The sequence below is a fragment of the Aegilops tauschii genome, chromosome 3, assembly GCF_002575655.3.
Source record: "Aegilops tauschii subsp. strangulata cultivar AL8/78 chromosome 3, Aet v6.0, whole genome shotgun sequence".
NCBI classification, from domain to species: domain Eukaryota; kingdom Viridiplantae; phylum Streptophyta; class Magnoliopsida; order Poales; family Poaceae; genus Aegilops; species Aegilops tauschii.
The window spans coordinates 289,762,141-289,834,229 of NC_053037.3; positions in this window are offsets into that span (position 1 = coordinate 289,762,141).

Sequence of the window (72,089 nt, forward strand, 5' to 3'; positions counted from 1 at the left end):
TTTAAAGGATTTGGGATGCACAAGTAGTGATCATACTTAGTGCAAAATGAAGGCAAGCCAAAGATTAAGAAGCGACCAACCAAGAAATGAATAATCTCATAAGCGAGCATTGAGCATAATTAACACCGAATAATGCACCACAAGTAGGATATAATTTCATTGCATAATTATTGACTTTCATGCTTGCATAGGGAATCACAAACCTTAACACCAGTATTCTTACTAAAGCATAATTACTCATCAAGATGACTCACATATCACATCATCATATCTCAAAACTATTACTAAGAATCAAGTTTATTTTGTCCAATGATCTTCATGAAAGTTTTTATTATATCCTTCTTGGATAGCTATCACTTTGGGACTAATTTTCATGTGTTGCTTTTGATAAGCTCAAACAAATATAAGTGAAGATCATGAGCATAATTTTTCTTTCTTTCTCTCAAATTAATTTAAGTGAAGCAAGATATAATTTCTTGAAAATTTTACTAACTCTCAAATAAATCTAAGTGAAGCAAGAGAGCATTTCTTCAAAAATACTAAAGCACACCGTGCTCAAAAAGATATAAGTGAAGCACTAGAGCAAATCCATAGCTCATAAAAAATTTAAGTGAAGCATAGAGAGCAATTCTAGCAAGTCATGGCATAATTTTGGCTTTCTCAAATAGGTGTGTCCAGCAAGGAATCAAGACTTAAAACACAAAATAAAACAATTAAAGACTCGTATCATACAAGACGCTCCAAGCAAAACACATAGTATGTGACGAATAAAAATATAGCTTCGAGTAAAATATGGATGGTCGTTAGAAGAGGGGATGCCACTCGGGGCATCCCCAAGCTTAGTTGCTTGCTCTCTTTGGATAATAGCTTGGGATGCCGGGGCATCCCCAAGCTTAGGCTCTTCTTACTCCTCATTCCTTCATCCATCGTAAGATAACCCAAAACTTGAAAACTTCAATCACACAAAACTCAACAAACCTTCGTGAGATCCGTTAGTATAAGAAATCAAATCACTACTATAAGTACTGTAGCAAACCAATTAATATTTTTTTCTTGCATTATATCTACTGTATTCCAACTTTTCTATGAAAAAACTCATCAAAGAAAACCATAGAATCATCAAAACAAGCACACGACGCAAAGAAAACAGAATCTGCAAAAAACAGAATAGTCTGTAGTAATCTGGATATTTCGAATACTTCTGAAACTCCAAAAATTCTGAAAAAACTAGGACCACGTGAGAAATTTGTATATTAATCCTCTTCAAAAATAATTGGCATTATATCACGCTCTGGTTAAAAATGAGAATTGTTTTCGTGAGTGCAAAAGTTTTTGTTTTTCAGCAAGATCAAACAACTATCACCCAAGAAGATCCTAAAGGCTTTACTTGGCACAAACACTAACTAAAACACAAAAAACACAATCATAAAAGTAGCATAATTGTGCAAAAACTCAAGAACACAAAGCAAAAACAAAAATAATTTTTTTTCATTGGGTTGCCTCCCAACAAGCGCTATAGCTTTACGCCCTTGGCTAGGCATAAAGCAAGGATCTAAGTTTTGTCATCCTTCTTCTTAATTTTTTTAGAAGTGGTTTCATCATGGGGTTTTGAAAAAATAACATAAAACATATTTTCCATAGAAACCTGAGCACTATTAAGTTTCCCATTATCATAACTGCGTTGATTTCCGACAACAATCCAAGAGTAATGTTGATTAACATTATTGAAAACTTGTTGGATTACATCTAGAATGGGGACTTCCCTTTTAAGATTCCCATCAAAGATTTTATTATCCCCAAGAAAATGTCTTAACGCATAATCGCTATTGTAAAGGATTTCATCTATCACGGGCTTTTCATGATTCATACCATAAAAGTTAAAGATTTCCCTAGCTTCCCGTATTATGTAGTCAAATTCATTCATAAGAACGAGAGTGGCCAACTTTTTAGCTTTAGGGTTCTTTATGACGGGAAGGTCAAAAAACAATCTTTGCAAAGTAGGATGAGTACGGATAAATCTACTTTCAAGTTTTAGAACTAGTGCTGAAATAGCATCCGCATAACATCTAGTGGTTCTAAGTATAGGAGCATCATCAAGACTTAGATTTCCCACACAATTGAAAAATTCTTGGATACGTTCCTTTCACATAACATTCCCTTGCCCCAAGATAAAAGTCTTAGCATCCAGATTGCCCGTACGTCCAATTTTAGGAGTTAGGCCATCATCTGTTGGTGCCATACCAAAATCACTCATGATTGCAAGCAAAGGATAGAACTGACGAGAAAACGGCGAATGAAAAAGAGGGCGAATAAAACGAATTTTTTTTGTGAAGTGGGGGGGGGGGAGGAAAACGAGAGGCAAATGGCCAATAATGTAAATTGCGAGGAGATGAGATTTGTGATTAGCAACCTGGTATATGTTCAAGATCCTCCCCAACAACGGCGCCAGAAATTCCTTTTGATGCGGCTTGAAGCTACGTCGGTATTTCCCCAAAGAGGAAGGGATGATGCAGCACAGCGACGGTAGGTATTTCCCTCACTGATGAGACCAAGGTTATCTAACCAGTAGGAGAACCAAGCAACAATATGTAAACGGCACCTGCACACAAATAACAAATACTCGCAACCTGATGTATTAAAGGGGTTGTCAATCCCTTCCGGGTAACGGCGCCAGAAATTGGCAAATGGACGTGAATAAATTGTAGTAGATTGACATATCGAATGCCAAATAAAATAAATAATAATAAATTGCAGCAAGGTATTTTTGTATTTTTGGTTTAATAGATCTGAAAATAAAAGCAAAGGAAAAGAGATCGCAAACGAAAATAATATGAGAAAGAGACCCGGTGGCCGTAGGTTTCACTAGTGGCTTCTCTCGAGAAAAATAGCAAGAGGTGGGTGAACAAATTACTGTTGGGCAATTGATAGAACTTCAAATAATCATGATGATATCCAGGCAATGATCATTACATAGGCATCACGTCCAAGATTAGTAGACCGACTCCCGCCTGCATCTACTACTATTACTGCACACATCGACCGCTATCCAGCATGCATATAGTGTATTAAGTTCATGGAGAAACGGAGTAATGCAATAAGAACGATGACATGATGTAGACAAGATCTATTTATGTAGAAATAGACCCCATCGTTTTATCCTTATTAGCAATGATACATACGTGTCGGTTCCCCTTCTGTCACTGGGATCAAGCACCGCAAGATCGAACCCACTACAAAGCACCTCTTCCCATTGCAAGATAAATAGATCAAGTTGGCCAAACAAAACCCAAATATCAGAGAAGAAATACGAGGCTATAAGCAATCATTCATATAAGAGATCAAAGAAGATTCAAATAACTTTCATGGATAAAAAGATAGATCTGGTCATAAACTCAAAGTTCATCCGATCCCAACAAACACACCGCAAAAAGAGTTACATCATGTGGATCTCCAAGAGACCATTGTATTGAGAATCAAACGAGAGAGAGGAAGCCATCTAGCTACTAACTACGGACCCGAAGGTCTACAAAGAACTACTCACGCATCATCGGAGAGGCACTAATGGAAGTGGTGAACCCTCCGTGATGGTATCTCGATTGGATCTGGTGGTTCTGGACTCTGCGGCGGCTGGAATTGATTTTTGTCGACTCCCCTAGGATTTCTGGAATATTGGGGTATTTATAGAGCAAAGAATCGGTTTAGGGGGCACCCGAGGTGGGCACAACCCACCAGGGCGCGCCTGGGCCTCCTGGCGCGCCCTGGTGGGTTGTGCTCCCCTCGGAGCACCCCTAGGCGCTTCTTCGGCCCATTGGTTGTCTTCTGGTCCATAAAAATCCACAAAAAGTTTCGCTGCATTTGGACTCCGTTTGTTATTGATTTCCTGCGATGTAAAAAACATGCAAAAACAGCAACTCGCACTTGGCACTATGTCAATTGGTTAGTACCAAAAGATGATATAAAATGATTATAAAACATCCAAGAATGATAATATAACAACATGGAACAATAAAAAATTATAGATACGTTGGAGACGTATCAGCGCTCCTGAGGCCGAGGCCGCCCCACCAGTCAATGACGCTCCTGGGAGCTCGGGCAATCCTCTCGACAGCACGGCTCTTGAGGACAGTGCTCCAGATGCCAGGCTGCCCTGACGGATGACAAGGCTCCTGAGGACCTTCATCCCCAGGAGGTACAAGACCACGCCGATGCTTTCGTCCTTGTCGAGCACCCGGTGTACTTCGTCAGCACGGTGCTATGCGATGTGTGGGAATGCTACCCCATGCCGCAAAAGCTCTTGCTCGCGCTCCTCGTCACCTCCCGAAAGCTACACCACTACTTCCAAGGTCACCCCATCAAGGTTGTCTCAGCTTCCCCACTGGAGAGAGTGCTCCGGAGCCTCAATGTCGTGGGGAGTGTCGCCGAATGGAACATCAAACTGCAGGCGTTCCAGTTGGAGTTCAGCACCACCAGAGTCATCAAGGGTGCGGCCCTCGCCGACTTCATGGCGGAATGGACCAATGTTCCCAACCCGGAAGTGGGTGAGGACCGTTCCCTCTCGGCGGTAAGTGAAGCACCAGATGTTTGGGTCATGTACTTCGACGGCGCATTCACATGTCAGGGCGCGGGGGCTGGAGCCGTGCTCATCTCACCTACCGAGGACAAGCTCTACTATGCCGTGAAGCTCTGCTTCCAGCAGCGCGAGAAGGTCTCCAACAACATCGCGGAGTACAAAGGCCTGATCGTCGGTCTCAAGGGTGCGGCAGCTTTAGGAGTGAGGCGCCTCACCATCAGGGGCGACTCCCAGCTCCTCGTCAACTTCTCCAACAAAGCATACAAGCCGAAGGACGAGCACATGGAGGCATACCTTGACGGGTACGTAAAATTGAGAAACAATTCTTGGGCCTGGAATTGCAGCACGTGCCACGCGGCACGAACAAGGAGGCGGACGACATCGCCAAGAGGGCGTCTTGGCGCCTGCCTTAGGAGCCTGGCATCTTCGAGGAGCGGCTCTTCAAGCCGTCGGTAGCCCCCTCCACCGCGGGACTAGCATCGCCTCGGGGGGAGCTCCCCCCCAGCACCCCTCTCGGGTGCCCCGGCTTGCGGCCAACCTCAGGAGCACGCCTGCTCCTCGCGCTCGAGCCTTAGGAGGGGTGCTGGACCGAGGAATTCAAGGTGTACCTACTCCAAGGCACCTTGCCGGAGAAGGAGGAAGACGCAGAGCGGGTTGGCCGCCAGGCCACCGCATATTACATCAGGGATGGTGAGCTCTACCGAAAACGGCCGAATGGCGTCTCTCTGCGGTGCATCTCCAGGGAGCAAGGACACGAGCTGCTGGCCGACATACATGGCGGGAACTGTGGGCATCACTCTTCATCGCGCACCCTCGTGGGCAAGGCGTTCCACAGTGGATTCTACTGGCCCACGGAGCTCAATGATGCCACCGAGCTGGTAAGATCCTGTGAAGCCTGCCAATTCCATGCCAAGCAGATCCACCAGCCTGCTCAGGGTCTCCAGACCATCCCGCTCTCATGGTCGTTCGCGGTCTGGGGGCTGGACATCTTGGGCCTGTTCCCTCGAGTGCCCGGGGGCTACCGCTACCTCTACGTCGCCATCGACAAGTTCACCAAGTGGGCGGAGGTGGAGGCCGTCCGCATTATCCCGGCTGGCTCGGCCGTCAAGTTCATCAAGGGCCTCATAAGCCAGTTCGAGGTTCCTAACCGTATCATCACCGACAATGGCTTGCAGTTCACCAGCAACCTTTTCAAAACATATTGTGCTAACCTTGGAACGCAGATATGCTACGCCTCGATGGCACACCCCATGAGCAATGGCCAGGCTGAGCGCGCCAATGCAGAGGTCCTGAGAGGTCTCAAGGCAAGAAGCTCGAGGCCTGCGGCATGGGCTGGCTCGACGAGCTCCAGTCCGTGATGTGGTCCATCCGCACCACCGTGAGCATGCCCACGGGCGAGACTCCGTTCTTCCTCGTCTACCGAGCAGAAGCAGTTCTCCCTCACGAGGTCAGGCATCGCTCCGCGCGGGTCTTGGCGTTTGACGAGGCACGCCAGGACGCCACGCAGGGGATGGACCTCGTGCTGGGGGAGGAACGCGGCCACCATGCCTCGCTCCGAGTGGCAAGGTACCAGCAGACACTGCGGCGGTACCACTGCCGCAGCGTCCGCTCCAGGACGCTCGAGGTGGGTGATCTCATCCTGAGGCGGGTGCTCTCTAGGGAGGGGTTGCATAAGCTCTCGCTGATGTGGTAGGGCCCGTTCAAGATCGCCCGTGTCTCCAGGCCTGGCGTCGCGCGCCTGGAGATGCAGGACGGGATCCCCATCCAGAACGCCTAGAACATCCAGCACCTCCAGAAGTTCTACCCATGAAGCAAGGCCCCACGCCTGTGAAGGTCTCCGCTCGTGACACTCTCATGTAATAATGAGTTGGGGCTGTACACGCCCCGGAGTCTCCTGAGGTCGCCCTGGGCCTCACGGGGGCTCCCACCCATGTCCTAGTGGAGGCCCCATGCTCCGCACTGGTGGGAAGACAAGAAGACTAGTCTAGGTGCCGAACGCGGCTTTTCTTTTGCTTGCTTTCTGTAGCTGGTTTTCGACTTCTTGAATGAAATTTGGAGTTTTTGCTTCTTTCGTTCACAAGAGTCAGGGTTTCTCTCTTTTGTGCTCGCCTTTCCGACCTTGCCCCAGGGGGAGCGGCAGTTGCCCTTTGCTCCTCCTCGTGCGTCTCACGCACGGGGGCTAGGTAGGAGTGTGCGCTTCGGCTCGCTCGCAACCACACCTCACCGAAGCCTTGTTGCCCCAGAGCTTCGGCATCCTTTATCCTCGCGAGACGCTCTCAAACGAGCTCGTGGGCATGCACACCCCCTTAAGTCCGTGCGTCCATGCATCGCGACGCGGTGCACCAGCCACAACCAACCCACGCTCGGGGACTTGCGCGAGGTAAGACGAGACGCCTCGTCGGGCTCTTTAATAACTCTGTAGCTGTACAATGTCTCCTAAGGCTAGGCGGCTCTTGAGGCTCGACGACTCTTGAGTCGACGGGAAGGGAGCTTCGCAAGATGCTGCTGGAAAGGCACGCCCTCGCGAGACGGAAGACTACCGCAAGCATATCGAGCTAAGTTACCCTAACCGCACCTGGTAGCTAGGAACACAGGTATCAAGGCACAATATCAAGATAATAAACATACAATAGTGGCATAAGCGCCATGGTTCATTACACACCCCAGCGGGGCCCTCTACTTTTTTCAAATGCAGGAGAAATGAAAGGTTAAACAAAAGTGGGCTGCATGGCTGCGGCAGCTCCAGAGGCCAGGCTCCAGCGGCGCCTGAGCTCAGTCCGAGTCTTCCTCCCGCTTCACCGGAGCACGGCGACGAGACGGCTCATCGCCTTCCCTAATCTGAGCCCGGCGGCGTGGTGGTTGGTCGTAGCCGCTCTTGTTGGTGCTCTCGCCGGAGGAGGAGCCGCCACTGTTGTGGGTAGCACGGTCGTCGCCAAGGGCAAGCTCACCCTCGTCGTTGTCGCGGCCGTCGCCAAGGGCAAGCTTGTCGCCGCCGTTGTCGTCTTACTGGCAGCACCCCGTACGGCGGCCGTCTTCCCTGAACACCCTCACATAGAAGGTCGCAAGGCCATCGTACCTGAATTGGAGGGTGCACCTCCCACTCAGGCCCCCCGCGTGGGCAAACGCCTGCCAACCGTGGGTCAAGGACACGTTGCCTGCGGCGGTGAATTCGACCCCAACCCATGAGGCCCTGCTGCTGCAGCCGTCAGCCTGTAGCTAGAGGCCATCAACCCCCGTGGTCGGCAGCTCTCCCGCGAAGAAGCGTGGGAGCGGGAGCCAGGTGCCGGCAGGCCTATCCGACCACACGACGAACTCCGGGAACGCGTCCGCTGAGTGGAAGCGCGGCCGAGGAGGCCAGGCGACCACGGCGCGCCTCCCCTCATCGCGGGGGCTGCCCCGTCCTCGGCGGCTTTCACCACGAGAGGAGGTGCCGCCGCTGCTGCTCAAGGCAACACCATCCCTCGAAGAGGTGCGCCCGCACCCCCGAGGGGCCACCGTCGGGGTCGCAACATACTTGCGGGGGCGACCGCGGCCTATCTTGGGCGGTGGAACCCGGCCCCTCCTTGGGGGCCTTCCCCTTTTCGGCGGCGGAGAACCTTCTCGTCGGCGCCATGAATGCTACTACAAGACGGCAAGACGAGGAAGAAGAAGAAGGACCAAGCAATGAGAAGATGGAGATGAGCGAGGGGGGCTCTACCCCTCCCCTCATTTATAGCCGGAGGGAGGCCAACCGCCGGCCTCCATGATCCCCGGTAATGATGACCTTTTCTGCATGCAGCATGCTCTTGTCAAGTCGAATGGTTGCCGAGGCAGTGTGGGGAAGCGGAGACGCCCACGTCCCATCAAGCGCCACGCGTCGACCGAGGCCGCAGGAGATTAGGGCCCGCGGCGCGCCGCCCTTGCCCTTTGGCTTCGCCTCGAAGCCAAGTTCGAGCGCGCCTTGGGCCCGGGGGCTACTATCGGCCTTCTGGGAATGGGGGTACCCAGACTTGCCTGCCTGCGGCCCACGGCATAGCTCCATCAATAGCCTGGTACGGCCCGCCTTCAGCATCGACAACTCAAGACCCTCGCGAGGGGCTAAGACTCGCGAGGCGGACGACGCCAAGACCTCCAGAAGGAGCGGCCTCCTCAGGCTGGCTCCGAAGGAGCGGAGATCTCAATGCAAGCTTCAACCTCATGAGGTTCGGATGACGTGAGCCATGACGACCAAGGCCAGGCGGGCGCCAGTGGGCGAGGTACAGTAGTTTCCTCTTTGGTGCTAAGGAGGCAAGTGCAGGCGCTGAGTCCCGAGGAATTAGCCAAAGGGTTCCATTTCCGTGCAGCAATACCAAGACCGCCAAGACGACAGGACGGAGGTCATCGCCAAGCCCACCACGGCGTCATGACCAGAGGCTTTGCAGGCGAAGACTACTTTTGTCAGGATAAGATGTACTAGTTGTCTCCCTTCGAATTTGTTCGTTGTGGGATCCCTTCCCGCCTCCATTTTGGGGGAAGAGGACCAAAGTCACTATAAATAGGACCTAGCCACCACAACAGACGAGGACGGATGATTCAGATCATCCTCTCCCTCACCAGCTCAAGAACACACCTCCTGAGGTGGTTCGCCCACTGTACTAGTTCATCCTCAGCCCATCTTGAGGCCAATCCACCACAAAGTAGGAGTAGGGTTTTACACCGCAAGGTGGCCCGAACCTGGGTAAACTGCCTTGTCCCATTTCCTACTAGTTCATCGGGCTAGGCCACGGGACCGGCGAGTAGGCAGACTGAGGAGGTTGAGTTCTTCGCACGCACCCTAGAGTTTGAATCTATCTAGGGTCTGCGGAGCCCGGAATCCGACACTAACCACTGGTCTCGTGCCGAGACACCTGCTTAATACATCGAGGGCTGGAACGAGTACCCCCGTGGCACCGGTTATACCCCAATTGAACTGGGTCGTGCCCCAAGCAGGAGATGGGCCGCCGTCCCTGGCTCAACCTCGTCAGCCGGTCCAACAGCCGGCCCAACACCCGTCGCCTGTTCGGACGACCCCATATCATTTCGTAACACCGACCGGTTTTTTTTTCAACCCCGTTGATAACTTGTTGGCAGTAGCAACTAACCTTGCCGCACTTCCGATCACAGGGAATACCTTAGTTGAGAGAGAAGCTTTGCATGCCATCGAGTTGTTTAAAACTTTGGTTGCACAGCAGCAAAACTAGTCCTACAGTCGTCAGCGCCTCCACTCCACCCCGTATCCGAGCCGTAGCAGGAGCCGCCATGCTTAGTCCTCTGTAGTCTCTAGCAACGTTCAAAGGAGGAAAGGAGCTTTGGATGCACAGGGGGTCGTCGGCACGGCTCGGGAATGATGGGAAGCAGTGGAAGCCAAAGCGGCGGGTCATCAGTCGCCTCCTATGACCCCTTTGGCTTCACAACATGTCGGTTCAAGCACCAGAACCATCGGAATTCCATGTCTGGTGCCGGCTCTACGCAATGAGTGTTTGCCTAGGGATTTTAAAGGCCCTCATAAGGTTTCCAATTACACGCCTGACCTTGAACCAGCGGCTTGGATCGAGAGTTACCAGATCGCATGGACATGTTAGACGTCAGCGACGTCGTCTGTGCCAAGTATTTGACTATGATGCTGGAGGGTCCTGCTCACACTTGGCTGAAGAACTTGCCCCCAAATTCCATCAACCCTTCGGAAGAGTTGAAGGTGTGTTTTATCAAACACTTCCAGGGAACCTACAAGTGTCCCATGACCATTGTTGATCTGCAGCATTGTATTCAGTGCGAGGGAGAATCAACTCCTCATTGGCCCCGTCGGGTCGCGGATATCATTCATTCCTGAGATGGCATATTAGCATATCAAGCCATCTTGATCCTGGAGAAAAACTATCATTTTGACCCCCTCGTTCATAAGCTCGGGCGACTCAAGCGAATGGTTCAGGACATTGGCAAACTCATGGATGTCCTTACCAGATATGCTGAGTCAGATACCACGAAGGATCCTACATCAGATGATGAAAAGGCCGGTAAGGGCAAGAAGAAAGGTGGTGGCAAAGGACAGCAACAGGGCAACTCCGGATACAATGGGAACCATGGCAATCAGGGCAATGGTGGCAAACGTAAAAACCGAAAGGTGGCTCAGATTTTGTTGCTAACACCAATATTTGTTTCAAGGGTCAGAGGCGGAATAATTCTGGGAAGCCATTCAATGCCAATAAAGCCCGCAGCTTTGAGGAAGCCCTCAAAGGTTCGTGTCCCAAGCATAGTACCTAGGATAAGTTGGCCAGCCACTCTTGGGAGAACTGTTATATTATGCAGCAGTTTCGCAACCAAGTTTACCATAATCACTAGGGAGGAGGTGGTGGAAACCCAGGTCAAGCCGGGGCTGGCGTCTCAGGATCCAGTTACCCTAGGGCCGACTCATCTGGTGGATATAACAAACATGGCGGGTCTGGATCTGGATATCAAGGGTCTAGAAATCACGGAGGTGGAAATCAGCATTCTGGCCAAGGCACTCAGCATCAGGGTAACCTGACAGGTTTTCAGAGCAATCCTAAGCAGTTGAATAGTGGGCGGTATCACGTCATTACGACTAGTACCTGCAAGCGGGATAGCAAAGTTCAGATGCGTGTTATTAACTTGGTTGAGCCGACGGTCCCTGAGTATTTGAATTGGTCAGAGCAAGCAGTAACTTGGAGTAGGGCTGATCATCCTCCCCAGGTTGAAAATCCCGTTAGCCTGACTTTGGTAGTGGCACCTCAAGTTGATGGATATAAGCTCACAAAAGTATTGATTGATGGAGGAAGCAGCATCGACATCTTGTACTATGACACGTTCAGGCGTATGAACTTGTCGGAAAAGCAACTCACATCTTCCTCGACGTTTTCCACGGGATTATCCCCGGAAAATCTGCATACCCCATCGGGCGGATTAAACTAGAGGTTGCATTCGGCGATTAGTACAACTACAGAATGGAGTTTCTGACATTTGAAGTGGTCAAGATCAAGAACCCATAGCATGCTCTGTTCGGGCGGCCGGCTTACGCTCGTTTCATGGCTCGGCCTTGTTATGTGTATCTCAAGCTCAAGATGCTTGGGCCAAGGGGCACATTCACGGTCGATGGTGACAGAAAAATTGCTCGTGAGTGTGAAGAAGGGGATGCGGCTTATGGTGAGTTGGCCTGCGCAGCGGAGGAGTTGACATTCTACACATCCAATGTTGACCCGGCTGATATGACGTCCCTGAAGAAGCCCACCATAGAGTCTGACCCCCCCCCCCCCCCCCGCTCAAGTTTAACTCGGCTAAGGACACAAAACAGGTTGAGTTCGCTTCGGGCGAATCATCCCAACAGTTCACTATTGGGACTGGAATGGATCCCAAATAGGAAAGCACGCTCATCGAATTCATCCGTGAGAATCGAGACATCTTTGCATGGAAACCTTCTGACATGCTTGGTGTACCGAGAGAATTCGCTGAGCACCACCTTAATGTTGATCCAAAGATGAAACCAGTCCGGCAATACCTCCCTCGTTTTAATGCGGAGAGACTCAAGGCTATTGGAGAAGAAGTAGCCCGGCTCCTAGCTGTCAGGTTCATCGTGGAAGTATTTCACTCTGAGCGGCTGGCCAATCCAGTGCTTGTTGATTGCTTGTATCTGCGTTGGTATTTCCTGAAGAGGAGAAGATGATGTGGCACAACAACCAAAAGTATTTACCTCAATTATGGAACCAAGGTTATCAATCCAGTAGGAGAACCAAGCAACAGTATGTAAACAAAACCTTCACACAAATAACAAATACTTGCAATCCCACGCATAAGAGGGGTTGTCAATCCCTCCTCGGTATTGAGATAGATAAAATTGTATGAGATTTGATAAATAGATCTGACAAAAACACAAAATAAAATAAAGAAAGAAAATGTGCAGCAAGGTATTTTTGGGTTTCTGGAATAACAGATCTGAAAATAATATGATACGAAATAGACTCGGGGGTCGTAGATTTCACTAGTGGCTTCTCTCAAGAAAATAGCATATGGTGGGTAAACAAATTACTGTTGGGCAATCGATAGAAGAGCAAATAATTATGATGATATCCAAGGCAATGATCATGTATATAGGCATCACGTCCAAGATTAGTAGACCGACTCCTGCCTGCATCTACTACTATTACTCCACACATCGACCGCTATACAGCATGCATCTAGTGTATTAAGTTCATGGAGAAACGGAGTAATGCAATAAGAAGGATGATATGACGTTGACAAGATCTATTCATGTAGGGATAGACCCCATCTTTTTATCCTTAATGGCAACGATACATGCATGTCATGTCTCCTTCTGTCACTGAGAATAAGCACCGCAAGATTGAACCCATCACAAAGCACCTCTTCCCATTGCAAGAAAAATCAATCTAGTTGGCCAAACCAAACCGAAGTTTCGGAGAATAAATATTAAGCTATAAAGATCATGCATAAAAGAGTTCAGAGAAGACTCAAATAATATTCATAGATAGAACTGATCATAAACTCGCAATTCATCGGATCCCAACAAACACACCACAAAAAGTCATTACATCAAATAGATCTCCAAGAACATCGAGGAGAACATTGTATTGAAGATCAAAAAGAGAGAAGAAGACATCTAGCTACTGCCTACGGACCCGTAGGTCTGTGGTAAACTACTCACGCATCATCTGAGGAGCACTAATGAGGATGATGAACCCCTCCATGATCGTTTCCCCCTCCGGCAAGGTGTCAAAAAAGGGCTCTAGATTGGATCTCGTGGTTTTGGAACTTGCGGCGGCTGGAATTATTTTTTGTCGGCTCTTCTAGGGTTTTTGAAAGATATGGGTATTTATAGAGCTGAGAGGCAGTGGAAAAGATCACTGTGGGCCCCACAATGCACAAGGGCACGCTTGGGGCCTCTGGCGCGCCCTGGTGTCTTGTGGGCCCCATGGGCCTCCTCTCGTACACCTCCTGGGCTCCGTGGGTCTCTTTTGGGTAGAAAAAATTCTCCAAAAAGTTTCGCTACGTTTGGACTCCGTTTGATATGGATATTCTGTGAAGTAAAAAACAAGCAAAAAAACAACAACTGGCACTGGGCACTATGTCAATAGGTTAGTCCCAAAAATTGATATAAAGTTGCTAGTAAATTGATAAAATACTAGCATGGACAATAAAAAAATTATAGATACGTTGGAGACGTATCAGCATCCCCAAGCTTAATTCTTCCTCGTCCTCGAGTAGGTAAATGATAAAAACAGAATTTTTGAAGTGGAATGTTGTCTAACATGTTCATCACATATTCTTTTATTTTGTAGCATGGACATTTGGACTTTCAGATGATTCAAAGCAATAGTCTATAATTGACATGAAGACATCAATACTCAAGCATATCAACAAGAAACCATGTCTTTCAAAATATCAACAATAAAGAAAGCTATCCCTAGCCCATCATGCTCAATCATTGATCCATTCACCAAACACACTCGAACATTAGCTACATCCAATGCGCAAGTATGATCATAGTTCTCCCTAGTTGGTGCTTTATAACATAAGATGGAGACTCAAAAGTAAAATAAAAATTGCATAAAGTAAATAGGTAGGCCCTTTCCAGAGGGAAACAGAGATATGTAGAGGTGCCAGAGCTCAAAGCTTAAATTGAAAGATAAAATATTTTGAGAGGCATGCTTTTCCCGTCAACGAAAACAACTGAGAATTCCCAATACTTTCCCTGCTAGATACAACATAAAATAAAGTTTATTCCTTTTTCCTCCATTCTCTCACAATCCATGGCTAGCCGTATCCATGGGTGCCTTCCATACCAACACTTTCCAAGGAATTTATTATTTGACAACATAAATAAATAAAAAATTCATTTTGGGACTGGGCATCCCTATTACCTTGCCACACTCTCGTGTAATGACAACTGAATAAACACTCATCTTGAGAATAACGTATCTAGCATGGAAAAATATTGGCCACCCCCCGCTGCTTCATGAGCGGTACGGGCACACAAAAAGGAAATTCATTTTGAAAATTAGAGTTCGCACATGCAAATTTACTTGTAACGGCATGGAAATACCGCATATATGTGGGTATGGTGGACTCATTGGCACACCTTGGTTTAAACAGTTTGGATGCACAAGTAGTATTCCCACTTAGTACAAGGAAAGGCTAGCAAATAGATTGAGAAGCAACCAACCAAAAAAGGAAAACGATCATAAACGAGCGTTAAACATAACTAACACCGAATAATGCACCACAAGTAGGATGTAACTTCATTGCATAACTATTGACTTTCGTGCTTGCATAGGGAATCACAAACCTTAACACCAATATTCTAACTAAAGCATAATTACTCACCAACATGACTCACATATTACTATCTCCATATCTCAAAACTGTTACAAGGAATCAAATTTATAATATCCAATGATCTTCATGAAAGTTTTTATTATATCCTTCTTCGATATCTATCACTTTGGGACTAGTTTCATATATTACCATTGCTTATAACAAGCTCTCAACCAAATTTAAGTGAAGAACATGAGCAAAAATAAATTTTGTTTCATCTCTCAAAATAATATAAGTGAAGTATGAGAGAATTTCTTCAAAAATTAACTAACTCTCAAATTGATATAAGTGAAGCATGAGAGTATTTATTCAAAATTAAAGCACCACCGTGCTCAAAAAGATATACGTGAAGCACTAGAGCAATTCCATAGCTCAAAAAAATAAGTGAAACACATAGAGCAATTCTAACAAATCGTAGCATAATTATGGCTCTCTCAAATAGGTGTGTCCAGCAAGGATAATTCCGAGAATTAAAAACCAAAACAAGCAAAGACTCATATAATACAAGATGCTCCAAGCAAAACTCATGATATGTGACGAATAAAAATATAGCTCCAAGTAAAATTACCTATGGTCGTTAGAAGAAAGAGGGGATGCCTTTTGGGGCAACCCCAAGCTTCGCTGCTTGGTTCTCCTTGAATATTACCTTGGGGTGCCATGTGCATCCCAAATATTAGGCTCTTTTCACTCCTTATTCCTTCATCCGTCTGATCTCACCCAAAACTTGAAAAGTTCAATCGCACAGAACTTAACAAAACCTTCATGAGATCTAGTATAATAAAGGAAATCACCACTCTAAGTACTGTTGCAAACCCATTCATATTTTACTATTACATTATACCTACTGTATTCTAACTTTTCCATGGCTTGTACCCTCCAATACAATCCATAGATTCATCAAAATACGCACACAATGCAACAAAAACAGAATCTATCAAAAACAGAACAGTCCGTAGTAATCTATACTTTTACCATACCTCTGTAACTCCAAAAATTACGAAAAATTAGTAAAACGTAGGCAATTTGTACAGAAATCTTGTGTAAGAAATTCAGAATTTTTAGTTGCTCCAGAAGAGCACATCAATTCTGCTACTAGACATAAAAGTTTATGTTTTCCAACAAGATCAAATCAACTATCACCCAACATGATCCTAAAGGCTTTACTTGGCACAAATACTAATTAAAACATAAAAAACACAATCATAACATAATTATAATTGCATATTTATTGAAGAATAGAAAGAAAAACAAAAAAATTCAAAGATAGCTATTGGGTTGCCTCCCTACAAGTGTTATCATTTTACGCCCCTAGCTAGGCATAATGCAAAGATTCAAGTATTCTCATCTTTGGTCTTTGACCCATAGGTTGCCCTCATATTGATTCATAAGGTGGCCTAATTCTAGTCCTAGGGAAGTGTTCCATACCCTTTCTCAAGGGAAACTGAAATTTAATATTCCCTTCTTTCATATCAATCGCGTCACCTATAGTTTGTAAAAAACGGTCTACCAAGTATTATGGGACAAGACTGATTGCAATCAATATCAAGAACAATAAAATCTATTGGCACATAACTCCTATTTTCAAGAATAAGAACATCATTAATTCTTCCCAAAGGCTTTTTAATAGTAGAATCCGCCAAGTGCAATTTAAGAGAACATTCTTCCAACTTGGTAAAACCTAGTACATCACATAGAGATTTCGGAATTGTGAAAACACTAGCACCCAAATCACATAAAGCAAAGCACTCATAATTTTTAATATGGAATTTAATGGTGGGTTCCCATTCATCATATAATTTTCTAGCAATTGAAATCTCTAATTCCAACTTTTCTTCAAAAGCTTTCATCATTGCTTCTACAATATGTTTAGTAAAAGCTTTGTTATGTTCATAGGCATTGGCTGAATTTAACATGGATTGCAACAAAGAAATACATTCAATCAAAGAACAATTATCATAATTAAGGTCTTTGTAATCCAAGAAAGTGGGCATGCCACTAGTTAAAGTTTTGACCTCTCCAAGCCCACTTTTACCATTTTTTCCAACAAGATTTTCACCCTCCGAATTATGAGGACGCCTTCTAATTAAATTTGACTCTTCTTCGGTCCTCTTATCATCAGTTGTAATATTACTAAACAAGGAATCAATGGAAGAAACACCAATCATTTTAATATCTTCATCATTATGGTGAAAGCAATCGGTAGAAAATGCTCTTTCTAAAAAATCTCTTTTAGCTCTAAGCATATCGGTTCTTTTCTTACTTTCATCCATGGAAACATATAAAGCTTTAATTGATTCATTGACATCAAACTTAGGTGGAAAAAAGTTAATCTTGAGATTTTCTACATCATGTGAAATTCTATCAATGCTTCTAGACATATCATCAATCTTATTTAATTTTTCTCATATTGTGGCACTACTGCAGGATGCTGCTAACGCGACATTATGATCAGAGACCCTTCGACGAAACTTTGTGTGATGCAATAATCGCAAACGGTGGTGTAAAAGAACCACCAAAAAAGGTGCAAAACGTTTGCTATGGCGGAGCCATCAAACACGGTTCAGATTTTAGTTGCGTGTGCGATCCAGGGCATACGGTTCAGTCCAATGAACTGTTTGCGATGAGGCGGAACAAAAGAAACGGGCAGCCTGATGAAGGCGTGTGCGATATAGAGCATACGGTTCACTCAGATGAACTGTTTGTGATTAGGCAACACAAAAGAAACGGTCAGCCAGATCAAGGTGTCTGCGATTGATGCCATACACTTTACATGGATGAACTGTTTGCAATTAGCCACAACAACTGAAACAGTTAGATAGATCAACGTGTGTGCACTAGACGGGCACACACATCTATTATATATAAAAAGTATTTGACGGGTTAACCAATAAAAAGAGAAATAAGCTACAAATTACCACAATAATTAGAATGGCTCCGGTTTGTAAGAAGATTGTACCAAAACTTGACCCAGATTGGACTAGTTTTTTACCACAACATGTTGGTGCTATGACATAACACCATGCCAAGTTTCATGATTTTGAGGCGAGTTTTGGATTTACAGTAATTTTAAAACCAGGTTTCCCAATGTTTACTGTCGAGTCGGCACCCCCTGGATAGGCTTTTTCCTCGTGGGTCCCAAATGATAAATCCAAATATGTGACTACCATGCAGCTTTTCTTATTAAGAATTATAGCCCTTGGTTTGCAAGCTGAAAATAAGTTTGTGGGTGCTGGTGGGCACTAAAAACTTGTGGTTCTGTAATGAACAAAGATCTCAAGGATCCCGCGAGAGTGATGTTCTTTGCCTATGTTGTGAATGCTTATAATATTTATGTCTTTATTAAAGAAATGGCAAGCCATTGGCCTAGTATGAAAGAAAATATGGGTCAAAGCCGAGTTGAAAAGGGCAACAATATCTAACTCCAGCTAACAAACAATACAAAAGCACGAGGATTAATTGCTCATCAGGTTTAGACAAAATCCAGATTGAACAGGACAATGACATCTAACTCAACCAAAGTTTTCGGCAGTCACAATCAAATGGATCGGTCTGATCCATAAAATCAAGATCAACGGCCACAAATTCTACTGGTCCACGATGACAAGTTGTTGTAAATAGAAGCCGAGCACAATCAGAAGCCCTTAGGTCCACATGAAACTTATTTTTATGTTGTTCAACACCTGCAGCCGTAAGAAATTTCTTGTTGAAAAACTTAATCCTCACGGACAATAGTGCCCTCGCATTCAACATGAAGAATGTGACAAAGCTAGTGTTTGCATTGTTGGATGCATATCCTTCCAGTGTTACTGTCTTCAAACGAATGTCGTGAGATCTGAGAATATCCCGGTGCTTCTTGAACCATCGATTGGTTATACCTTTTTTCCATGTGTTAGTGCCTAAATAGAGATGAAGATTGAAAATAGTTAATGTCTAAAAAAGATTATGTTGAAAGAGTGATAGCTGAACAATTAATTATAGTACATTATATATGGGCTTTCAATGTGCGTGAAATCATCACCTTCATATACAAATTCTCCAGACATGGAAAGCATTGCAGCAAGGCAATAATGATGTTGAGATCAAAACAACACATAGTGATATATTAGGTCTTGACGGAATCCACCACCAGTGATAGGATGGACAAGCGCTTCATTGAGCATAGAACATAATATTAGCACTGAAAGTGTACTCCAAGATGATACTTAACTTATGCGCACAAATGAAAAATGTGAATTACAAAAGTGTACGTGAATAATATACAATACCTCAATAGGTGTGGAGGCAAACACCATCTCGAACCATTCAAATGGATCACTAATTGCACCCAAGGTCTCCAGTTTAGGCGTAGAGACCACAATTATTTGTGAAGGTTTATAACAACAATTAAGGAGCAACCTTTCAAGTGAAGGGGCGTCTTCAATGATGAGCTCCTGTCCTTCAAAATGAATTCCAATGCTTACAAGGTGAGACGACTTTATTTTGAGACAACGGATATGGATTCCTATTCCAAAAACAAGCACCAAACGCTGCAGGGCAGGGCAGCTAGAGTGGATGATGCTGTGAAGTGAGGCCACCGACAGATCAACCAACAAAAGCGCAAGTGTTTTCAGCACTGGCAGTCGAAGCATTTGTACCAGATAGTCCGCTAGATGGCACCGGGTCAAGGTGACGGTATGGAGAGAGGAGGAAAACCTTGAGATGGGCATCGGTGGTGAGGGCACAGATGCAGCTCTTGGTGGAAACCTATCACTGTAATGGTAGAACTCAAGCTGTTGGAGTTTATCGAATTGATGGGATGTCAGGCAGGCGGCCACCATGCAGGGTATGTCTAGCAGGTAGCATGCCGGGATGCAGATGCGTTGAACGGAGCCCCCATGGGAGGAGATGATGGCTCCGGGGATTTCAGAATCATCATCGACAGATAGCTGACGACAGTCGAGATTAAGAGGCGCGGTGCACCACAGAGTGCACCACCGAGATGCGAGGACTTGTGTGCGGCAGCCATCCTTGGTGGGGAGAAGGGAGATGATCTCCCCAAGGATTCCGTCCGGGAGATCGCTGATGCGGTCCGCCGGAGATTCTACTGGTTCCTCAGGTCCAGGGGGCGCTTCTGGCCACACAGCCGGGTCGAAGATCTACATCCAGCGGCGGCGCTGGTCGGAGCCTCATCTGTGTTCACACCAATCTGAAAGAAAAAATGGCATAACATGTAGGACATTCGAAATCAATTCCCATGATCAGGAAGAAAAAAGGCACAAACATATATGTAGGTGACTAACCGGTTTTCCGTCGGAGTCGCAGTTGTTGCCGGAGTTGCTGTTGACCTCCGGCTCCAGCTGGGGGGCACGACGGCGTCGACAAATTCAAGGTCGTGCTGCTGCCCGCGCGAGACCTCGTCGGCAGCGACGGAAACCTCTGTGGCCAGCTTGACGCGTTGTGCGGGTGCTTCACCAGCCCCGGCGTCGCCACTCCCTCCGATGGTGCGCTTCGGCGGCATCGTCATACACTCCGGAGTCCAGACGTTGGTGACCACTATGGACCAGGGGTGCAGCCGCCTATTATGGCCGACGGCTCGGGCGCGCAATTAATACGGACCAGTGGGAGCGAGGCAGGCTGCGGTCATAAGTTGTCTCGCCTCCCAGTGAGCCTGCGTGGCGGACGTCTGCCATTCCTACCACCATTTCACACAGCTACTCGCACGCCTCCCCGTCAATACACACACCTGCACGCACGCCTCTCGGTATGCCTGCGCGGCGGACTGCTCGCATGCGTCCCGTCAACTCACACCTGATCCCACGACACACGGGGCGTGTGGCAGCACGTATATTTTTTGGTTTATTTTCTGCCGCTTTACTGCTTCACTGAACCGTTTGTGTTGAAGATGCACAAATCCTGCGTTGAACATCTCGCACGCTTCCCGGTGAACCTGCGCACCGGACGAGTTTTGGATTTACTAGAATTTAAAAACCAGGCATCTAAATGTTTTGCCAGCAATCAACAGTGCCCTGGTGTTTGAAATTCATTCTCATTTCTTGCATGGGACCTAAGCATGCACATAAGGACACAGATTTGATTTTTCAACCAATTTATAGTCACTGGAGCATGCGCATGTAGTTCAAATTTGAATTATGCACATAAATGCATTGAAAACTCAGTTAATGCATAAAAATGTCCAAACGGACCCCAAAAAATTAAAAAAATTGACACAACACTCCTGTTGTTCTATGTTGACATGAGAAAAAATTTGAAAGCAATAAGAGGCAATGGATATCGTTTTGTCCCCAAAGGTAGGACGTTCCCTACCGAAAACCATCATGCTTGTTGTGAGAAGCTCCGGTTTGTGAGAAGCATATACCCAAACCTGCCCCAAATGGGTCAAAATTTGTACCATGGCATGCGGGTGCCCTTCCATGATAGCATGCCAAGTTTCATGAATTTCAGACGAGTTTTGGATTTAGTTGAATTTAAAAACAAGGCATCTCAATGTTTTGCCGGCAATCAACGGTGCCCTGGTGTTTGAAATTCATTCCCATTTCTTGCATGGGACCTAAGCATGCACCCAAGGACACAGATTTGATTTTTCAACCAATTTATATGCACTGGAGCATGCGCATGTAGTTCAAATTTGAATTATGCACATAAATGCATTGAAAACTCAGTTAATGCATAAAAATTTCCAAACAAATCCTGAAAAATCACAAAAATTCACACAACACTCATGTTGTTCTATGTTGACACGAGAAAAAAAATTAAAATCAATAAGAGGCAATGGATATCGTTTCGTCCCCAAAGGTGGCACGTTCCCTACCGAAAACCATCATGCTTGTTGTGAGAAGCTCCGGTTTGTGAGAAGCATATACCCAAACCTGCCCCAAATGGGACAAAATTTGTACCACAGCATGTTGATGCCGCTCCATGATAGCATGCCAAGTTTCATGAATTTCAGACGAGCTTTGGATTTAATAGAATTTAAAACCAGGCATCTCAATGTTTTGCCGGCAATCAACGGTGCCCTGGTGTTTGAAATTCATTCCCATTTCTTGCATGGGACCTAAGCATGCACATAAGGACACAGATTTGATTTTTCAAACAATTTATAGTCACTGGAGCATGCGCATGTAGTTCAAATTTGAATTATGCACATAAATGCATTGAAAACTCAGTTAATGCATTAAAATGTCCAAACGAACCCCGAAAAATCACAAAAATTGACACAACACTCATGTTGTTCTATGTTGACATGATAAAAAAATTGAAAGCAATAAGAGGCAATGGATATCGTTTCGTCCCCAAAGGTGGGACGTTCCCTACCGAAAACCATCATGCTTGTTGTGAGAAGCTCCGGTTTGTGAGAAGCATATACCCAAACCTGCCCCAAATGGGACAAAATTTGTACCATGGCATGCGGGTGCCCTTCCATGATAGCATGCCAAGTTTAATGAATTTCAAACGAGTTTTGGATTTAGTTGAATTTAAAAACCAGGCATCTCAATGTTTTGCCGGCAATCAACGGTGCCCTGGTGTTTGAAATTCATTCCCATTTCTTGCATGGGACCTAAGCATGCACCCAAGGACACAGATTTGATTTTTTCAACCAATTTATATGCACTCGAGCATGCGCATGTAGTTCAAATTTCAATTATGCACATAAAATGCATTGAAAACTCAGTTAATGCATCAAAATGTCCAAACGAACCCCGAAAAATCACAAAAATTCACACAACACTCCTGTTGTTCTATGTTGACACGAGAAAAAACTTGAAAGCAATAAGAGGCAATGGATATCGTTTCGTCCCCAAAGGTGGGACGTTCCCTGCCAAAACCATCATGCTTGTTGTGAGAAGCTCCGGTTTGTGAGAAGCATATACCCAAACCTGCCCCAAATGGGACAAAATTTGTACCACGGCATGTTGATGCCGCTCCATGATAGCATGCCAAGTTTCATGAATTTCAGACGAGTTTTGGATTTAATAGAATTTAAAAACCAGGCATCTCAATGTTTTGCCGACAATCAACGGTGCCCTGGTGTTTGAAATTCTTTCCCATTTCTTGCATGGGACCTAAGCATGCACCAAAGGACACATATTTGATTTTTCAACCAATTTATATGCATTGGAGCATGTGCATGTAGTTCAAATTTGAATTATGCACATAAATGCATTGAAAACTCAGTTAATGCATAAAAATGTCCAAACAAACCCCGAAAAATCACAAAAATTCACACAACACTCCTGTTGTTCTATGTTGACATGAGAAAAAAAATTGAAAGCAATAAGAGGCAATGGATATCGTTTTGTCCCCAAAGGTGGGACGTTCCCTACCGAAAACCATCATGCTTGTTGTGAGAAGCTCCGGTTTGTGAGAAGCATAAACCCAAACCTGCCCCAAATGGGACAAAATTTGTACCACGGCATGTTGATGCCGCTCCATGATAGCATACCAAATTTCATGAATTTCAGACGAGTTTTGGATTTACTAGAATTTAAAAACCAGGCATCTCAATGTTTTGCCGACAATCAACGGTGCCATGGTGTTTGAAATTAATTCTCATTTCTTGCATGGGACCTAAGCATGCACCAAAGGACACAGATTTGATTTTCAACCAATTTATATGCACTGGAGCATGCCGCTGTGACCCCATTATGTAATTCAAATCAAGACGAAAAATCAAGTAGATCCCACATAGTTTATTATAACCAACCGTGTGAGATGCAGCATAAAATATCTTCGGACCGTCTCTGAATAAGGGACCGTGTCTGATGACACTTTGCGCACCAGTTTTTTGGCTGAAGCGATTCCAAATTCTCAGCTTCCGCGGAAATATCTACCTCCCCGCCCCTCCCCCTTACCAAAAGCCACATTTCCCCTCTTTCCGGCTTCCTTTCCAAGTTGAAACCTTCACTCATTGCTTGCAGCGCCGCCGCCTCCTCGCCGATAACCCTCCTTCACGCTCCTCGGCCTCGCCTATCCAGGCAGGTAATCCACACCTGACCCCCATCCTCCTCCTCCTTCCACATCCCACATGCCCCGTCCGCCGGCACGAGCGCGACACCTTCCACCCAAATCACTGACCCCTCCACCAAATAAGCGCCGGCCTAAGCCATGGTGCACGCAGTATAGCTAGGACCTCAAGGAGCATGTGGCAGCGGAGAAGCAAATCGCGGCCGCATGCGCGAATGAGGTCGCGATGGCTACCATTCGTGTTGACCCCCAGATCTTGGAGGAGCACCTCGCCGTCGAGGCCACCGTTGATGCCTCGCGCGCCGATGCCGCGACACGGTTGGCTGCTTTAAACGATAGTTCGTGGCGTTTTCTCGAGGCCACCATCGGTGCCTTCGACGAAGACTACGAGGTGTTTTATCAGCGTGCACGTGCTTACCTCATCTCGAGAGCCAGCGGGTTGGTGTCCGGAGTGGCTCAGGCAACTCACCACTACAACGAGGGCACCCACGATGCGGAGGCCTCGCCCTCTTCCATGTCCAAGGAGCCAATCGTCATTGATATCTCCGAAAATGAGGAGTAGCTTGTCTTATTAGCTCACTATAAGGACCCATGTTCAGTTTGCTAGCTACTGCCTTTCCTTAACAAATTCTAGTGAATTGTGCTATCTACTTTCACCATGCAATCTTCTGCTATAGTGTATATGTTCTATATGTCTTGCAATGTGGTGTTCAGTTAACTGCTTGGTTCAATTCTGCAAATGTGATGTTCAATTCTTCAGGGTGCAATATTTCCAAGTTGTTAAGCATGCTTGGTTTGGTTAACTATCTGATCTTCTATTAGGAGTATTTTATATTGTTCAATTGGTGTTTAGTTAACTGCTTGGTTCATTTGTTGTGGCTTGGTTCAATTGTTTTGGTGTTTAGTTAACTGCTTGGTTCAATTCTGCAATGCGATGTTCAATTGTTGTGGCTGCATTCTCTTATTGTATACCATGTGAGGAATAAATCGAATTTGGCGGTACCAAATACATGAGAAACAAATACAATTGCTGTATTTCCAAGTTGTTAAGCATGCTTGGTTTGGTTAACTGTCTGATTTTCTATTAGGAGTATGTTATATTGTGCTATGTGGTGCCCAGTTAACGTTTGGTTCATTTGTTGTGGTGTTTAGTTAACTGCTTGGTTCAATTCTGCAATGCGATGTTCAATTGCTGTGGCTGCATTCTCTTATTGTATACCATGTGAGGAATATATCGAATTTCGCTGCACTTAATACATGAGAAACATATACAAGTGCTATATTTCCTAGTTCTTAATCATGCTTGGTTTGGATAAATGGGTTTTCCATGTGCTTGAATTAATCTGATGAATCTGCAATGTGCTTATTTATCATCAACATATTTTACTGATAGCATGCGAACCCTTACTTAACCTGATGACTAACTACCTTATATGTGTTTTAGGGAAACAATGGGAAGCACTGAGGTTTACAATATGGTACTAACTATTATACCTTGCTTTTTTGTATTCCTTTGCCCAATTTCCAATATAGAGAAGATATTTATGCACATCCTTGTTTTCAGGCTTCACTGATGATTACCTCTCAAACCACCTCTGTGGTCAGGAGGCGAGGAAAGTTTTCATACAACACCCACGGTTCAATATTGAAGTGTTCCTGAAGAGGTCGAAGGATGGACGGTCAATCATCCACAGGCACTGGCCTAAAGTTGCAAAGACCTTCAACATGAATGAAGGCTCAATACTCGCCTTCTGCTTCAGCAGTTTTCCAGATGAGCTGCATCTCTCTATGTACCGTCTATGATGCTAATTTCGAAAGGTTCTAGATGTTGCATGTGAAACTTGCTGCTGGTGCAGTTGTGTAATGAGGTAGCTGGGTGTTGAAGCTATATCATGTTGTACTCCGATGTATTTCAATTATAAAATCCTGCTTCCTTAATATGGAAATGGAATATATTATGTGCTTAACATGAATGTCAATTAGATTAGTAAATGGATTATTAATAATAGGGAAATTAGCCCGCTAATTGGCCAATTAGCTTGCTAATTGGGTTTCCTATTGCAAACGGTTAATGAGAAACCACCGTGGGGGATGACCTCAGGCAACACACACAGTTTCTTGGAATAAACCGTGTTGGATCAATGAACAATCACACACGACATTCTCTTCAAAACTGTTTGCGTTACGCCACCTTGCGCAAACGTTTTCCTTGTAGTGACTGTGTGGGATGTATATGCGAACGGAAACGTTTAGTGGTGACTGACTGTGTGGGATGTACTTACGACCGGAAATGATTTCGCCTGTATAATTGTATTTTTTAGCACTACTGTACGTACTTCTGTATTTGAGTGCTCGCCGGTCGCACATGACCTCATTTTGCCGAGCGTGTCTGCCAGGAGGGCATATCCCCAACGGTTTCTGGGTCGTGTGGGAAGGACCCCCCTATCGCCCACACTCACTTGGCGACGGTTCCGAATGTCGTCGCGGAAAGGGGTTAAAAACCGTTTGTTTAGGACCGACGCGCAGCAGTGTGGTGTTGAAAACTTTTTGTGCATTGATAAATTATTTAATACTGGTCTCAAGATCAGAGGGGTTCCTATTATTATTATAAGAAGTACCATATAGGAATTTCCATAATTATAAGAGAAATTTCCAGGAAAAGGCCTAGGATTAAAATTACCTCTATAAGCATTGTTATTAAAATTGTTTCGCGAGACAAAATTCACATCTACGGAATTACTATTTTGTTCAATCAAAGTAGAGAAAGCCACATCATTAATATCAATAGGAGCATTTTTACTAGCAACCAATTTCATAAGATCATCAACTTTTTCACTCAAAGTACTAATTTCTTCAACCGAATTAACATTTTTACTAGTAGGTGCTCTTTCGGTATGCCATTGTAAATAATTTACCATATTATTATCAATCAATTTAGTGGCTTCACCCAAATTAATTTCCATAAAAGTACCACCTACAGCGAAATATAAAAGATTTCTAAAAACAAAATTCAATCCCGCATAATTTTTTTGTAAAATCATCCATAAATTTAAACCATGAGTAGGACAATTTCTTAGCATTAATTTCATTCTTTCCCAAGATTGCGCAACATTTTCATGCTCAAGTGCTTAAAATTCATGATTTGATTTCTAAGGGAAATAATTTCCGTGGACGGAAAATACTTAGTAATAAAAGCATATTTGCACTTATCCCAAGAATCAATACTATTACGAGGCAAAGATGAAAACAAAATTTGTGCACAATCTCGCAAAGAAAAAGGAAATAATTTTAATTTCACAATATAATTGTCCACATCTTTTTTTCTTTTGCATATCACACAATTCTACGGAAGTGTTTAGATGGGACGCGGCATCCTCATTAGGAGTACGAGAAAATTGCTCTTTCATAACAAGATTCAACAAAGCGCCATTAATATCATAAGACTCCGCACTAGTGGCGGGAGGAGCAATCGGAGTACTAATAAAATCATTATTATTGGTGTTGGAAAAATCACAAAACTTGGTATTTTCTTGAGGCATCGTGACTACGCAATCAAGATCACACGCAAACAAAAGATCGAACGAGAAAAAGGCAAACGAAAAGAAGGCAAAATAAAAAGGCAAATATTTTTGTGTTTTTGTAAAAACATTTTATAAGTGGGGGGGATGAAAACGAGAGGCAAATGACAAATAAAGTAATTGCAAGGAGATGAGATTTGTGATTGGGTGCATGATAGATTTTGGTGATGTCTCCCAGGCAACGGCGCCAGAAATTCTTCCTGATTGCTTGTATCTGCGTTGGTATTTCCCCGAAGAGAACAGGATGGTGCAGCACAACAATGGTAAGTATTTCCCTTAGTTATGAAACCAAGGTTATCAATCCAGTAGGAGAACCAAGCAACACTATGTAAACAACACCTGCATACAAATAACAAATACTTGCAACCGAACGCGTAAGAGGGGTTGTCAATCCCTCCTCGGTACTGAGATAGATAAAATTGTATGAGATTTGATAAATAGATCTGACAAACACACAAAATAAAATAAAATAAAGAAAATCTAAAGCAATGTATTTTTGGGTTTTTGGAATAATAGGTCTAAAAATAAAATGATAGGAAATACACCCGGGGCCGTAGATTTCACTAGTGGCTTCTCTCAAGAAAATAGCATACGGTGGGAAACAAATTACTATCGGGAAATTGACAGAAGAGCAAATAATTATGAAAATATCCAAGGCAATGATCATGTATGTGGGCATCACGTCCAATATTAGTACACCGACTCCTGCCTGCATCTGCTACATTACTCCATACATCGATCACTATCTAGCATGCATCTAGTGTATTAAGTTCATGGAGAAATGGAGTAATGCAGTAAGAACGATGACATGATGTAGAAAAGATCTATTCATGTAGGAATAGACCCCATCATTTTATCCTTAATGGCAACGATACATGCGTGTCATGTCTCCTTCTATCACTGAGAACAAGCACCGCAAGATCGAACACATCACAAAGCACCTCTTCCCATTGCAAGAAAAATCAATCTAGTTGGCCAAACCAAACCAAAGTTTTGGAGAACAAATACGAGGCTATAAATATCATGCATAAAAGATTTCAGAGAAGACTCAAGCAGTATTCATAGATAGAACTGATCATAAACTCGCAATTCATCGGATCCCAACAAACACACCGCAAAAAGTCATTACACCAAATAGATCTCCAAGAACATCAAGGAGAACGGTGTGTTAAAGATCTAAAAGAGAGAAGAAGCCATCTAGCTACTACCTACAGACTCGTAGGTCTGTGGTAAACTACTCACGCATCATGGGAGGAGCACCAATGAGGATGATGAACCCCTCCGTGATCGTTTCCCCCTCTGGCAAGGTTCCGAAAAAGGGCTCTAGACTGGATCTCGTGGTTCTGGAACTTGCAACGGCTGGAATTGTTTTCGTCGACTCTTCTAGGGTTTCTGGAATATCTGGTATTTATAGAGCTGAGAGGTGGTGGAAAAGATCATCATGGGCCCCACAAGGCACCAGGGCGCGCCTGGGGCCTCTGGCACCCTGCACCCTGCCGGAGGAGAACACGATCACATAGGGGTTCATCATCCTCATTGGTGCTCCTACGATGATGCGTGAGTAGTTCACCATAGACCTACGGGTCCGTAGGAAGTAGCTTGATGGCTTCTTCTCTCTTTTTGATTCTCAATACAATGGTCTCTTGGAGATTGATTTGATGTAATGACTTTTTGCGGTGTGTTTGTTGGGATCCGATGAAGTTCGAGTTTATGATCAGATTTTTATCCATGAATATTATTTGAGTCTTCTTTGATCTCTTATATGCATGGTTATTTATAGCCTCGTATTTCTTCTCCAAATCTTTGGTTTAGGTAGGCCAACTAGATTGATTTTTCTTGCAATGGGAGGAGGGGCTTTGTGATGGGCTCGATCTTGCGGTGTCCTCACCCAGTGACAAAAGGGAAAGATCACGGAGTAAAAAGATCGGATCCCATCTTTTTATCCTCACTCAGTGACAGTAGCGAGGAACGCATGTATCATTGCTTAAGGATAAAAGGATGGGATCTATTCCTACATGAATAGATCTTGTCTACATCATGTCATTGTTCTTATTGCATTACTCTATTTCTCCATGAACTTAATACACTAGATGCATGCTGGATAGTGGTCGATGTGTGGAGTAATAGTAGCAGATGCAGGCAGGAGTTGGTCTACTAATCTTGGACGTGATGCCTATATTCATAATCATAGCCTTGGATATCGTCATAATTATTTGTTCTTCTATCAATTGCCCAACAGTAATTTGTTTACACACCGTATGCTATTTTCTCAAGAGAAACCACTAGTGAAATCTACGGCCCCCGGATCTATCTTTTATCATATTTGCTTTCCGATCTATCTTGTGTCGTATTTGTTTTCAGATCTATTATTCTAAAAACCCAAAAATACCTTGTTGCACTTTTTCTTAACTTATTTTATTTTGTGTTTTTTTGCAAGATCAATTTATCCAAGCTCATACAAACCAATCTATCTTTTTACCGAGGAGGGGTTGACAACCCCTCTTACGTGTCGGGTTGCATGTATTTGTTCTCTGTGTGCAGGTACCATTTACATAGTGTTGCTTGGTTCTCCTAGATTGATAGCTTGGTTTCACAACTAAGGGAAATACTTACCGTAGTTGTGCTGCATCATTCATTCCTCTTTGGGGAAGTACCAACACAGTCTAACCACATTAAAGGAATTTCTGGCGCCGTTGCCGGGGAGACATCATCAACATCTATCAGGTTCCTAATCACAAATCTCATCTCCTTGTAATTTACATTATTTGCCATTTGCCTCTTGTTTTCATCTCCCCCTTCAATTTTTTTTGCCTTTTTATTCGCCTTCTTTTTCATTTGCCTTTTTCTCGTCAGATCTATCTTTTTGCTTGCAATCTTGTTTGCCTACTTTCTTGCTACCCCTCCTTTGTCACTGGATTTTGAAGTTCTGTACTTCAAGCAGAAACAAGGAGAAAATTTGAAAGATTCTTGGTATAGGTTACACTACAGGAATCAACTTATTTGTCTTCTGCCATGGCAGACGGCAAAGGCACCAAAAGCGGACGACAAAGCTCTTTGCTGTCTGCCACCGATGGCAAAGCTGCCCGGCAAAGAAACTGCCGGTAAACAGGTTCTTTGCCGTCTGCTTTCACAAAGCGGACGGCAAAGAACCTTTGCCGTCTGTGGCAGACGGCAAAGAATGTGGACGGTAACTAACAGGCGTTAGCCACATTAGGTGGCTAACGGCAGCCTTGTCGTCTGCCAACAGACGACAAACATGCCCTCCCCTTCGCCGTCCGCCACAAACGGCAAAGTAACCAAATGGTATAGCTCCCAGGTTGCATAGGTTGCTGCAACGTGGCCTCTTTGTTGTCTGTGGCAGACGGCAAAGAGCCCTTTTGCCGTCGGTGGCAGACGGCAACGAGGCTGCATTGCCTCTTTTTTCTGTTTTCTCTTATATCCAAGCAATTTCACATGCACAGCAGACATATGACATATCCAACACACAAGTTTCATCATACATACATAACCACCACATAGTTCCATCCATACATATTACAATAGTTTCACATTGTTCATCCAACACATAGTTCCATGCATCCATATAACAAGTTCCACATTGTTCGTCGATAGAAAAGAAAAGCAGAGAGGGGAAACAAGCACTCCATCCATGCAAGCTTCCGTGAAGTGAATGAAATCTGCAAAATGGGAAACAAGATTGTTAGAAGAAGAAGACTAGAAGAAGAAGACAACTAGAAGAAGAAGAAGAAGTAAGCATACTTAGGTAAAACGGAGCTAACCTAGCTAATTATGTCAATTTTTGAGTGAACTAAGCATATTATGCCATTTTTTATATAAATCAGCTAAGTATAGGTCATTATTGAGCTAACCTAGGTAACTAAGCATATTAGAGCTAACTTAGGTCATTTTGGAGAAGAAGAAGAAGAAGAAGATGGTTTTTACCCTTTTCCTTCTCATTCTTCTTCTTTTATTCTTTCTTTTTTCTTCTCTTTCTTCTTCCATTCTTTCTTTTTCTACTCTTCCTTGTTTTTCTTCTTCTTATTCCTTATTTGTGTCATTTTAGAGCTTACATAGGTAATTATGCCATTTTTGAGCTAACTAAGCTTATTATGTCAATTTGGTGGAAAATAAGGTAATTATAGGTCAATTTTGTGCTAACATAAGTAATTATGCCATTTTTGAGCTAATGTAGGTAAAATGGATCATTTTGGAGCTAACCTAGCTAAAATGGATCATATTGGAGCTAACCTAGGTAAACTTGGTCATTTTGGAGCTAACCTAGGTAAAATGGATCATATTGGAGCTAACCTAGGTAAAATGGGTCATTTTGGAGCTAACCTATCTAATTATGCCATTTTTGAGTTAACTAGGCATATTATGTCATTTTTGACATAAGTAAGCTAAGTATAGGTCTTTATTGAGCTAACCTAGGTAACTAAGCATATTAGAGCTAGTTTAGTATTTTAGAGCTAACTTAGGTCATTTTGGAGCTAACTTAGGTAAAATTGATCATTTTGGAGCTAATTAAGTTTATTATGTCATTTTCGAGGCAAATAAGCTAACTATATGACGTATATGAGGTTACCAAGGTTGTTATGCCATTTCAAACCTAAGTAAGTTAATTATGCCATTTTTTACATAAGTAAGCTAAGTGTATGTCGTTATTGAGCAAACCTAGGTAACTAAGCATATTAGAGATAACTTAGTGTATTAGAGCTAACTTAGGTCATTTTGGAGGAAACAAAGTTAAGTATAGATCATTTTGGAGCTAAGTAAGCTAATTATGTCATTTTGGAGGAAGATAAGCTAAGTCTAGGTCATTATGGTAAGCATTTTGGAGGTAATAAAGCTAAGTCTAGGTCTTTATGCATTTGTTAAGCAAAACACTAGAGAAAACTTACCGTCATCATGGAGGTCAAGCACCGGCGTGGCTCGTGCCGGTACCACCACCTGGAGAAGGATCGTGTGATGCTTGTCTAGAGGCACGCTGCACCAAAGATCATTTGCAATGTCTCGTTAGCGTGACGACACTCAAATGTTAATACTAGTAACTAATGACCATTCAAATTAAACTCACCGTGGTCCCCGGAGCAATCTATGGCATCGGCGGAGGGGTCTGACCGGCCTTCTGGCACACAGACTGCACATTTGGTTTTCACGGGTCAATGATAGTACTGGTTAGTAATGAAACGAACATTACGTGCATGATTTGGCTAATATGCAGAAGAAACTTGCCATGAGGAGCTCGTACATGGCCCGATTCTGCATGTCAGTCTGTGCCCTCTCCTCCTCCATCAACCTTGCCGTCTTCTCCTCCAACTCCTGCTGCTTCTCCTCCGCCTGTCGGTCCCTCTCCGCCAGAAGCGCCTGGGTTCTATCTCTCTCACTCTAAAGAGCAGCCTGCAACACCACTCCTCATTAGCATTGTAATCATCGATGGCTGCACACACACAATGTAATGCTTGAAAGAAATCTGAGTCTGTATAACTAACCTAGAAGGCGAGCTCGATTGGCCGTGGACGAGGCCTTATCTCAGGATCTGAGCTCGTTTGGCACGCCTTGGTATCCAGGAGAGTGCGTGGACAACGGATAAGTCCATCTCCAATGGCTATCGAGCCATGGGACCTCCCACCACCAGATATCATCACCAGCTCAGGATCAAACGGCCCGCTCGGGTTAAAGTCCTCCCCTTTCCTCGCCTTCCCCTCATCTTTGTACTTCACGAGCTTGTTGTGGGAGGAGATGTTGGTGAAGTTCTCTAGATGATCGAGGTCAGACGTAGAGAATGCCTTGGCCTTCTTGAACGAGGCAGTATGGGCCATGGCATAGAGGTCGAACACCACTGGCACCGGTGCCATATTGTATCCCACCTAAAAGAGAGGAACATAGTATTAGTAATTAAAGGGCTCAAGCTAGCATGACAGAATGAATTGCATGAATCATGAAGCAAACCACATACCTAGTTCCGCCCATATTGATATAAGTTGGCGCTGCCTTGATGGTGTGGCACACCTCTCATTTGGGCACGCTTGTCCTTGGCACCTTTGTGGACGGCCCGCCATCCGTATGAGCACCACTCATCCACCAACGCCTCCCAACAATCCATCTTATCCACACACCATCTCGGGGGCACCTAAGTCACTAAAGAGAAACTTGAGCACTACGCCTACGAATCAAATCAACGAAACTAAGAACAAGGCCTTAAGAATATCGGCAATTACCGTCATGTACTCCCCCTTCAGAAACTTTCCGCGACACTTCTTCTTAGGCTTCCGAACACCACGCGAGGCGAAGTAGTCTCGAACAGCCTGCACCCGAGCCTCGTGCCATAAGTTTTGTAGTAGGCGCCTCCACTCGGCATCGATAACCCGTGCATAGGCCTCCTCGTATCCCTCCTCACACCTGTAGAAGGTCTGCAACCAAACGAGATAACATTGATTAGTACAATAACTAAGCTTATTCAAAGATTATTAATTGTGTAAAGGAGAAATTACCCAAAACATTCTGATCACCATGTCGGCCCTTGTGTGGCACAAGACACCGTCGATCATCTCCTCCGGCAGGGCCGAGGAAGCCAAATAGTGCTCCAAGGTCAATCCTAGCTCTAGAAGCTGACCCTCACCGGGCAACGTAACTCACCTCGGGAAGTTTTGCCGGCAAATCACACCAATGACTTGGTTGGGCCCGCGGACATCCTGAGGGTGGTCCCAACCCCTGCAGTATGACAAGGCCAACGCATTAGATATTTGAAAAAACATGATGGCAAAAGGTACACCAAGAGTAAATGCACTTACCTCATCCCATCAGGCCAAATCAACCACCTCTGCTCGCGGGTCGCCGGCACGGACAGGAGCCGTGTACTACCATGCTGGTAGACGGTGCCCCCCTCAACCACCTCGGCGTCACTGCTATCAGAAATCTGATGCCCGGCCGCCACCATCAGCATGGCCACTCGACAACTCAGGCGGATCCTGCCAGGTACCCCATCCGGACATCTCCTAGGACGTAGCCAGGGCCGGAGTCACATGGGCCCAAGTGTCCTGGCCCGAAATCTCGTGGGCCGAAGGCCCGTAGACCCGAGGCTCATGGACAAGAGTCTCGTGGGCCGAAGGCCCTCGACCCGAGGCTCGTGGACTGGAGTTCGTGTGGCCTCCTCCTCAGACGTGCCCACTTGCAGTCGTGTGCTCGGGTGACTCAGCTGGGGGTCACTGGTGCGCGTCGGTCCTAAACAAATGTTTTTTACCCCTTTCTGCAACGGCATTTGGAACCGTCGCCAAGTGAGTGTGGGCGATAGGGGGTCCTTCCCACATGACCCAGAAACCGTTGGGGATATGCCCTCCTGGCACACACGCTCGACAAAATGAGGTCGTGTGCGATGGGCGAGCACTCAAATATAGAAATATGTACAGTAGTGCTTAAAAAATACAATTATATAGGCAAAATCATTTCTGGTCGTAAGTGCATCCCACACAGTCAGCCACCACTAAACGTTTCCGTTCGTATATACATCCCACACAGTCACTACAAGGAAAACGTTTGTGCAAGGTGGCGTAACGCAAACAGTTTTGAAGAGAATGTCGTGTGTGATTGTTCATTGATCCAACACAGTTTATTCCTAGAAACGGTGTGCGTTGCCTTAGGTCATCGCCCACGGTGTTTTGTCATTAACCATTTGCAATAGGAAAACCCAATTAGCAAGCTAATTGGACAATTAGCGGGCTAATTGGCATATTATTAATAATTCATTTACTAATCTACTTGACATTCATATTAAGCACATAATATATTCCATTTCCATATTAAGGAAGCAGGATTTCATAATTGAAATACATCGGAGTACAACATGATATAGCTTCAGCACTCAGCTACCCCATTACACAACTGCACCAGCAGCACGTTTCACATGCAACATCTAGAACCTTTCAAAATTAGCATCATAGACGGTACATGTAACGCCCACGATGCAGCTATATCTCCCACGTGTCGAGGCACGACTTAGAGGCATAACCGCATTGTGGTTTTGTCGCAAGAAGGGTCATCTTCACACAATCCCATGTAATGAACAAGAATGGGATAACGAGAGTTGGCTTACAATCGCCACTTCACACAATACATAAATATAATTCATACATCATCCAAAATCCACACATAGACCGACTACGGTCAAAATCCCAAATGAAAATAAGATAACCCCAAATGCTAGATCCCCGATCGTCCCAACTGGGCTCCACTACTGATCATCAGGAAAAGAAACATAGTAACGACCACGTTCCTCGTCGGACTCCCACTTGAGCTCGGTTGCGTCATCTGCACTGGCATCGTCGGCACCTGCAACTGCTTTGGTAGAATCTGTGAGTCACGAGGACTCAGCAATCTCACATCCGCGAGATCAAGACTATTTAAGCTTATAGGAAAAGGATGGTGTAATGAGGTGGAGCTGCAGCAGGCACTAAGCATATATGGTGGCTAACATACGCAAGTGAGAGCGAGAAGAGAAGCAACGCAACGGTCGCGAAGCTAGAAATGATCAAGAAGTGATCCTGAAACTACTTACGTTCATGCATAACTCAAACCGTGTTCACTTCCCGGACTCCGGCGAGAAGAGACCATCACGGCTACACACACGGTTGATGTATTTTAATTTAAGTCAAGTGACAAGTTCTCTACAACCGGACATTAACAAATTCCCATCTGCCTCATAACCGCGGGCACGGCTTTCGAAAGATAATACCCTGCAGGGGTGTCCCAACTTAGCCCATCATAAGCTCTCACGGTCAACGAAGGATAAACCTTCTCCCGGGAAGACCCGATCAGTCTCGGAATCACGGTCTACAAGACATTTCGACAATGGTAAAACAAGACCAGCAAAGCCGCCCGAATGTGCCGACAAATCCTGATAGGAGCTGCACATATCTCGTTCTCAGGGCACACCAGATGAACACTACGTACAACTAGAACCAGCCCTCTAGTTTCCCCAAGGTGGCGCTGCAAGTGGCTCTAGTTTGGACCAGCACTCAGAGGAACACTGGCCCGGGGGTTTAAATAAAGATGACCCTCGGGCTCGCGAAAACCCAAGGGAAAAGGCTTAGGTGGCAAATGGTAAAACCAAGGTTGGGCCTTGCTGGAGGAGTTCTATTCAAGGCGAACTGTCAAGGGGGTCCCATAAATCACCCAACCGCGTAAGGAACGCAAACTCAAGGAACATAAAACCGGTATGACGGAAACTAAGGCGGCAAGAGTGGAACAAAACACCAGGCATAGGGCCGAGCCTTCCACCCTTTACCAAATATATAGATGCATTAATTAAATAAGAGATATTGTGATATTCCAAAATATCCATGTTCCAACATGGAACCAACTTCAACTTCACCTGCAACTAACAACGCTATAAGAAGGGCCGAGCAAAAGCGGTAACTTAGCCAAACAACGGTTTGCTAGGAAAGGATGGTTAGAGGCTTGAGATGGCAATATGGGAGGCATGATATAGCAAGTGGTAGGTAACGCAGCATGGCAATAGAATGAACAACTAGCAAAGCAAAGATAGAAGTGATTTCGAGGGTATGGTCATCTTGCCTGCAAGGTTCTCAGAGTTGTCGAAAGCTTGATCCTCGTAAGCGTACTCAACAGGTTCCTCGTTCACGAACTCGTCTCCTGTCTCTACCCAAAACAAGAACACAAACAACGGAACCACAATCAATCACGGGAAATGCACAAGCAACATGATGCAAAACATGTATGATATGCGAGATGTGGTATGCGATGCATATGCGTGCTCCGGAAGAAAAATGATGAACAAGGCAGTAACTTGGCAAACCAAGCATGCCACTAGAAAGATGAGATGATTTCGGTTGAAATCGATATAAAGATCACCGGAAACGGATGCACGGTTTGCAAATGGCAAGCAAAACAAGAATGACACGAATCTGTGATTAACATCATGATAGCACTTAGAATGCAACAAGTAACTATGCTACAGCACTCCAACATAGCAACAAAGCATAGGGAAATAATCTACAGGAGATTCTTGACAAAAGATGAACACTGAGCTACGGCTAGTTCACAACATAACAGGTTCAAACAAGCATGGCAAAAGTGCAAAAGATAACAGGTTCACAGACTTGGTGAAATTACTGGACATGGCTGAAACAGCATCAGGTAGCAATGTTCAGAGCAAGCAATTAACATGCTATAGGAACTTAACATAGCAAAACAAGGAATGACATGAAACTACTAGCTGCATATGACAAAAGTCCCTTACTGACCATGAGCCAAAAAGGATCATAAGATATGATGGCAGCCATGTAAACATAGCATGTTTTGTTAACAGGTTTCAGACTTGGCAGAAAACAGAGCATGGCAGAAACAGACATTATGAGGGCATGTTGGTGAGCTTTATTCACTCATCACAAAGCAATGCATGACAAAACAAGCATACCTACAGCAAGATGGCATGTTTATGAAGCTATCCATGGCAAGAACAAATACATAGCATGAAAGGATTAACTACAACAAGCTTGGCAAAATTGAATAACATGTACACAATCTGCCAGAAATATTTTATAGCAAAATTAGAGCAAGATTGAGACATGCTATGGCACTCCATAATTGCAAACAGGGGCATGGATGGATAGAGCACAACTATATCTACAACACATCCTTACTGAACATCACCAAAAGGAGCATAGATCTCTCTGTAGCCACATGGATACATAGCAATAAAATACCAGCAGTCACAGACTTGGTAAAATTACAAGTCCCTGAAATCAGAAACATCACGAAGCCTAGTTTGCATGCTTGTGCTAGTCACCACAGAGATCACAAAAATACATGGCATACACCTATGTAAATATTGCATGGCATACATCAAAACATATGTAGAGCTCATGCCCATAAGATGCACAGATTAAAAGCAACAAAAATAACAAAACCCTAAGATCTGATAAGTAACAGCAGTTAACAGCATATAGCACTCTTGCACCAGAGATTTTGGCATCAAGATGGACTCAAATGAACATGGTATAGAGGAAAAAAATGAAGAGCATCTAGAGGCGAACATTTCGATATATTACACGCACGAAACGAAGCTATATGGAGAGAGTTATGGCACGACGAACAGAGCAAGATATGATAAAATATTCAGGACTTGGAGAAAAATCGGGGGGGAGAAGTCAACGCACTATGGATCTGGATCGGGCCTCGAGCTCGAGCTCGGGCTCGCCGGAGCAGAGGGCGGCCGGAGGGGATGGCGGCCGGCGGAGGAGAGGAGGAGGACGGCGAGGAGGAGCGGGGAGGAGGCGCCGGCGGCGGGGAACGGCGGGGCGCCGCGGGGACGCGGGCGCGGCCGGGCGGCGGAGCCGACGTCGGGGCGGTGAGGTGCCGGCCGGCGAGCTGCGGCGGCGGCCGGGAATGGCGGCGGGGAGCTGTGGGCGAGGGCGACGGGGATGCGTCCGGCCGGCGGCGGACGTGTCCGGCGGCGCGGGGGCTATTTGCTAGGGTTTGATCTCCGAAGACTTTCGGAGGGAGAGGTGTTTTTATAGGTAGAGGGAGCTAGGAGACTCCAAATGGAGCACGGTTTTTGCCCACACGATCGTGATCGAACCACCTAGAGCATGGAAGTGATTTAGATGGGATTTGGGCTGTTTGAAGGGTTTTTTTTCTGCAACACACAAAAGGACTTTGCGGTTACCCGGTTAACCGTTGGAGCGTCAAACGACCTCCAAATGGCACGAAACTTGACAGGTGGTCTACCGGTGGTATACCAAGGCCACTTGGCAAGCCTCGGTCCATTCCGAGAACGTTCAACACCCGCTCACGAAAAGGAAAACAAGAGGGGTGCGCCGGAGGAGGTGGGAGTGTCGGATTGCAAAACGGACAACGGGGAAAATGCTCGGATGCATGAGACGAACACGTATGCAAATGAGATGCACATGATGACATGATATGAGATGCATGACATGAACAAAATGCAAAACGAAAGACAAAACCCAACCACGAAGGGAATATCATAACAGATAGCCGAAAATGGCAAGAGTTGGAGTTATAAATATGGAAAGTTACTCAGCTCAAGTGTGAGGCTTCTAAGAAGAGAGTCAGGGACGCAGTTCCGTCTTCTTCTTCCTCACTAGTGGCTGCTAAGCAACAGAAGTTCTGGTTGCCTCCTCCTCCTCCGTTTCGTCAGCCTTTCCAGCAGAAGAACAAAGGTGGCCATGGATCTTCCCACCCACCCAACCTTGGCTATCAGAACAAGTCTCGGAATCAAGCTCCAAAGTCGAATGCTCCTTATCATCGTCCACTCTCAGAGGTGACTTGCAACAAGTGTCAGCAGAAAGGTCACTATGCTAACAAGTGCTTCAACCAAAGGTGTTGAGGATATAACCATTAGAGTCACCCGCCCAGGAGGGGCCGGGTTACGTCATAATGATCATCACGTGAAGCCCAGTACCAAGCTTGAGGATGGCGGTTCAGTAATGGGCTTAAGACCCGGAGGCGGCTTAAGGCCCGTAGTGATAAACCGCTGTTATTGCAAGACTTGTAGTGTAAGGCAAGAATAGTTAAGAGTCCGAGCCGGACGCTGTTATAAGCCGGCTGGACTCTGAGAGCCGCTGGGCGTCAACCTCTCTATATAAAGGGACGACCCGGTGGCGGTTCAGGACAAGAAAGATCAGATCGATAGCCAGGCATAGCGGTTTAAGCTCCCTGGTCATCGAAACCCTAAGTAATTCCACCTCAACTGGAGTAGGCTTTTACCTTCACCGTAAGGGGCCGAACCAATATAATCCTCGTGTCCTTTGTCCCGTTTAACCCCTTTAAGCTTCCTAGCTGCGATGGCTCCACGACTAAGTCCTTGCTCGAGGACATTTGCCGTGACAATTCCACGACAGTTGGCGCCCACCGTGGGGCCAGCGCACGGTGGATTTGAGTTCTTGAAGGGCAGCTTCGAAGGGCTCAAGGGATACGCTGTGGGCCGGATGACCAAGAGTCGTCGCGGCAAGCTCTACATCGACGATGCACGCTGAGGCCCCGATGCCGGCTCAATCGAGTACGGGTATCGGGTCCCCTTCGGCGGAATCCACGTTTTCATTGGCAAGATTGGCGAGCCGTGCCCTGAGCCGGACCTCTGCGCCAACCTCATCGAGATGGCTCAGCGTGCGAGACCCGCCCGGACTCTGCCTGCCTTGAAGCGTGCTTTCGTGGGATGCGTCCATGGAGGACTCTCTGAAGGATCTGGATCTGGCAATGAGACGGTCGCTCGCTCTGACGGCGAGTCGTCCACGAATGAGACCAACTCGTTATACCAGCTTCAAGATGGCAGGCTCAGGGGTTGTTCCGATGGCGACAGTATTCCGGACCCCTTTGAGCCGCCGAGCCGGGTTGGAATCTTCATGGCCGGCGCACAACCTGTTCAAAACTCTGCCACTGGGGCAGGAGGCCATCTACACTCGCCGGCTCAGGTGCTGATGGATCTCACAGACAAGATGACGGCCCTGTTAACCGCTACGGTCGCCCCAGTGGATCAAGCTCAACATGATGTGGAGGTGGCACAGCTAAAGTTGGATATAGCAAGAGCCAAGGAAGATCTGGCATCGGAAGGGATCAGGATGGCTGCAGAACGAGCGGCTCTCGACGCCCAGACTCAGCTGATTCAGGCGCAATCTTTCCGGCTCACGATGGATCAGAACGCATCCAATGAGATCATGAGAAGGAGGCATCAGAAGGCTCAATCTCGAATCCCTCCGGTTTACGATCCTCGAAACCTCTTCAACACGCCTGGTGCAGGGCCCAGTAACCCGCCGGAGACCATGGCACCCGGGGCTGGAACGCCGATTCAGCCACAAGAGATGGGGCCTCCCCGTATGAACACTACCCCGCCTCAGTATGTGCCGATACCACCGGGTCATTATGCCAACCCGTTGGAAAACATGATCGCCGCAGCGGCGCGACTGGCAGCTCTTCCAATCGAGGGCGACTCTCCAACGGCAGTCGAAACCCGTCGGGTCAGAGAACTTCTTCAGACGGCTCTGGCGCAACAGGAGGCATACTCATATAGCCGGGACAGGATTCATTCAACCCCTCGTCCAAACCGGAGCCCAAGTTATAGCAGGCACATGATCTCAGCGACCGGCTCAAGCAACGTCCGGCGCCGTGACTTGCCAGCTGGCCACGGCCCGGCACATAATGAAGCCGTTAACATGGTAGACCATGACAGAGCACGACAAGAGGCGGAGCAGGCGGCCCAGTTGACAGCTTACCAGCCACTCCCGGCTTATCCGACGGCTTCTATCGACGCGGGTATACCTACGAGGACCGGAGGCGTCCCTTGTCTAGTGCCGGCTCTCCGTAATGAACGTTTGCCCAAGGATTTCAAAGGACCTAGGAAGGTACCTAATTACACGGCTGATTTACAACCCGGAGCATGGATCGAGAGCTACGAGATGGCTATGGAGTTACTGGAGGTTAGTGAAGCGGCAATGGCCAAATACTTCACCATGATGTTGGATGGGACTGCCCGCACTTGGTTGAAAGGACTGCCGCCTAACTCCATCGGGTCATGGGCCGAGCTAAAAGCCCGGTTTATCCAGAACTTCAAAGATACATGTAGGCAATCTATGTCCATTGTGGATTTGACTAACTGCAAACAGCAAGAGGGCGAGTCTACAACCCATTGGGTTCGCCGGGTCAAAGAGATAATACATTCATCTGATAAGATGGATGCCGGCTCTGCAGTCTTAATGTTGGAGCAGAATTGTCGTTGTGCGCCCCTGAAGATGAAGCTCGGGCGGCTCAAGCGCGATTGCAATGATATGGGTACGCTGATGGCGGCTCTGGTCAAGTACGCCGACTCTGATAGTACCAAGGATCCCGCGTCAGATGATGAAAGGACAGGGAAGGGAAAATGGAATGGCAATGGCAAGGGCCCTCAGCATAACCCGGCGAACCAGGGAGGTAACAAGCGTAAGGCTGATGGCAGTGTGGAGTTTGTGGCCAACACCAATGCGCAGGGTAACAACCACCGACGTAAGGGGAGACCACCTCCCCGAGCCGGTGGGTCAGGCCCGACGCTTGAGCAATTGTTGAATGAGCCCTGTCCAAGGCATGGCTCTAGGGATAAGCCGGCCACTCATCTATGGAAAGACTGCGCAATCATGAAAGCCTTCAAAAATTCCAACGCTTTTAATGGCAACAATGGGCAGGGCGGCGGCTCAGGAGCCGGCGGATTTCATGGCCCGGGCGGCGGCTCAAACTCCAATTCTTAGAATTTTCAAGGGGGCTTTAATCAGCAGTCTGGCCAGGGTAATCAGCAGCAGCAAGGGGGATACCAGACCAATCCAAAGCAGCTTAATGGTGGGCAGTATCATGTGTTTACTACCAGTCTGTGCAAGCGAGACCAGAAGCTTCATAAGAGGGTTGTAAATGCTGTTGAGCCGGCGGTTCCCCGTTATTTGAGATGGTCTGAACAGCCTATTGTGTGGAGTAGGGAAGATCACCCTCCCCGGGTTGATAATCCGGGTCACCTGGCCTTGGTGGTGGCTCCTCAGGTTGGAGGGTACAAATTCACTAAAGTGCTCATGGACGGAGGCAGCAGTATCAACTCTATTATGAGACCTTATGTCATATGGGACTAACTGATAAAAACCTTAGCCAGTCCAACACTGTTTTCCATGGGGTGGTTCTTGGTAAGTCGGCGTACCCAGTCGGTAAGATCGAGCTGGAAGTAGCCTTTGGAGATGAGTACAACTACAGAGCGGAAAAACTGACGTTTGAGGTGGTTAAAATAAGAAGTCCGTACCATGCTCTATTTGGGCGGCCGGCTTACGCCAAGTTCATGGCGCGGCCGTGTTACGTGTATTTGCAGCTCAAGATGCCGGGTCACAATGGGACCATTACGGTTCATGGTAGCCGAAAGATAGCCTTGGAATGTGAGGAAGGTGACGCTGCTTATGCTAAGTCTGTTTGTGCGACAGAGGAATTGAAGTTTTACAAGGATAGTGTTGACCCGGCAGATATGACGTCTTTGAAAAAGCCAACCACGGAGCATGAGCCGGCAATGAAATTTAAGTCAGCGGATGAGACTAAACTTGTTGATTTTGTTCCAGGTGACTCGTCTCAGCAGTTCAGCATCAGCGCCAATCTGGATACGAAATAGGAAGGCGCGCTCATCGAGTTCATCCGTGAGAACAGGGACATCTTTGCATGGAAACCTTCTGACATGCCGGGTGTACCTAGAGAACTCGCTGAGCACACCCTTAATATTGATCCGAAATTTAAGCCGGTCAGACAATTCCTCCGGCGGTTTAATGAGGAGAGGCGGAAAGCCATTGGTGAGGAGGTAGCCCGGCTCTTGGCGGCCGGGTTTATTGTTGAAGTTTTTCATCCAGAATGGTTAGCTAACCCGGTGCTCGTGCTCAAGAAGAACGGCACCTGGCGGATGTGTGGACTATACGGATTTAAACAAAGCTTGTACGGCTGATCCTTTTGCTCTCCCCCGTATTGATCAAATTATTGATGCTACGGCGGGTTGTGAGCGTTTAAGCTTTTTGGATGCTTACTCTGGATACCATCAGATCAAAATGGTAGTTAAGGACCAGGAGAAGACGGTGTTCATCACTCCCTTTGGAGCCTTCTGTTATGTGTCTATGCCTTTTGGGCTCAAGAGTGCACAGGCGACTTACCAGCGTTGCGTGCAGAATTGTCTTCATAACCAGATTGGGCGCAACGTTCATGCCTATGTGGATGATATCGTGGTTAAATCCAGGGAGAAGGAGACCCTGATAGATGATCTGAGAGAGACCTTTGATAATCTCCGGGTCTACAAGATGATGCTTAACCCGGCCAAGTGTGTTTTTGGTGTTCCCGCAGGCAAGCTCTTGGGTTTTCTGGTTTCTCACAGAAGCATTGAAGCTAACCCGGAAAAGATCAAGGCAATCACCTCTCTGGCTAAGCCGGCGTGCATAAATGACGTCCAGCGTCGGGCGGGTCGCATCGCTGCTTTGAGCCGGTTTATAAGCCGGTTGGGTGAAAAGGCCATGCCACTGTACCAGATGATGAAGAAAACAGATGACTTTATCTGGAATGATGCTGCTAATGCTGCTTTTGAGGATTTGAAAAGACAGTTAGCTGAGCCACCAGTCCTTGCTGCTCCTGTTGACAAGGAGCCTTTATTGTTGTATGTAGCCGCTAACACACGAGCCGTCAGTGTGGCTGTGGTGGTGGAGCGTAAGGAAGCAGGTAAGGAGTATCCGGTTCAGCGGCCGGTTTACTACGTCAGCGAAGTACTCATTGAGTCCAAACAACGGTATCCACATTGGCAGAAGCTTGTTTATGGGGTATTCATGGCAAGCCGGAAGCTTAAGCATTATTTCCAAGGTCACCCTATCACTGTGGTTAGTTCTGCTCCCCTAGGAGATATCATCCAAAACAGAGAAGCCACAGGAAGAGTTGCTAAGTGGGCTATAGAACTTGGGCCTCATGGTCTAAAATACGTGCCGCGCACTGCTATCAAATCTCAAGCATTGGTGGATTTCATCAACGATTGGACAGAGCAGCAGGTGCCTGAAGAGAAACCGGATAATACATACTGGACTATTCACTTCGACGGGTCCGGGCAATTGGAGGGCTCGGGGGCTGGAGTTGTATTAGCTTCCCCTCGAGGTGACAAGTTTTGCTATGTGCTACGGTTGATGTTTCCCTGTACTAACAATGCAGCTGAGTACGAGGCCTTGCTCCATGGTCTTCGGATGGCTAAGGAGATGAGCTTAAGCCGGGTAAGGTGCTTTGGCGACTCAGATTTAGTGGCCCAACAAGTGTCAGGCAAGTGGGATTCCAAGGACCCCCTCATGGCGGCTTATCGCCGCGAAGTGGATGCCATTGCTGGACATTTTCAGGGTTACCAAGTAGAGCACATCAATCGCAGGAAGAACGAGGCGGCTGATGCATTAAGCCGGCTGGGCTCTCAGCGAAATCCGGTGCCGCCTAATACTTTCTTGGACATTTTGCATAACCCTTCTGTTAAGTTGCCTACAGAGGAAGACTTGGCTGTTCCTGACCCGGAAGCACAGTTGGTGGCGGCTCTCCACATTATCCCAGATTGGACAGTACCATACTTGGCTTACATGACCCGGGGAGAATTGCCTGAGGATGAAACTTTGGCCAGACAAATAACCCGGCGGTCTAAGTCAATGATAATTATCAATGGCGAGCTGCATCGTCGCAGTGTCACTGAAACTTTCCAGCGTTGTGTTTCCCCTGAGAAAGGTCAAGAAATTTTACGTGAGATTCACGAAGGGGATTGTGGCCATCATGCCGGCTCAAAATCCCTTGTGGCCAAGCCTTTTCGTCATGGTTTTTATTGGCTGACGGCTCATGCTGATGCAGAGGACTTAGTCAGTAAATGTGACGGTTGTCAGAGGTTCTCATGACGGGCTCATGTGCTGGCTCAAGAGTTGAGGATGATTCCAATCACTTGGCCATTTGCGGTCTGGGGGCTTGATATGGTTGGGCCTTTTAAAAGGTCCAAGGATAAGAAGACCCACCTCTTGGTGGCGGTCGACAAGTTCACAAAGTGGGTTGAGGCAGAGCCAGTTAATAAGTGTGACGCAGCCACAGCGGTTCAGTTCATGAAAAGGGTGATATTTCGCTTCGGTTTTCCACACAGCATTATAACTGACAATGGCACCAATCTGTCTAAGGGTGCCATGGAGGAATTTTGTCAACGAGAGCATATTCGGCTCGATGTTTCATCAGTGGCTCACCCTCAATCCAATGGTCAGGCTGAGAGAGCCAATCAGGAGATCTTGAAGGGCATCAAGCCCCGGCTTTTGGTCCCTTTGCAATGGACGCCGGGTTGTTGGGTAGAGGAGTTACCTTCCGTGTTATGGAGCATCAATACTACTCCTAACAGGTCTACGGGTTACACACCTTTCTTCATGGTTTACGGAGCTGAGGCGGTCCTCCCTAGCGACATCCGTCATGACTCGCCTCGGGTGGCGGCTTATGTCGAGGCGGATAATGAGCAGGCACGTCAAGAAGCTCTTGACTTGTTGGATGAACAACGTGACGTAGCAGCAGCTCGCTCGGCGATTTACCAACAAGACCTGCACTGCTGGGTTAAGTCCCGGGTCTTTCAGGAAGGTGATTTGGTGCTCCGGCTCATCCAGGATCAAACAGATGCGCACAAGTTATCCCCACCTTGGGAAGGGCCCTTTGTGGTCAGCAAGAACTTGCACAACGGGTCATACTACCTTATTGATGTTCGGGAGCACAGAGATTCACGTAAGTCGGAGGAGGAGACCCGCCGGCCGTGGAACATAGCTCAGCTTCGGCCTTATTACACTTGAGTCACCGGCTCTCATAATGTACATATTTCTATAGCCATGTATATATTATGATAAATAATAAAGCAGGACCTCTGTCCTTTTTTCCTCCAAAGGTAAATGTATTATTGTTATTTCCATTGCAACATTACATGGTCACTTGGAGGTTGATCCGGCTTATGATCGTATTCGAATCTAGCCGTTAACAATATGATCACTTGGGGGCTTCCTGTTCAAACATAGGTCGTATTCGAACCAAAGAGAACATAGCTGTCGATACCCACTTGATTGGCATATTGCCGAGCTCATTGGGGAGTTTTTCTTGATCATATTTGAATCATAGCTCAACCCCCTTTGGGAACCGACGTGGATCGTATTCGAATCAGCGTCGTTAAACAACTCTCAAGGTCATTTGGGGGCTTCCTGTTCAAACATAGGTCGTATTCGAACCAAAGAGAACATAGCTGTCGGTACCCTCTTGATCGGCAACGCCAAAGCCACTGGGGGCTATATGATTGTATTTGAATCTTAGCTTAACCCCTTTGGGACGGTTCTCTGGTCGTATTCGAATCAGAAGCCTCCAAATTTTTGACATCTTTTTGTTACAAATAAGTTCTTTTGATCATATCAAAAGTATTCAAGGGTGGTTCTACTTCCACCGGCTTAACCTTGATTAATAATGTTAATGGCATATCATAAGCATTATAAGTGCTGGCGAGCCGGAGTTCTCCACCTTATTATTCGGGTTATATAAACCGGAAGTATATTTGAAGGCTCGCAAGTATGCTATTATGGTATCTCGGAGATATAATTGAGAGCCGGTTTTATTATGGCTTTGATTCGTATTCTGGGTTATATGACTCTCCGTGCGGTAAGCCGCCTAGAGACTTGTGACTTCTTTTCCATGCAGGACAATTAAAGACAGCTATTCTAAACTTAAGGAAAGCAGAGGATCAAACATAACCCAGAAGCATATAAAGGAGCAGTTTATCTGGAGTTAAGCACTACACATGTGCACGATGGCACGACAAAATTAAGTGTTCATCCTACTCTGTTACATGACTCCCTGAGTCCGAAAGGTGAAGCATCGTTTTTTAAGACAGCATATGAGTTGCCTGTGAAATCAAGGGCGTTGTTGGCCTGAGGTTTCCGGGTCATCCCTCTCCGCTCCTCCGGCTGTATCCATGACCTGGAAGGTTGATGATTTCTAGTCAATGCCACTCAAGGCTTCAAATTGAGCCTCATCATCAATTAACCCGGCCGGGTCAACTTCAGGGGCGAAGGTATGCTTACGAGTCGGAGGGATCAGGCTGACTGCTTCATAGCGTGGAGTTGGGATCCTCTGATTCTCCGCGTCATAGCCCGGTTGATACTTGGTAAGGTCTGTGTCATTCCCAATCAAGGTGGCCACCGGGCGCACGCTCTTCACACAGGCGGCGAAGTCTTTCTGGTCAAAGGGGGTGTCGTCTTCTTTCAAGCTGGGGTATCCAAGAGCAATGTCGGCCGAGTCTAGCTCCGGTAGAAACGCCTTGGCCCGGCTCAGAGCAACTATAGCTCCGGCTCTTGCAGAAGCCCGTCTCAGCTCTTGGAAGCGTTGAGGAAGTACGGCAAGCCGCCTGAGTACGTCTGCCAGGTGAGTGGGAACTTCATTGGACAGAGCCACAACGGCTAAAGCACGTTGTGACCCGGTGTAAAGTTGCTCCACCAAGGTGTAAACCGCCTTCAGCTTAGTCAGCACGCTCTGGTTGAGATTGGAACTCCTGGGACCTGCATTACAAAGTCAAGTGAGCTGTTGGCAATTGAGATGTTTATGGGAACTAAACGATGTAAACTGATTAGAAATTTACCAAAGATTGCGGAGACCATCTGAGAGACATGGCATTTTAAGCCGGATAGCTCGGCGGTTCTTTCAGTAAGAGTGGCCTCCGCTTGTTCGGCCCGGCTGAGCAAAGCAGTTTTTTCATCTGCCCAGGCTTTCCTTTCTGCTTCAAACTTTTTCTTCAGTTTCTCTTGTGCGGATACACTGAGTTCAAATTTGGAGTTGGCTTTTTGGGTTTCACTTTCCTGGGTCTTCAGGCGGCTCTTCAGATCAGAGATTTCTGATTCAAATTTCTTACAGGCGGCCTGTACAAATTCCGGGTTACAGTTAAGGTGATTATAATGCAATATTAAGTCCCAAGCACTTTGCAAGCAAAGACACTTGGCACTTGGGGATTAATGTATGATGAAAGGCCCTATCTACAGTGCCGGTTCATGAAAGTAAGTCCCAAGCACTTTGCAGGCAAAGGTACTCGGCACTTGGGGGCTAATGTGTAAAGTTGCTCAACTACTTGATTAACATAAGGTAAAGACCGGTTCAATTATGCTGTTTAATCCGGCCCGTGAGTGTTACCAGGTAAGCCGGTTTTCTTGCAGTAATTATTAAGCCGGTATTAAGTCTACAACATATTCCATCATAAGTAATAGACTTGGGGGCTGGCATGGTAAGGATGACTATGGAGTAAGCAAGGGAGTCGTACCTCAGATTTTTGCTGTATTTGCTTCACCATGTCAATCTCCAGGTCCCGGCTGTTGTGCACTTGACCAATATAGCCAGCGACAATATCTCCAATGCTCAGATTGGCATAGTTAGTAATGTCCAGCCTGGCTCTGCGGCGTTCCAGAAGTTCCTCCTTGGCAGAGCACCTAGCCAGCACGGTGGGTCTTCCCGGTTCAACAAATTCGGTCCGGGTAATCACCACGTCCGGGTCATCTGGATGAGCCGGGCTGGGGATCTCCGGGTTATCAGAACCCTCCATAACTTGTTCATCAGAGGGGGCAGTGGTGGTTTCCGGAGCTGGTGCAGACGGCGGCTCAGGGGCAGAGGCATCAGGTTCAGTCAAGACCGGCTCTTCGGCCGTCTTACTTTTCTTCGCCCTCTTGCTGGGCTTTACTTGTATACTGAAAGTCAAAGGGTTAGTGCAAAAACATGAGTAAGATAAGCACAAAAGAAGCTGGCTATCATTACCCGGGTGCGGTTTTGAAGGCCGGCAAGTTAGATTGCATGGAATCGCTGGAGGAAGGTGAAGTTCCCTGATAGTTTGAATCATAAGAATTGAGTGGTTGACGAGTGATGCCCGCCAAAGGATGAAAAGGATATAAGTCGGAGATAACCTCGGTCCGGCGCTTCCTTGATGCTTCGGGTAAGCCGGAGGAGAGGTCTGCGTCCTTGCTAGTCCGGGTCTACCTCCGACTCTCATGAATCTGTTGCTTCAAAAGAAATTGAGGATCTTGATAAGCTAAAGGATGTGAAAATCTTACTTTCCGGGTTACTCTTCGGACTTTCAGTCTTGGCAAGGGCTCCGAGTCGGAGGAAAGTATAGTTACCTCTTCAATCACCGGGTTACTCGCTCCGGTATCCTCCTGCTGATAATCAGTGTCAATAAGACAGTTAAAAAAGGAGCCTAAAGAATCAAGGGCTACCTCTGACTCGGAGGTGTCTTCCAGGTGAAGCAGGTCTGAGGCGCTAGGCTTACTCCCCTTCTTGCGGGGAGCGGCTCTCCTGGCGGCTTTTTTAACCTTCCTGGCTTTCTTAGCAGCTTCATGGTCATACCTGACCTTCCAGAATTTGTCATTAGCCTGTAAAATACAACGAAGGTTTCTTGAAGTTAAGATGAAAATTGTTAAAATGAAAAGTAAGGTGTTCAGGTCAATCGCTTACCACCGGGGCCGGGTTAGCCTTGCAGAAGGGGCTTAGGCCTGTCCTCCCGCAATCTGCTAAGCTCTCGTTCAGAAGAGACTTGGTCATGTCATCAACGACGTCCTCAGGTAAGTCGTCGGGGCTGTGCCGAAGAGGATCATCCTTCCGGCCCGTGTAATCACACATTAAGCCAGGGCGGCGGCTTAGAGGAATCACCCTCCAAGCAATCCAGACCTGGACCAGATCAACGCCGTTTAGGCCGTTTCCCAGAAGAGCTTTGATTTTGTTGATGGTGGGAATAAGCGGTTGACGCTCAGCTTGAGATAATTTGTCTGGCAGGGGGTGATTTGACTCCAGACGCAGGGTGCGAAAGCCGGGCAGAGGGTTCTCATCAGCCGGAGAAGTATCTTGGCAGTAGAACCATGTCTGGTTCCAGTCCTTCGGGTGGCTTGGCGGCTCAGCATAAGGAAAGAGACAATCTCTCCGTCGTTGGATTGAGATTCCACCAAGTTCCAAGCTAGGCCCGTTGGCACATTCATTCTGGCGGTTCAGGTAAAATAACTCCCTAAAGAGTAGCAGGTTGGGTTCTTCTCCAAGGTATACCTCATAGAACACTTGAAAGTTACAAATGTTCGACACGGAGTTGGGTCCAATGTCTTGAGGTCGCGGATCGAAAAAGTGCAGAACATCTCTGAAAATTTTTGAGCCAGGAGGAGCAAAGCCCCGGCTCATGTGGTCAGCAAATATGACAACCTCTCCGTCCTTTGGTTGAGGTCTCTCTTCAGACGGGTCAGGAGCTCAGTAGGGCATGACCTCCTTCTTAGGCAGGTAACCCGTTTTTACGAAGTCATCTAAGGTGCTATCAGTAACGTTGGATCTCACCCAGTTGCACGTAATGGGCGCTTTGGGAGCCTTGGGAGGCATTGTGGAAAATGGAAGCCTATGACAAAAGAGAATTTCTGGTTCAAATTTAAGCCGGAGGAAGATTTCAGTTCAGTATTCAAGATGGCGGTTTATGAAGGGGCCTAATGATATATGACTAACTGTGTCAGGTTATCTAAGCCGCCGTGGATATCTTAAGCAATTTAAGTTATTTAACTCTATTGTGAGTGAGCCGGAGATTTCACAAAGCAGGGTCTCTTTTAAGCCGGTGATATGAGCCGCCATGGGTAACAGATGCAGTTTTTTGTCTAAGTGTTGCACAAACAAGTTTCACAGATTGCAGGGATTACTTTGGATCAAACGATCGTCCAGAAAGGAAAAATTTCTAGACCTAAAAAACTAATACATAGGAGTTCATAAGCTCTAAATGAGGTATTTTTTTCAGGCAAAGGGGATCTACTAGCATAAAAATGGGTGAGAAACTACTACCGCAGGGAGTCTGTACCGTTTTCGGATCAAAAGGAGCCTCGATGGAGGAACTGTGAAGAAATCGAGATGAAACTACGAAGAACAGGGAAGGAGCATGGAACCCTAATGTGAATCTACTGTACGGAGTAGCAAGGACTTACTGGTGCCGATGAGCAGCGGAGGTCGCCGCCGTTTCTCTGGACCGGTTCAGGATGATGCAGCGGCCGAGGCTGAGGAAGACGAGGGGCGCGGCGGCGGCGGCGGAGCTCGAGCTCTGGGGCGTCAGAGGAGGAAGATGATGGATTGAGAAGAGTGACGAAAGGCTTATGGGCCGGGCCTATTTATAAGGGACGGCTGGTAAATGGGCGCGAGAAACGAGGAGGCTGAAGACATGATTATCTTGCCGCAAAAACGCCTCGATTCTCGGGATGGTCATTAAGATAAGATCCGTTGGGATATGACAGAATAAAAAATGAATTTAATGGAAGATGACGTCATGGCGGGTTACCAAGAATCCAGAAGATGACGTCACGGCGGGTTATAACCTTCGCACAAGCAGAAGCCGGAAGATTTTCTCTTAAAGGTATTGAAGATTGACATGAACCGGTTCAAATCAATCTGGGGCCTAATGTTGAGGATATAACCATTAGAGTCACCCGCCCAGGAGGGGCCGGGTTACGTCATAATGATCATCACGTGAAGCCCAGTACCAAGCTTGAGGATGGCGGTTCAGTAATGGGCTTAAGACCCGGAGGCGGCTTAAGGCCCATAGTGATAAACCGCCGTTATGGCAAGACTTGTAGTGTAAGGCAAGAATAGTTAAGAGTCCGAGCCGGACGCTGTTATAAGCCGGCTGGGACTCTGAGAGCCGCTGGGCGTCAACCTCTCTATATAAAGGGACGACCCGGCGGCGGTTCAGGACAAGAAAGATCAGATCGATAGCCAGGCATAGCGGTTAAGCTCCCTGGTCATCGAAACCCTAAGTAATTCCACCTCAACTGGAGTAGGCTTTTACCTTCACCGTAAGGGGCCGAACCAATATAATCCTCATGTCCTTTGTCCCGTTTAACCCCTTTAAGCTTCCTAGCTGCGATGGCTCCACGACTAAGTCCTTGCTCGAGGACATCTGCCGTGACAATTCCACGACAAAAGGCGCCTTCCGCCTCCTCCTCTTGTGAGATCTTCCAGCAATGCAGTGGTCAAGCATAATCCCAAGTCTGCAAAGGTTAACATGATGAATGCAGCTCAAGCGAAGGAATCTACTGATGTGATAATGGGTAATCTCTCAGTTAATGATATTTCTGCAAAAGTCTTATTTGATACTGGTGCATCTCTTTCTTTCATTTCAAGACCTTTTGTTGCCAAGCATGAGTTTGTGACGGAAAAGATTCCTATCCCGTTGAAGATTGTGTCCCCGGGTAAGCAAATGCCATCTAATAATTGTGTCCCGGATGTTTCCATCAAGATGGGAAACTATAGATTTCTGTCTAAACCAATTGTTCTTGGTGACTCGGATATTGATCTAATTCTCGGGATGGACTGGCTTTCTAAGCACAAGGCTCAACTTGATTGTGCTGCCAGGGAAATTCAATTGACACACTCTTCTGAGGATGTGATTATCTATGCCACTCGTGATGAAACCATTCGATTATTTTCTCTCAATGAGAAGGGCGAGTTGAATGCCATCTCTCAGATTCCAGTCATTTGTGAGTACCAAGATGTCTTTCCAGAAGAGCTTCCGGGTATGCCTCCTCACCGGCCAGTTGAGTTCGTTATCGATCTTGAGCCGGGCACGGAACCCGTTTGCAAGCGTCCATATAAGCTTGGACCCAAGGAGCTGAAGGAATTGAAGAAACAGTTCGATGAACAAGAGCGTCTGGGTTTGATCAGACCGAGTTCATCTCCATGGGGTTGTGGTGTTCTTTTTGTCCAGAAGAAGGATGGCACGGACCGACTTTGTGTCGACTACCGTTCATTGAACAAGAAGACAATCAAAAACAAGTATCCACTTCCCAACATCAGTGAGCTATTCGAGCAACTCAAAGGTGCTAAAGTATTCTCCAAGCTTGACCTTCGTATGGGTTATCATCAGATTCGCATTCGTGAAGAAGATATTCCCAAGACAGCATTCAGAACAAGCTTTGGTTCTTATGAATATACTGTCATGTCTTTCGGCCTTGTCAATGCTCCTCCAACATTCTCTCGGATGATGAATTTCATCTTCAACCCCTATACCAATGAATTCATCCTGGTGTATCTCGATGATATCTTGGTCTTCTCCAAGAATAAGAAGGATCATGCCAAACATTTGCGATTGGTGCTCGACAAGCTCAGAGAGTATCAATTCTATACGAAGTTTTCCAAATGTGAGTTTTGGCTCGATGAAGTTCTTTACCTTGGTCACATCATCTCTGCCAAGGGCATCGCTGTTAATCACGAGAAGGTGTCCGCAATTGTGAATTGGGAACCTCCTCAGAATGTCAAGCAGCTTCGCAGTTTTCTTGGTCTTGCAAGCTATTGCCGAAGATTCGTTGAGAATTTCTCTAAGATTGCAAAGCCTCTTTCCAACCTCCTCCAGAAGCATGTGAAGTATGTCTGGTCTCCTGAGTGTGACGTTGCTTTCAACACTCTCAAAGAGAAACTCGTCACAGCTCCTGTCTTAACTCCTCCTGACGAATCCAAGCCATTTGAAGTTTTCTGTGATGCTTCTCTTCAAGGTCTCGGTGCTGTGTTAATGCAAGAGAAGAAAGTTGTGGCCTATACCTCTCGTCAGTTGAAGCCCAACGAAAAGAACTACCCCACTCATGATCTTGAGTTGGCGGCAGTTGTCCATGCATTAATAACATGGAGACATCTCTTGTTGGGAAGGAAAGTGGACATATTCACCGATCACAAGAGTCTCAAGTACATCTTCACTCAGCCCAACCTCAACCTCAGGCAAACTCGATGGGTCAAAATGATTCAAGAGTACAATCCGAGTATTGAATATACTCCAGGCAAAGCCAATGTCATTGCAGATGCTTTGAGCAGGAAGGCTTATTGCAACAGCTTAATTCTCAAGCCATTCCAACCGGATCTTTGTGAAGCTTTCCGCAAGCTGAATCTCCAAGTTGTTCCTCAAGGCTTTCTTGCCAACCTCATAGTCTCTCCTACTTTGGAAGATCAAATTCGTGAGGCACAACTCCTGGATACCATGGTGAAGAAGGTGAAACGTGGTATTGACAAGGGTCTTTCCAAATACAAGTGGTATCGCATTGATGACAGAGACATTTTATTCTTCGAGGACCGGATTGTGGTTCCTAAAGGTGATCTAAGGAAAGTCATTATGAACGAGGCACACATTTCTCTTCTTTCAATTCATCCTGGAAGTACGAAGATGTACCATGACCTCAAGCAGTCGTATTGGTGGACTCGAATGAAGCGAGAAATCGCTCAATTCATGAATGAATGTGATGTCTGTCGAAGAGTGAAAGCAGAACACCAACGACCAGCTGGTCTCCTCCAACCTCTTGCTATCCCAGAATGGAAGTTTGATTATATCGAAATGGACTTCATGACTGGTTTTCCCAAGTCCAAGCGCGGAAATGATGCTATCTTCGTTGTCATCGACAAGCTTACAAAAGTGGCTCATTTTCTTCCAATCAAAGAATCTATCATAGCAGCTCAGTTGGCAGAGCTATACACCTCCAGGATTGTCTCCTTGCACGGCATTCCACAATTGATATCTTCAGATCGTGGAAGCATCTTCACTTCTAAGTTCTGGGACTCCTTCCAGAAGGCCATGGGCACCAACATTCGCTTCAGCACAGCTTTCCATCCTCAAACTAGTGGCCAAGTCGAGCGAGTCAATCAAATCCTTGAAGATATGCTCAGGGCTTGTGTCATTTCCTTTGCCATGAAATGGGAAGATTGTCTTCCATATGCCGAGTTCTCCTACAACAACAGCTTCCAAGCGAGTTCGGGCAAGGCCCCATTCGAGATTCTATATGGCAGAAAGTGCCGTACTCCTCTCAATTGGTCAGAGACTGGTGAACGCCAACTTCTTGGCAATGACTTAATCACAGAAGCTGAAGAAATGTGTAAAGTCATCCGTGAAAATCTCAAAGCCGCGCAATCGCGCCAGAAGAGTTACTATGATAGTAAGCACCGTGATGTAGCTTTCGAGATCGGAGACCATGTCTACCTCCGCGTCTCTCCAATGAAAGGCACTCATCGCTTCGGTATCAAAGGGAAGCTTGCCCCTAGATACGTGGGTCCTTTCAAGATCATTGGCAAAAGAGGCGACCTCGCCTATCAACTTGAGCTTCCTTCCAACTTCGCGAACGTGCACGATGTGTTCCACGTGTCACAGCTTCGCAAGTGCTTCAAGACGCCGGAGCGCACCATCAACTTCGAAGAGATTGACCTCCAAAAAGATCTGTCTTATCATGAGCACCCCGTTGCTATTCTTGAAGAAACTGAGCGCAAGACTCGCAACAAGTCAATCAAATTCCTGAAAGTGAAGTGGCCGCACCATTCTGACCGAGAAGCCACCTGGGAACGTGAGGACCACCTCCGTTCCGAATATCCGGAGTTCTTTCAGTCCTAGATCTCGGGACGAGATCCTCTCGTAGTGGTGGAGTGTTGTAACACCCCGGATGTAACTTTCCATATTTGTAACTCCAACTCTTGCCATTTTCGGCTATGTGTTATGATATTCCCTTCATGGTTGGGTTTTGTCTCTCGTTTTGCATTTTGTTCATGTCATGCATCTTATATCATGTCATCATGTGCATCTCATTTGCATACGTGTTCGTCTCATGCATCCGAGCATTTTCCCCGTTGTCCGTTTTGCAATCCGACACTCCCACCTCCTCTGGCGCACCCCTCTTGTTTTCCTTTTCGTGAGCGGGTGTTGAACGTTCTCGGAATGGACCGAGGCTTGCCAAGTGGCCTTGGTATACCACCGGTAGACCACCTATCAAGTTTCGTGCCATTTGGAGGTCGTTTGACGCTCCAACGGTTAACCGGGTAACCGCAAAGTCCTTTTGTGTGTTGCAGAAAAAAAAACCTTCAAACAGCCCAAAACCCATCTAAGTCACTTCCATGCTCTAGGTGGTTCGATCACGATCGTGTGGGCAAAAACCGTGCTCCATTTGGAGTCTCCTAGCTCCCTCTACCTATAAAAACACCTCCCCCCTCCGAAAGTCTTCGGAGATCAAACCCTAGCAAATAGCCCCCGCGCCGCCGGACACGTCCGCCGCCGGCCGGACGCATCCCCGTCGCCCTCGCCCACAGCTCCCCGCCGCCATTCCCGGCCGCCGCCGCAGCTCGCCGGCCGGCACCTCGCCGCCCCGACGTCGGCTCCGCCGCCCGGCCGCGCACGCGTCCCCGCGGCGCCCCGCCGTTCCCCGCCGCCGGCGCCTCCTCCCCGCTCCTCCTCACCGTCCTCCTCCTCTCCTCCGCCGGCCGCCATCCCCTCCGGCCGCCCTCTGCTCCGGCGAGCCCGAGCTCGAGCTCGAGGCCCGATCCAGATCCACAGTGCGTTGACTTCTCCCCCCCCCCCCCCCCGATTTTTCTCCAAGCCCCGAATATTTTATCATATCTTGCTCTGTTCGTCGTGCCATAACTCTCTCCATATAGCTCCGTTTTGTGCGTGTAATATATCGAAATGTTCGCCTCTAGATGCTCTTCATTTTGTTCCTTTATACCATGTTCATTTGAGTCCATCTTGATGCCAAAATCTCTGGTGCAAGAGTGCTATATGTTGTTAACTGCTGTTACTTATCAGATCTTAGGGTTTTGTTATTTTTGTTGCTTTTAATCTGGCATCTTATGGGCATGAGCTCTACATGTGTTTTGATGTATGCCATGCAATATTTACATAGGTGTATGCCATGTATTTTTGTGATCTCTGTGGTGACTAGCACAAGCATGCAAACTAGGCTTCGTGATGTTTCTGATTTCAGGGACTTGTAATTTTACCAAGTCTGTGACTGCTGGTATTTTATTGCTATGTATCCATGTGGCTACAGAGAGATCTATGCTCCTTTTGGTGATGTTCAGTAAGGATGTGTTGTAGATATAGTTGTGCTCTATCCATCCATGCCCCTGTTTGCAATTATGGAGTGCCATAGCATGTCTCAATCTTGCTCTAATTTTGCTATAAAATATTTCTGGCAGATTGTTTACGTGTTATTCAATTTTGCCAAGCTTGTTGTAGTTAATCCTTTCATGCTATGTATTTGTTCTTGCCATGGATAGCTTCATAAACATGCCATCTTGCTGTAGGTATGCTTGTTTTGTCATGCATTGCTTTGTGATGAGTGAATAAAGCTCACCAACATGCCCTCATAATGTCTGTTTCTGCCATGCTCTGTTTTCTGCTAAGTCTGAAACCTGTTAACAAAACATGCTATGTTTACATGGCTGCCATCATATCTTATGATCCTTTTTGGCTCATGGTCAGTAAGGGACTTTTGTCATATGCAGCTAGTAGTTTCATGTCATTCCTTGTTTTGCTATGTTAAGTTCCTATAGCATGTTAATTGCTTGCTCTGAACATTGCTACCTGATGCTGTTTCAGCCATGTCCAGTAATTTCACCAAGTCTGTGAACCTGTTATCTTTTGCACTTTTGCCATGCTTGTTTGAACCTGTTATGTTGTGAACTAGCCGTAGCTCAGTGTTCATCTTTTGTCAAGAATCTCCTGTAGATTATTTCCGTATGCTTTTTTGCTATGTTGGAGTGCTGTAGCATAGTTACTTGTTGCATTCTAAGTGCTATCATGATGTTAATCACAGATTCGTGTCATTCTTGTTTTGCTTGCCATTTGCAAACCGTGCATCCGTTTCCGGTGATCTTTATATCGATTTCAACCGAAATCATCTCATCTTTCTAGTGGCATGCTTGGTTTGCCAAGTTACTGCCTTGTTCATCATTTTTCTTCCGGAGCACGCATATGCATCGCATACCACATCTCGCATATCATACATGTTTTGCATCATGTTGCTTGTGCATTTCCCGTGATTGATTGTGGTTCCGTTGTTTGTGTTCTTGTTTTGGGTAGAGACAGGAGACGAGTTCGTGAACGAGGAACCTGTTGAGTACGCTTACGAGGATCAAGCTTTCGACAACTCTGAGAACCTTGCAGGCAAGATGACCATACCCTCGAAATCACTTCTATCTTTGCTTTGCTAGTTGTTCATTCTATTGCCATGCTGCGTTACCTACCACTTGCTATATCATGCCTCCCATATTGCCATCTCAAGCCTCTAACCATCCTTTCCTAGCAAACCGTTGTTTGGCTAAGTTACCGCTTTTGCTCGGCCCTTCTTATAGCGTTGTTAGTTGCAGGTGAAGTTGAAGTTGGTTCCATGTTGGAACATGGATATTTTGGAATATCACAATATCTCTTATTTAATTAATGCATCTATATATTTGGTAAAGGGTGGAAGGCTCGGCCCTATGCCTGGTGTTTTGTTCCACTCTTGCCGCCTTAGTTTCCGTCATACCGGTTTTATGTTCCTTGAGTTTGCGTTCCTTACGCGGTTGGGTGATTTATGGGACCCCCTTGACAGTTCGCCTTGAATAGAACTCCTCCAGCAAGGCCCAACCTTGGTTTTACCATTTGCCACCTAAGCCTTTTCCCTTGGGTTTTCGCGAGCCCGAGGGTCATCTTTATTTAAACCCCCGGGCCAGTGTTCCTCTGAGTGCTGGTCCAAACTAGAGCCACTTGCAGCGCCACCTTGGGGAAACTAGAGGGCTGGTTCTAGTTGTACGTAGTGTTCATCTGGTGTGCCCTGAGAACGAGATATGTGCAGCTCCTATCAGGATTTGTCGGCACATTCGGGCGGCTTTGCTGGTCTTGTTTTACCATTGTCGAAATGTCTTGTAGACCGTGATTCCGAGACTGATCGGGTCTTCCCGGGAGAAGGTTTATCCTTCGTTGACCGTGAGAGCTTATGATGGGCTAAGTTGGGACACCCCTGCAGGGTATTATCTTTCGAAAGCCGTGCCCGCGGTTATGAGGCAGATGGGAATTTGTTAATGTCCGGTTGTAGAGAACTTGTCACTTGACTTAAATTAAAATACATCAACCGTGTGTGTAGCCGTGATGGTCTCTTCTCGCCGGAGTCCGGGAAGTGAACACGGTTTGAGTTATGCATGAACGTAAGTAGTTTCAGGATCACTTCTTGATCATTTCTAGCTTCGTGACCGTTGCGTTGCTTCTCTTCTCGCTCTCACTTGCGTATGTTAGCCACCATATATGCTTAGTGCCTGCTGCAGCTCCACCTCATTACACCATCCTTTTCCTATAAGCTTAAATAGTCTTGATCTCGCGGGTGTGAGATTGCTGAGTCCTCGTGACTCACAGATTCTACCAAAACAGTTGCAGGTGCCGACGATGCCAGTGCAGATGACGCAACCGAGCTCAAGTGGGAGTCCGACGAGGAACGTGGTCGTTACTATGTTTCTTTTCCTGATGATCAGTAGTGGAGCCCAGTTGGGACGATCGGGGATCTAGCATTTGGGGTTATCTTATTTTCATTTGGGATTTTGACCGTAGTCGGTCTATGTGTGGATTTTGGATGATGTATGAATTATATTTATGTATTGTGTGAAGTGGCGATTGTAAGACAACTCTCGTTATCCCATTCTTGTTCATTACATGTGATTGTGTGAAGATGACCCTTCTTGCGACAAAACCACAATGCGGTTATGCCTCTAAGTCGTGCCTCGACACGTGGGAGATATAGCTGCATCGTGGGCGTTACATGTACCGTCTATGATGCTAATTTTGAAAGGTTCTAGATGTTGCATGTGAAACGTGCTGCTGGTGCAGTTGTGTAATGGGGTAGCTGAGTGCTGAAGCTATATCATGTTGTACTCCGATGTATTTCAATTATGAAATCCTGCTTCCTTAATATGGAAATGGAATATATTATGTGCTTAATATGAATGTCAAGTAGATTAGTAAATGAATTATTAATAATATGCCAATTAGCCCGCTAATTGTCCAATTAGCTTGCTAATTGGGTTTTCCTATTGCAAATGGTTAATGACAAAACACCGTGGGCGATGACCTAAGGCAACGCACACCGTTTCTAGGAATAAACTGTGTTGGATCAATGAACAATCACACACGACATTCTCTTCAAAACTGTTTGCGTTACGCCACCTTGCACAAACGTTTTCCTTGTAGTGACTGTGTGGGATGTATATACGAACGGAAACGTTTAGTGGTGGCTGACTGTGTGGGATGCACTTACGACCAGAAATGATTTTGCCTATATAATTGTATTTTTAAGCACTACTGTACATATTTCTATATTTGAGTGCTCGCCCATCGCACACGACCTCATTTTGTCGAGCGTGTGTGCCAGGAGGGCATATCCCCAACGGTTTCTGGGTCATGTGGGAAGGACCCCCTATCGCCCACACTCACTTGGCGACGGTTCCAAATGCCGTTGCAGAAAGGGGTAAAAAACGTTTGTTTAGGACCGACGCGCACCAGTGACCCCCAGCTGAGTCACCCGAGCACACGACTGCAAGTGGGCACGTCTGAGGAGGAGGCCACACGAACTCCGGTCCACGAGCCTCGGGTCGAGGGCCTTCGGCCCACGAGACTTCGGGCCAGGACACTTGGGCCCATGTGACTCCGGCCCTGGCTACGTCCTAGGAGATGTCCGGATGGGGTACCTGGCAGGATCCGCCTGAGTTGTCGAGTGGCCATGCTGATGGTGGCGGCCGGGCATCAGATTTCTGATAGCAGTGACGCCGAGGTGGTTGAGGGGGGCACCGTCTACCAGCGTGGTAGTACACGGCTCCTGTCCGTGCCGGCGACCCGCGAGCAGAGGTGGTTGATTTGGCCTGATGGGATGAGGTAAGTGCATTTACTCTTGGTGTACCTTTTGCCATCATGTTTTTTCAAATATCTAATGCGTTGGCCTTGTCATACTGCAGGGGTTGGGACCACCCTCAGGATGTCCGCGGGCCCAACCAAGTCATTGGTGTGATTTGCCGGCAAAACTTCCCGAGGTGAGTTACGTTGCCCGGTGAGGGTCAGCTTCTAGAGCTAGGATTGACCTTGGAGCACTATTTGGCTTCCTCGGCCCTGCAGGAGGAGATGATCGACGGTGTCTTGTGCCACACAAGGGCCGACATGGTGATCAGAATGTTTTGGGTAATTTCTCCTTTACACAATTAATAATCTTTGAATAATCTTAGTTATTGTACTAATCAATGTTATCTCGTTTGGTTGCAGACCTTCTACAGGTGTGAGGAGGGATACGAGGAGGCCTATGCACGGGTTATCGATGCCGAGTGGAGGCGCCTACTACAAAACTTATGGCACGAGGCTCGGGTGCAGGCTGTTCGAGACTACTTCGCCTCGCGTGGTGTTCGGAAGCCTAAGAAGAAGTGTCGCGGAAAGTTTCTGAAGGGGGAGTACATGACGGTAATTGCCGATATTCTTAAGGCCTTGTTCTTAGTTTCGTTGATTTGATTCGTAGGCGTAGTGCTCAAGTTTCTCTTTAGTGACTTAGGTGCCCCCGAGATGGTGTGTGGATAAGATGGATTGTTGGGAGGCGTTGGTGGATGAGTGGTGCTCATACGGATGGCGGGCCGTCCACAAAGGTGCCAAGGACAAGCGTGCCCAAATGAGAGGTGTGCCACACCATCAAGGCAGCGCCAACTTATATCAATATGGGCGGAACTAGGTATGTGGTTTGCTTCATGATTCATGCAATTCATTCTGTCATGCTAGCTTGAGCCCTTTAATTACTAATACTATGTTCCTCTCTTTTAGGTGGGATACAATATGGCACCGGTGCCAGTGGTGTTCGACCTCTATGCCATGGCCCATACTGCCCCGTTCAAGAAGGCCAAGGCATTCTCTACGTCTGACCTCGATCATCTAGAGAACTTCACCAACATCTCCTCCCACAACAAGCTCGTGAAGTACAAAGATGAGGGGAAGGCGAGGAAAGGGGAGGACTTTAACCCGAGCGGGCCGTTTGATCCTGAGCTGGTGATGATATCTGGTGGTGGGAGGTCCCATGGCTCGATAGCCATTGGAGATGGACTTATCCGTTGTCCACGCACTCTCCTGGATACCAAGGCGTGCCAAACGAGCTCAGATCCTGAGATAAGGCCTCGTCCACGGCCAATCGAGCTCGCCTTCTAGGTTAGTTATACAGACTCAGATTTCTTTCAAGCATTACATTGTGTGTGTGCAGCCATCGATGATTACAATGCTAATGAGGAGTGGTGTTGCAGGCTGCTCTTTAGAGTGAGAGAGATAGAACCCAGGCGCTTCTGGCGGAGAGGGACCGACAGGCGGAGGAGAAGCAGCAGGAGTTGGAGGAGAAGACGGCAAGGTTGATGGAGGAGGAGAGGGCACAGACTGACATGCAGAATCGGGCCATGTACGAGCTTCTCATGGCAAGTTTCTTCTGCATATTAGCCAAATCATGCACGTAATGTTCGTTTCATTACTAACCAGTACTATCATTGACCCGTGAAAACCAAATGTGCAGTCTGTGTGCCAGAAGGCCGGTCAGACCCCTCCGCCGATGCCATAGATTGCTCCGGGGACCACGGTGAGTTTAATTTGAATGGTCATTAGTTACTAGTATTAACATTTGAGTGTCGTCACGCTAACGAGACATTGCAAATGATCTTTGGTGCAGCGTGCCTCTAGACAAGCATCACACGATCCTTCTCCAGGTGGTGGTACCGGCACGAGCCACGCCGGTGCTTGACCTCCATGATGACGGTAAGTTTTCTCTAGTGTTTTGCTTAACAAATGCATAAAGACCTAGACTTAGCTTTATTACCTCCAAAATGCTTACCATAATGACCTAGACTTAGCTTATCTTCCTCCAAAATGACATAATTAGCTTACTTAGCTCCAAAATGATCTATACTTAACTTTGTTTCCTCCAAAATGACCTAAGTTAGCTCTAATACACTAAGTTATCTCTAATATGCTTAGTTACCTAGGTTTGCTCAATAACGACATACACTTAGCTTACTTATGTAAAAAATGGCATAATTAACTTACTTAGGTTTGAAATGGCATAACAACCTTGGTAACCTCATATACGTCATATAGTTAGCTTATTTGCCTCGAAAATGACATAATAAACTTAATTAGCTCCAAAATGATCAATTTTACCTAAGTTAGCTCCAAAATGACCTAAGTTAGCTCTAAAATACTAAACTAGCTCTAATAGTCAAGAATCTCCTGTAGATTATTTCCGTATGCTTTGTTGCTATGTTGGAGTGCTGTAGCATAGTTACTTGTTGCATTCTAAGTGCTATCATGATGTTAATCACAGATTCGTGTCATTCTTATTTTGCTTGCCATTTGCAAACCGTGCATCCGTTTCCGGTGATCTTTATATCGATTTCAACCAAAATCATCTCATCTTTCCAGTGGCATGCTTGGTTTGCCAAGTTACTGCCTTGTTCATCATTTTTCTTCCGGAGCAGGCATATGCATCGCATACCACATCTCGCATATCATACATGTTTTGCATCATGTTGCTTGTGCATTTCCCGTGATTGATTGTGGTTCCGTTGTTTGTGTTCTTGTTTTGGGTTGAGCCAGGAGACGAGTTCGTGAATGAGGAACCTATTGAGTACGCTTACGAGGATCAAGCTTTTGACAACTCTGAGAACCTTGCAGGCAAGATGACCATACCCTCGAAATCACTTCTATCTTTGCTTTGCTAGTTGTTCGTTCTATTGCCCTGCTGCGTTACCTACCACTTGCTATATCATGCCTCCCATATTGCCATGTCAAGCCTCTAACCATCCTTTCCAAGCAAACCGTTGTTTGGCTAAGTTACCGCTTTTGCTCGGCCCTTCTTATAGCGTTGTTAGTTGCAGGTGAAGTTGAAGTTGGTTCCATGTTGGAACATGGATATTTTGGAATATCACAATATCTCTTATTTAATTAATGCATCTATATATTTGGTAAAGGGTGGAAGGCTCGGCCCTATGCCTGGTGTTTTGTTCCACTCTTGCCGCCTTAGTTTCCGTCATACCGGTTTATGTTCCTTGAGTTTGCGTTCCTTACGCGGTTGGGTGATTTATGGGACCCCCTTGACAGTTCGCCTTGAATAAAATTCCTCCAGCAAGGCCCAACCTTGGTTTTACCATTTGCCACCTAAGCATTTTCCCTTGGGTTTTCGCGAGCCCGAGGGTCATCTTTATTTAAACCCCCGGGCCAGTGTTCCTCTGAGTGCTGGTCCAAACTAGAGCCACTTGCAGCGCCACCTTGGGGAAACTCGAGGGCTGGTTCTAGTTGTACGTAGTGTTCATCCGGTGTGCCCTGAGAACGAGATATGTGCAGCTCCTGTCAGGATTTGTCGGCACATTCGGGTGGCTTTGCTAGTCTTGTTTTACCATTGTCGAAATGTCTTGTAGACCGGGATTCCGAGACTGATCGGGTCTTCCCGGGAGAAGGTTTATCCTTCGTTGACCGTGAGAGCTTATGATGGGCTAAGTTGGGACACCCCTGCAGGGTATTATCTTTCGAAAGCTGTGCCCGCAGTTATGAGGCAGATGGGAATTTGTTAATGTCTGGTTGTAGAGAACTTGTCACTTGACTTAAATTAAAATACATCAACCGTGTGTGTAGCCGTGATGGTCTCTTCTCGGCGGAGTCCGGGAAGTGAACACGGTTTGAGTTATGCATGAACGTAAGTAGTTTCAGGATCACTTCTTGATCATTTCTAGCTTCGCGACCATTGCGTTGCTTCTCTTCTCGCTCTCACTTGCGTATGTTAGCCACCATATATGCTTAGTGCCTGCTGCAGCTCCACCTCATTACACCATCCTTTTCCTATAAGCTTAAATAGTCTTGATCTCGCGGGTGTGAGATTGCTGAGTCCTCGTGACTCACAGATTCTACCAAAACAGTTGCAGGTGCCGACGATGCCAGTGCGGATGACGCAACCGAGCTCAAGTGGGAGTCCGACGAGGAACATGGTCGTTACTATGTTTCTTTTCCTGATGATCAGTAGTGGAGCCCCGTTGGGACGATCGGGGATCTAGCATTTGGGGTTATCTTATTTTCATTTGGGATTTTGACCGTAGTCGGTCTATGTGTGGATTTTGGATGATGTATGAATTATATTTATGTATTGTGTGAAGTGGCGATTGTAAGCCAACTCTCGTTATCCCATTCCTGTTCATTACATGGGATTGTGTGAAGATGACCCTTCTTGCGACAAAACCACAATGCGGTTATGCCTCTAAGTCGTGCCTCGACAAGTGGGAGATATAGCCGCATCATGGGCGTTACAGTACATAGAGAGATGCATCTCATCTGGAAAACTGCTGAACCAGAAGGCGAATATTGAGCCTTCATTCATGTTGAAGGTCTTTGTAACTTTAGGCCAGTGCCTGTGGATGATTGAGCGTCCATCCTTCGACCTCTTCAGGAACACTTCAATATTGAACCGTGGGTGTTGTATGAAAACTTTCCTCGCCTCCTGACCACAGAGGTGGTTTGAGAGGTAATCATCAGTGAAGCCTGAAAACAAGGATGTGCATAAATATCTTCTCTATATTGGAAATGGGGCGAAGGAATACAAAAAGGCAAGGTATAATAGTTAGTACCATCTTGTAAACCTCAGTGCTTCCCATTGTTTCCCTGCAACACATATAAGGTAGTTAGTCATCAGGTTAAGGAAGGGTCGCATGCTATCAGTAAAATATGTTGATGATAAATAAGCACATTACAGATTCATCTGATTAATTCAAGCCACATGGAAAACCCATTTATCCAAACCAAGCATGATTAGGAACTAGGAAATATAGCACTTGTATATGTTTCTCATGTATTAAGTGCAGCCAAATTCGATTTATTCCTCACATGGTATACAATAATAGAATGCAGCCACAGCAATTGAACATCGCATTGCAGAATTGAACCAAGAAGTTAACTAAACACCACAACAAATGAACCAAACGTTAACTGAGCACCACATTGCACAATATAATATACTCCTAATAGAAGATCATACATTTAACCAAACCCAAGCATGCTTAACAACTTGGAAATATAGCAATTGTATTTGTTTCTCATGTATTTAGTACAGGCAAATTTGATTTATTCCTCACATGGTATACAATAACAGAATGCAGCCACAACAATTGATCATCGCATTGCAGAATTGAACCAAGCAGTTAAGTAAACACCACGACAAGTGAACCAAGCCACAACAAATGAACCAAGCAGTTAACTAAACACCAATTGAACAATATAACATACTCCTAATAGAAGATCAGACAGTTAACCAAACCAAGCATGCTTAGGAACTTGGAAATATTGCACCCTGAAGAATTGAACATCACATTTGCAGAATTGAACTAAGCAGTTAATTGAACACCACATTGCATGACATATAGAACATATACACTGTAGCAGAAGATTGCATGGTGAAAGTAGATAGCACAATTCACTAGAATTTGTTAAGGAAAGGCAGTAGCTAGCAAACTGAACATGGGTCCTTATAGTGAGATAAAAAGACAAGCTACTCCTCATTTTCGGAGATATCGATGACGATTGGCTCCTTGGACATGGAAGAGGGCGAGGCCTCCGCATCGTGAGTGCCCTCGTTGTAGTGGTGAGTTGCCTGAGCCGCTCTGGGCACCAACTTGCTGGCTCTCGAGATGAGGTAAGCACGTGCACGCTGAGAAAACACCTCGTAGTCTTCGTCGAAGGCACCGACGGTGGCCTCGAGAAAACGCCATGAACTGTCGTTTAAAGCAGCCAACCGCGTCGTGGCATCGGCGTGCGAGGCGTCAACGGTGGCCTCGACGGCGAGGTGCTCCTCTAATATCTGAGGGTCGGCACGAATGGCAGCCATCGCGACCTCATCCGCGCGTGCGACCGCAATTTGCTTCTCCGCTGCCAAATGCTCCTTGAGGTCCTGGCTACACTGCATGCACCATGGCTTAGGCCGGCGCTTATTTGGTGGAGGGGTCGGTGATTTGGGTGGAAGGTGTCGCGCTCGTGCCAGCGGTTGGGGCATGTGGGATGTGGCAGGAGGAGGAGGATGGGGGTCGGGTGTGGATTACCTGCCTGGATAGGTGAGGCCGAGCAGTGTGAAGGAGGGTCGCCGGCGAGGAGGCGACGGCGCTGCAAGCAAGGAGTGAAGGTTTCAACTTGGAAAGGAAGGCGGAAAGGGGGGAAATGTGGCTTTTTGTAAGGGGGAGGGGGGAGGTAGATATTTCCGCGAAAGCCGAAAATTTGGAATCGCTTGAGACAAAAAACTGGCGCGCAAAGTGTCATCAGACACGGTCCCTTATTCAAACACGGTCCGAAGATATTTTGTGCTGCATCTCACACGGTTGGTTATAATAAACTGTGTGGGATCTACTTGATTTTTCGTCTTGATTTTAATTACATAATGAGGTCACAGCGACCATGGATGGTGTTTGAATTGCTAGACCTTTTATCTGCAGTGATCATAAAAGAATTGGACTTATTCAGGGTTCGTTCGGACATTTTTATGCATTAAGTGAGTTTTCAATGCATTTATATGCATAATTCAAATTTGAACTACATGCACATGCTCCAATGCATATAAATTGGTTGAAAACTAAAATCTTTGTCCTTGGGTGCATGCTTAGGTCCATGCAAGAAATGGGAATGAATGTTAAACACCCTGCCACCGTCACTCGGCCGCAAATATTAAGATACCTGGTTTTTAAAATTCTAGTAAATCCAAAACTCGTCCGAAATTCATGAAACTTGGCATGCTATCATGGAGCGGCATCAACATGTCGTGGTACAAATTCCGTCCCATTTATGGCAGGTTTGGGTATATGCTTCTCACAAACCGGAGCTTCTCGCAACAAGCATGATGGTTTCCGGTAGGGAACGTCCCACCTTTGGGGACGAAACAATATCCATTGCCTCTGATTGCTTTCAATTTTTTTTCTCGTGTCAACATAGAACAACATGAGTGTTGTGTGAATTTTTCTGATTTTTTGGGGTTCGTTTGGACATTTTTATGCATTAAGTGAGTTTTCAATGCATTTATGTGCATAATTCAAATTTGAACTACATGCACATGCTCCGGTGCATATAAATTGGTTGAAAAATCAAATCTTTTGTCCTCGGGTGCATGCTTAGGTCCCATGCAAGAACTGGGAATGAATGTCAAGCACCGTCCACCGTCACTCGGCCGCAAACATTGAGATACCTGGTTTTAAAATTCTAGTAAATCGAAAACTCGTCTGAAATTCATGAAACTTGGCATGCTATCATGGAGCGGCATCAACATGGCGTGGTAAAGTTTTTGTCCCATTTGGGACAGGTCTGGGTATATGCTTCTCACAACAAGCATGATGGTTTCGGTAGGGAACGCCCCAACTTTGGGAGCGAAACGATATCCATTGCCTCTTATTGCTTTCAATTTTTTTTTCCCGTGTCAACATATAACAACAGGAGTGTCATGCTATTTTTTGTGATTTTTTGGCATTCGTTTGGACATTTTTATGCATTAAGTGAGTTTTCAATTTATTTATGTGCATAATTCAAATTTGAACTACATGCACATGCTCCGGTGCATATAAATTGGTTGAAAAATCAAATCTTTGGTCCTTGGGTGCATGCTTAGGTCCAATGCAAGAAATGGGAAAGAATGTCAAGCATCGTGCCACCGTCACTCGGCCGCAAACATTGAGATACCTGGTTTTAAATTCTAGTAAATCGAAAACTCGTCTGAAATTCATGAAACTTGGCATGCTATCATGGAGCGGCATCAACATGGCGTGGTAAAGTTTTTGTCCCATTTGGGACAGGACTGGGTATATGCTTCTCACAAACCAGAGCTTCTCACAACAAGCATGATGGTTTCGGTAGGGAACGCCCCAACTTTGGGGGGCGAAACGATATCCATTGCCTCTTATTGCTTTCAATTTTTTTCTCGTGTCAACATATAACAACAGGAGTGTTGTACTTTTTTGTGATTTTTCGGGGTTCATTTGGACATTTTTATGCATTAAGTGAGTTTTCAATGCATTTATGTGCATAATTCAAATTTGAACTACATGCACATGCTCCGGTGCATATAAATTGGTTGAAAATCAAATCTTTGGTCCTTGGGTGCATGCTTAGGTCCCATGCAAGAAATGGGAATGAATGTCAAGCACCGTGCCACCGTCACTCGGTCACAAACATTGAGATACCTGGTTTTAAAATTCTAGTAAATCAAAAACTCGTCTGAAATTCATGAAACTTGGCATGCTATCATGGAGCGGCATCAACATGGCGAGGTAAAGTTTTTTCCCATTTGGGATAGGTCTGGGTATATGCTTCTCACAAACCAGAGCTTCTCACAACAAGCATGATGGTTTCGGTAGGGAACGCCCCCACTTTGGGGGTGAAACGATATCCATTGCCTCTTATTGCTTTCAATTTTTTTCTCGTGTCAACATATAACAACAGGAGTGTTGTGCTATTTTTTGTGATTTTTTGAGGTTCGTTTGGACTTTTTATGCATTAAGTGAGTTTTTAATGCATTTATGTGCATAATTCAAATTTGAACAACATGCACATGCTCTGGTGCATATAAATTGGTTGAAAAATCAAATCTTTGGTCCTTGGGTGCATGCTTAGGTCCCATGCAAGAAATGGGAATGAATGTCAAGCACCGTGCCACCGTCACTCGGCCACAAACATTGAGATACCTGGTTTTAAAATTCTAGTAAATCGAAAACTCGTCTGAAATTCATGAAACTTGGCATGCTATCATGGAGCGGCATCAACATGGCGTGGTAAATTTTTTGTTCCATTTGGGATAGGTCTGGGTATATGCTTCTCACAAACCAGAGCTTTTCACAACAAGGATGATGGTTTCGGTAGGGCACGCCCCAACTTTCCGGGCGAAACAATATCCATTGCCTCTTATTGCTTTCAATTTTTTTCTCGTGTCAACATATAACAACAGGAGTGTTGTGCTATTTTTTGTGATTTTTTGGGGTTCGTTTGGACATTTTTATGCATTAACTGAGTTTTCAATGCATTTATGTGCATAATTCAAATTTGAACTACATGCACATGCTCCGGTGCATATAAATTGGTTGAAAAATCAAATCTTTGGTCCTTGGGTGCATGCTTAGGTCCCATGCAAGAAATGGGAATGAATGTCAAGCATCGTGCCACCGTCACTCGGCCGCAAACATTGAGATACCTGGTTTTAAATTCTAGTAAATCGAAAACTCGTCTGAAATTCATGAAACTTGGCATGCTATCATGGGGCGGCATCAACATGGCGTGGTAAATTTGTGTCCCATTTGGGACAGGTCTGGGTATATGCTTCTCACAAACCAGATCTTCTCACAACAAGCATGATGGTTTCGGTAGGGAATGTCCCAACTTTGGGGGCGAAACGATATCCATTGCCTCTTATTGCTTTCAATTTTTTTTCTCATGTCAACATATAACAACAGGAGTGTTGTGCTATTTTTTGTTATTTTTTGGGGTTCGTTTTGGACATTTTTATGCATTAAGTGAGTTTTCAATGCATTTATGTGCATAATTCAAATTTGAACTACATGCACATGCTCCGGTGCATATAAATTGGTTGAAAAATCAAATCTTTGGTCCTTGGGTGCATGCTTAGGTCCCATGCAAGAAATGGGAATGAATGTCAAGCACCGTGCCACCGTCACTCGGCCGCAAACATTGAGATACCTGGTTTTAAAATTCTAGTAAATCGAAAACTCGTCTGAAATTCATGAAACTTGGCATGCTATCATGGAGCGGCATCAACATGGCGTGGTAAAGTTTTTGTCCCATTTGGGATAGGTCTGGGTATATGCTTCTCACAACAAGCATGATGGTTTCGGTAGGGAACGCCCCCACTTTGGGTGCGAAACGATATCCATTGCCTCTTATTGCTTTCAATTTTTTTCTCGTGTCAACATATAACAACAGGAGTGTTGTGCTATTTTTTGTGATTTTTTGGTGTTTGTTTGGACATTTTTATGCATTAAGTGAGTTTTCAATGCATTTATGTGCATAATTCAAATTTGAACAAGATGCACATGCTCTGGTGCATAGAAATTGGTTGAAAATCAAATCTTTGGTCCTTGGGTGCATGCTTAGGTCCCATGCAAGAAATGGGAATGAATGTCAAGCACCATGCCACCGTCACTCGGCCGCAAACATTGAGATACCTAGTTTTAAAATTCTAGTAAATCGAAAACTCGTCTAAAATTCATGAAACTTGGCATGCTATCATGGAGCGGCATCAACATGGCATGGTAAAGTTTTTGTCCCGGGATAGGTCTGT